The 72,089-nt window shown below is 44.6% G+C and overlaps 3 protein-coding genes and 2 pseudogenes across 4 annotated transcripts; 3 read left to right on the top strand and 2 right to left on the bottom strand.

Annotated features, from left to right (window-relative positions):
• Positions 1-25,448: 25,448 nt before the first annotated feature.
• On the bottom strand, positions 25,449-28,003 carry LOC133907612 (serine carboxypeptidase-like 34). Its single transcript, XM_062349684.1, has 10 exons — positions 27,714-28,003; positions 27,494-27,601; positions 27,310-27,405; positions 27,120-27,212; positions 26,928-27,016; positions 26,501-26,779; positions 26,253-26,389; positions 26,049-26,144; positions 25,756-25,861; positions 25,449-25,609 (listed from the first exon to the last, which is right to left on the bottom strand). The coding sequence occupies exons 1-10, from the start codon at positions 27,988-27,990 to the stop codon at positions 25,460-25,462; spliced, it is 1,431 nt and encodes a 476-aa protein (XP_062205668.1). The 5' UTR covers positions 27,991-28,003; the 3' UTR covers positions 25,449-25,459.
• A 4,619-nt stretch (positions 28,004-32,622) lies between these two features.
• Positions 32,623-37,317, bottom strand: LOC133906998 (ubiquitin domain-containing protein DSK2b-like; annotated as a pseudogene).
• A 2,984-nt stretch (positions 37,318-40,301) lies between these two features.
• On the top strand, positions 40,302-45,823 carry LOC133906999 (pentatricopeptide repeat-containing protein At3g02330, mitochondrial-like; annotated as a pseudogene).
• Positions 45,824-50,027: 4,204 nt separating this feature from the next.
• Positions 50,028-52,063, top strand: LOC133907768 (expansin-like A2). 2 transcript variants are annotated; one of them, XM_062349852.1, is made up of 5 exons: positions 50,028-50,678; positions 50,780-50,889; positions 50,983-51,164; positions 51,351-51,575; positions 51,660-51,839. In XM_062349852.1, the coding sequence occupies exons 1-5, from the start codon at positions 50,516-50,518 to the stop codon at positions 51,685-51,687; spliced, it is 708 nt and encodes a 235-aa protein (XP_062205836.1). In that variant the 5' UTR covers positions 50,028-50,515; the 3' UTR covers positions 51,688-51,839. The 2 variants fall into 2 exon arrangements, with proteins under 2 accessions (XP_062205836.1, XP_062205835.1); XM_062349851.1 differs by having other exon boundaries at positions 50,034-50,678; positions 51,351-51,483; positions 51,660-52,063.
• Positions 52,064-61,752: 9,689 nt separating this feature from the next.
• LOC133907996 (uncharacterized) lies at positions 61,753-62,688 on the top strand. The gene has a single exon (XM_062350134.1). The coding sequence runs from the start codon at positions 61,753-61,755 to the stop codon at positions 62,686-62,688; it is 936 nt and encodes a 311-aa protein (XP_062206118.1).
• Positions 62,689-72,089: the final 9,401 nt, after the last annotated feature.

Genomic DNA, 72,089 nt, shown 5'->3' with positions numbered 1-72,089 from the left:
AGCGGCGTGTGGGCCGGTGGAGCTGAGCTTGGGCCCATGTGCGGCCGGGAGTCCTGGTGTGCACGTGCTGCTTGCGTAGGAGCTGACTGGGGCATCGACCTAGTTGGGTAGCCGATGGAGGCAAACGTGGGCAAGGTGAATGTAATATCCTAAGTTTTAGCATTTAGATTATAGTAAAATTTACTTATTTTTTTTAATTATTTAAATCAACATAAAATCAAAAAAGTATATGTTTAAATATATATTACTAGATTGGCTAAGTATTGTGACATGCATCAAGATAGTTTATGAAATTAAACACTGCATTAAGATAGAATCATTGCATTCTTGTTTTAATTGTTTTTATGGTTCTTTGCATGAAGATTTGAATTTAAATGTCTCTCAAATTCAAATCTAATCCTTAGATTCAATTTAGTTGAAATCCAAATAAAATCAAATCCTTTGAGTTCAAACCTCTCAAAAAATCAGGGCTACTATGCAGCGCTATTCATTGTCTCCTGTTGTCACACAGTATCAACCAATATAGCCCACAACATAGGAGAGATCAACACAGACTCGTTAATCGACCATATCCATGTGAGCTCGATCACCTAGCCTAGACCATATGTAGCCGAGTCCAACCCTCAGTCTCTCTCGAGCGTAGCCACTATAAGACTCTCATCCCGGGATCCTATATCAATCCTGGATCAAGTAGCTGATAAGCATATTACAATATTTGTAGCATCATAGTCATACATCATATATAATAAAATTAAAGTTATATAAGTACAAAAGATCTTTAAACCATATGGTATATTACAAACATAGCCAACCGGCCAACAAAAGTAGAGCGGAATAATAATCCAAAGCCATAAGCAGCTCAGGTGAGATCATGACCGCTAAATCTACTCCTCATCCGCGCATTCGTATCCCACGAAGTCGGTGTCTATCTCCTCATCTGAATGACAGCAAGAATAAGTACGGAAGATACTCAACAAGTCATATACTACTTCAAGAGGTTGATAGATGCATAAAGGATAACTCAAGGATAAGACTTTACAGTTTAGTTTTAAGCGTAAAGCGGGTTATGTAGATATAAAATTATATTCTCTACTATTAACTTTGAAATAGTTTCAATAAGATAACAAGTTATATTTGGGGTTTTCGGTCCTGGAAGGGGCCACACCTCACTTCACAGTCCCTATCAATATGACTGGTGTACCTTCAATACTACTCAGCCCCTAACAGATTGAGCCAACAACCTCATCATATGGACTTCTAGTCCACACACTCACTCATCAATGATACACATACCCCGAGTCTAACCAAGTGAGGTCATTGCTTTGCATGTCCTTAACAATAGGCACAACTATTCAAATAGATTTATACTATGTAGAAGTCTTACACTGTACCTACGTGATATGCTCAGCCTCCAACCATTGTAAGCAGAGGAGTGAATCATACCGATATTTTGTACCCATCGAGCATGTTGCTACACGATCCATCCACAGGAAAAATAACAGGGGTCTAGAGTATTGGATTAATCACAGCTCCATGGCCATTGCAATGCCACCAACCAGCTCTCGTACTGTGCATAGTAACGAGTCTTTTCTTGAGTTCTCATTGTACCCCTACCTCCACGGTGGGTAATGTGCTCAACTAATAGGGTGTGAGATGAAGTCATGTCCATACAAGATGTATGCTTGCACTAGGGTAGTTTAGCATGACAGCATAATAATTCGATACTTATACGACTGGGCCAGACATCTTCTGTTGGCAATTAATACCATGAAGGTAATTCAAGCCCCCAAGAGCATCCTCTACTAGAGGACTACTCTACTTGCCCTCGCCAAAATAGTTTTCACCTATTCTACACACCACCTGCCATATCCCACACCACATCAAGGATTCCACGATCATCAAAGATTCCATATGAGTTGAATTGATTAAATGGTGAAGCGACCTCTCCGAAGAGACGCATTCCACTTGTGACATCTCCGAAGAGGAGTATTCCATACTAAGTGTGCTAGATATCACGACGTTGTCTGACGTTAATATAGATAACGACAGGTAAATCCTAGGGTGATATGCATTCTTGATAAGGCATTTAAGGCATAGCAATTATTTGATAGGATTTAACTACTGCAAGCAGTTGAAATAGCGCAATACATATCACATGCGACAATAAGTCATGTTTTAAATTGATCAATTAGATTATTGAAAAACATAGTCTCAAAATAATCAAGGAGATATAACTTGTCTTCCCTGAATTATTCTTCTAAACTTTGGTTGAAGTCAAGATCCTTTGGGTTCTCCGCAAAATCCTTCCGTTTTGCAAACGCGATTATGATCAACAATAACCTATACTAGAGAAGAATCAAATAATACCGAATAGAATACCAAACAAGCACTAATGGATATCACACCGTAATAGAAAGATAGATCTTGAATTTAGATAAATTTTGTTAAAAGAATCATCAAAATCGAAGTTAGAATGGAGAAGTTATGACTCTTGGAAGGTTTAATCTAAAATTAAATCAAGAAATTATGAAATAATACTATTCATGGATGGAATCCACTGAACAATACTAGTCACATTGTACAGTGCACAGGTGGGGCCACTGTACAGTACTCGTGTTAGGCTGATCTGGGCTATTTGGGCCTAGGCCAGGCTTCATAGTGCTAGGCTTGGGCTTGCATAGTATCGACCCACCGAGGTTGGGCTGCTGGGCTTCGCAGGCTTTTGATTGCTGGGTTGGCCCACCATAACATATCTTTGGCTGCTGGGCCATGCCTAGGCCAAGCCACAGCCTGCCTTGGTTGGGCCGCACCAGCAAGCAAGAGCAGCCATGCGTGCACGCGTGCATCTCGCCGGTGGAGTTGAATATTAAAGAAGGGGAATGGGGCAACGTCAAGCATTCTCGGTGGCATGACACCAAAAAGCTCACCGGTGGTGGGGTTCTCGTCGGGGCTCACGGCAAGAAATGCACACCGGGCAGCTACGCGCTACGGGGAACCCATTTGGGGGCTTCCTGACGGTAGGCAGCGGTCTGGGCGGCGTCAAACAATGGCAGGAGCTGTTCAAGGCGGCAGAGCAAGGTTGGGCAGCGGCTCTGTGCTACTCACATGCAAGGGGGCACTGTAACATATGGTTATGGTGTTAGACACCATGACATGAAGACCGGCTTAGCAGGGGGCTAGGAAGGCGCCAGCGGCGGGGAAGAATCTCGCGGCCTAACATCGCCGCATGAAGAGAGGGCTCGAGGGCTACAACATGCTGGTTAGGAGGGAGTAGGAGGGGATGAAGAAGCTCACTGTGCTTTGAGACGGCAAAGGACAGGATGATGGCCGGCGATGCGACACTTGGCCTCGGGTGACGGCAGAGCAGTGGCGACAGTGAAAAGAGTGGTGGCGGCGGTGCAGATGTGTAGAAAGGGGAAAATGGGGAAATGGGTTCCGAGCTCCCCTTTTTATAGTGAGAGGGAGCAGTTTGGCTTCCCCGTGACGACGCCTACGAGAAAACATGTGGCGATGGCGACATTGCGTTAGCCATCCACGCGTTTGGTCACCCAAGTTACAGCGATGTCAGGGGTGGCCTCAGGCTACTCATGAGAGAGCAAAGAGAGAGAGTGGGCAGCAAGGAAGTCACTGGCACATTTAATGCACCGGCCATGGTGGCGAGATAGCGAGGCGGGTGCACTGGAGGAGGGAGACAATGCTGGTCAACAGGGCCCGCATGTCAGCGAGGACAGAGCGAGTGAGCGAGTGCTGTCGCGGGCTGGCACATGCGTGTGGGAGCTGGGCTAAGGGACACGTCGTGGAGGCCCACGCGCAGGTGGAGGGGAGAGTGGCGTGCTTGGCCAGTTGGGCTGCGCAAGTGGGCTACACAAAAGATAAGAGAGAGAGAGAGAGAGAGAGAGAGAGAGAGAGAGAGAGAGGCGGTCCGAGAAGAGTAAATTGATTTGGTTTTTTATTAAGGTAAATTCAAATGGAAGCATTTGAATTGGTTTTGAATTTGGATTTGGGTTTGTCATAAATTCAAATAAGAACATTTGAATTATGATTTGGATTTCAGCTCTGACTTTGGGAGAGGATCTGAATTCAATTTAGATTTTAGCTATAAAAGAATATAATTTGAATTTAAGAGACATTCAAATTCAAATATCCACTCAAAGAACCATAAAAACAAATAAACCAAAATACATACGATTCAATTTATTGCAAGGATTAATTTAGAATTTAATTTGGTGCACGTTGGATTACTTAGCCAAAATAATATATTTGAATGTGTACATACGAGTATATATATATCTTTAATTTTATGTTGTTTTAAATACTTAGATTTTTTTAAAAAAATGGAGTGAATTTGCTATAATCTAAATGCTAAAACCCGGGATGTTACAATGATGGTGAGGGAGTTGGAGTTGTGGTCAGGGCCCCATGGGTTTTAGACTCAGGGGGGCGGGGGTAAGGTAAGTGTAGAATCCGCCCCGCAGGGCTATCGGGTTAGGGCCCCGACCCGAGTTAGGTCTGGGTTTGATATCGCACCCGCGGGGCACTGGCGGGCCCCAAAAACTCAAGCCCTCGCTTTAAGTCCACCGTCTCCGACTCTCCATCTCCAATCTGTCAGACCATCACAACTCTGTCACCCTGAGCCGGCTTCCTCCTCGCCACCCCGAGCCACGTTTGGTTACTCCGAGCCGACCCTTCCTCTGCCGGTCTGCCCACATGGCCGCACATCGCCTGATCCACGTCACCCTCGCCACCATCTCCAGATCCGCGCATAGGTGGCGGGCGATGCCGAGGCTAAAGAGGGCAGTGGTGCCGGAGGGCGAGGTCGAGGTAGAGCCGGTGTTGCTGTGAAGAACCTAGGTCGTGAAGGAGTCGAGTCTCGGGTTCACCTGTCGGGTCTCGGGTCCCCGCCGGGAGTGGGGGCAGGGTTGATTTTGCACCCGGTTGTAAGTTTGGGGCTAGGTTGGGTTTGGGGATTCGGGTTTTGGGTCAAGTGTATTTTTTCTCACCCGACATCAACCTAACCCGTCGCCACCCCTAGGTGGACGCAGTGAGGAGATCAACTGGTTTGCCCGGATCGACGGATTCATCGCCTCTCGCCGTGAAGGCGACAAGCGTCAAGCTGGGCCATACGGCATATCGAGATCTTCTGTAACGACAACAGGGAGAGCACAGTGCTAGATGGGATCCCCAATGCCACTGCAGATCGTGCTGGATCGGATCTAGACTCGATGAGGTGGATGCTGTCGGCGGAGGGAGTCGTGATGAAGTCACTTTTGTGGATGTTTCTGTCGGGCGGTGAAGCAGCAGTGCGCGCAGGGGGAAGGATGACAATGACGTGGTGGTCATCGGGACGGTGGGATTCACGAAGGAGTTTGGCGTAGTGCTGGTGACCTACTTCACAATGGAGATCAACGCTGCAGTGGTCGTCACCACTAGTGAGGAGGACATCGAGGTCATGGTCATAGACACTGGGGTCGAAATCTTCACGTACCCAATACCCAATCAGCAACACCCATCCCATATGTTGCGGCTATGGAGAGCTTCGCGAGCTCGACGTCGCAACACCACCGGAACGTGATGAGGGCCTCCACAACACTTCTGCTGCACACCGTAGTCACTCGAATCTCCTCCATGCCGAATAGGCTGAACACTTGCTGAAGCACCTCTGTGGTCACAAGATAGAGTACAAGGCTCACCTTGACATGAAGAATAGCTCTGCTGAAGCTTCGTCTGGAATCTATTGCTATAGTGGTGGGGATGGCTCTGATACCAATTATCACAAACCCAGTTAATCCAATACACAAATCAATACACTCAAGCACACCGATCAAGCCAATTCAATAGCTCACAACAACACACGAGTCAATACGACCTGGGTACATATGTGGAGCAAAGGAACTCAGAGAGAGGTAAGCATGTAGACTGGGAGGAAGGATACTAGGGAGTGGAGTAACAACAAGAGGATTGGGAATTGGGGAGGGAAGAGAGTTGGGGAAGAAGAAGCTTGGGAAGAAGAGAATCTGTTCCTAATAGTGTTCGATGACTTGAGCCACTCACACTTACTACCATTTGTAGCCCCCTCTCTGAGTGCTAGCCCCCACCTGTCATTACCTAGAGGCTAGGTACATGATACACACGCTTGTGGCAACGCTTGGGGAAGTTGGCAGGCTTGGAGATCTCCAGCACATCAGAGTCTATGTCCTCCTCAGCTTCATCATCAGCAAGATCTTCTTGAATAGGAGCATGGTTCTCGAGCACCACTTGCTCTTTCTCGTGTAGTTCCATCAGACTGCATGTTGGAGGTGGCATCAGGGTTTGTATCAAGGGAATAATGCCAATACAATATATATCCAATGAATTTTTGGGCGGCAATATTCTGGATCAGACCCAAAAAGTAACAGCCAAACATGTATACAAACAAAGTTTGACTTGTATGATGAGAAGCACATGCCACTAGAACAGACGGAGTGATGGCACCTCAGGGATAGCAGATGCAAGAGCCGGTGCCAGGAATACTTTTTGGGTAGTGATAGCTGGTGTAAAGGCTCTAGGTGCTTCTCCAACAGTAGGACCAATAGCTACAATCGTTGTAGCAACCACGGGAGCTTCTTATCTGCATCCATATCTTGAGCTAGGCTACCACTATTTAGGCTAGTAGCATGATCAACACCTGCAGAGGAGTAATAGCTATGTTCACCAGCAAATGATCCAACCTCATCATGGAACACATTGCGACCCATCCAACAGGGGTGGGGGTGGGGGTGGGGGTGGGGGTGGGGGTGGAGGAGGTGGATGTGGGTTTGGCCATGGGGTGGTAAAGGATCTCCATCTATAGGAGCAATGACCCCCTCTTCATGTTCAAGTAGCAGGCAACCAACGAACATGTGAGATCATGTGTGCCGAAAAATTGGTATAATTAGCTTTATTATGAAATTGGGAAAAACGTAAAGTGATTTAACATTACATGTGTTGATGTGCATGTGTTGATGGCGTTTAGATGATGTGCATGTGATGATGTTTGTAGCACACTCACGCTCAACACAACTGCCAAAAGCAATAGTAGCGGCACCCAAACCAGAGGGGCTAATTTTGGAGGGTGTTTACCACAAAGCTACGGATAGCATTGGAGACATGCGGGTAATCAACATGATGAACCTCAAGATCCAACAGAGCAATGGCGACATGCTCGTTGAGGCGCTTCATGCTAGAGCCACGGAAGGCGAAAACGCGCTGCGGGTGCTCCTCCTCCTCCGTCTGATTGGCCAACCGGAAACCCCGTGGCACAAGGGACGCAAGATCCATTGGGTAGTTCACCATTGCTCCGAGATCACTGCAGCCGAGGTTGGTGAGATGGGTGGTAAATGAGCCCGAGGGCTTTTCCTTTAACACGATAAACTTATCGAGGTTTGTTTTCTTGCGGTGCACTGGAAGGAAACATGACCATTTCTGTGACAAACCCTGCAACGTATCTGGTTGCAACAGAAACAAGCAATATGCCCCCCATGCAAGGCAATGATAACATTGACGATGGAAATATCCCTGGAAATCAGCCTGATTGTCCTTTACTGCCGATTTAGATGCATTCGAATCCAGATTCAAATCCCCTTGCTGCAAAGAAACGGGATCTGATTCTCGACAGACAGACCCTGAATCCTGTTGAACAGATTGATGCCCATGAACTAAAATTGAAGGAGGCAATTCCAGCCTATCAAAAACAGACTGACGATGAGCAGTGAGGGCTGCTTGATTATTTGAGTCCACATTAAAGACCTGACCTTCATCACCCAAAAAGTTCAGATGATAATCACGGAGGTAAGAAAGCCGATTGAAAACAGATTGCTTGGTACGCTGAACAATGGCAGGTTTCTTTGAAAGAACTTTAGCATAAGAACGTTTCTTATGTGAAACTTGAGTCCATTCTTTTTCTTGCAACTCCACCAAAGAGCATACTGACGAGACGAGTTTGGGCCACCATTGCCCCAAAGATCAACGTGCAAAGAAAAGAGGTTGCACTTGAAACTCCTAAGCCCATAGCTAGATCAGAAAACCATGGACAGAGAAACAAAAGCACCCATCTTTGAGGTGGTGGACACGAAAATCCACAGCCATTCCACCCAATCATGATTGCAAAATGATGCCAACCGAGTCCACATTGATCCAGATGGCAGACCGATCAAAGGAGAGTAGGAGGCCACTAGGAAAAACTCTTGCGACGAAGAGGAGGGGGTGAAGGTGACCGGGGAACCGAACCCGGAGTGTATCCTTTGTTGCAGATCAAGCCCCGGACCAAAGTCCAGGCCCGCGAGGCTGCCCATGGTGAGGATCACCAAAGATCGCCATCACGATCGCCAGAGGAGGGAGCGGTAGTCGAGAGCGCCATCTTGGTTCATTTTTTTTATTTTAATTAATAGGTTATTATGAAAATAAAACATGAACTAACAATGGTCAAGATTAATTTGTAGTCTTACTATGTTCTAAACACTAGCTAAGTACCCGTATATTACAACAAAAACACAAATATTAGATATAGTAACATCAAGCACATATTAAATGTATGTAGATGTGGATATACTATGTAAGTGCCGCCGAACGAATACGTTGAGAGGGATACCGTAGTTTGATTTTAGATGGGATTTGAAAAAGGAGGAGAAGATTACCTATTAATTTTCCTACTAATTATTTATTTATTTTTATTAATAAAATAGGTCTCACATCCATAGCTGGTAACGAAACAGAAAACTGAAAGTCGATGGTGGATGATAAAAGTAGGTAAATTATAGAAATTTTAGGGTTTTTATTAGATCCGAAGAGAATAGAGGGAAGATATGACACGGAAACAAACTCATATTTTATACGGTAAAGATTTTGCTTTGCTTTCAAAATAGGGTAATAATAATTAAGGGAATCCTAAAAAGGTCCGTTTGTTAATGTTAACAATTAATTTTCTTCCAAACTTCTTGTAAGGTTTTGGAGCATCAATTTAATATCTCCTCTTCCGCACCTGATATATGTTACCACGCCGGGAGGCCCGGGCTTTCACTCATCCCCTATACGATCATTATTCTTCAACACACACACAAAAAATCACCCAATGGAGCCTTCCCGTAGGAATCTCTCTGCAGTTGTCGTCCTCCTCCTGCTCGTTATGGCCTCCAGTACGTGCATGCATGAGCTATATAAGGGGTCGCAACGTTCATCGGTGATCTAGCTTGTTTGATGCTTTGGCTAACATTTTTGCGCGTGCGCGTGTTCATGCAGAGATGGCGGCCGTTCAGGCCGGCGAGTTCTTGCATCTGAGCGGCAGGTTTCATTGGCTGTGCTTGAACACGGACCACTGCTCGGACGTGTGTAGATCGGAGGGCAAGGGCTACACCGGCGGCAAGTGTCTCGGCTGGCGCGATCGTTGCTATTGCATCTTGCCGTGCGCGGCAGCGCCGGCTTTCGCGCCGGACGCAGACCAGACAGGTGCTGGTGTGATAGTAGCAGCAGAACGTGAAATGAGTGATGATAGCAACAGTACGTGAAATGTCGGGCAGTGTAAAACGTTCGCCCGACATGTTGTGGTAATAAAGTTGCTGGGCTTCTGATATTGTTTTGGTTGGATGTGATCATCGGCTTCTGCCCGTTTGGGTGTATTACCCGGAGGGGTTCTTATCAAGTCTTCCTAAAGGATGTGTTTGAGATCGACTAAAACTGTATCCATGAAGAATTTGTATAAGGATAAACTAAAACGGACAAAAATAAATCTAAGATCTGCTTACCGAGTTTGAAAGGAATAACAAGGTGGCACACATTAATAACGTGGCTAGTCTCTATGTAATATTTTGTAATAATAATATTTGATTAAAATTTAGTCTCTTTGGGTTTTTTATGTTAGTGGTGAGAAATTTATTTATGCTTTAAATTTGTAACAAATTTTATACATGTATTAGTACGATTCGGATAAGTTTTGATCAACAGCTAAAATCATGTGTCAGGTGTAGACAGTCCAACTAAAATCAGAATAGATTTGCCTTACTAGCGTGTTATGTCTTGCCTAGTGACTGTTTAATGCAACGACCTTGAGCTACACAGTGCTTCTTAATCTATTATTATCTTAGTAAGAATTTTGAAAAAATATTTTTATTTTGAATTTTAGCTATTGATTAATTATATTTTACAAGGACGCTTTATTTAGGCATTTGGTTTTTATAATATTTTATTTTTTATAAGACTATATTTGATATGGATTTTCTTTTTTCTATTCTAACCCCAATTTTTAATTATTATTATTTTTTATTTGGACTTTTTATTTAGATATTTTGCTTCCCAAATCCTAAGAAAACCGAACTGCTAATTTTCTATAATTTTTAATTTCGAATTTAGTAATTTATTAATCATATTTGATATTTAGTTTAATCTAGAGCATTAGATGTTTATAATAATGAGTGGTATAAATCTTTTTCTTTTTTCTGATTTACCTAATAATTTTATGAACTTAAGAGCGAATATGGTGGCTCCTTTTAACACCTAAATAATAATATAACTAGTAAGGTAGCTAATGCTAATAGCGTGGCTAGTCTTACTACAATATTTTGTCACAATAACATTTGATTAATAATTAGTCTCTTTAGTTTTTTTTATGTTGTTAGTGTCATTTAGTTATAAAACTCATAAAATTAGAAGAGGATTTAAAAATTATGTTGGTAGAATAGAAAACTATTTATGCTCCAAACTTATACTCTAATCATATACATGTATTGATTCAATCCGTATAAGTTTTGATCAACAACCAAAATCATGCATCAGGTGTAGGCCAACCAAAATCAAAATAGGTTTGTCTTGTTGCATATTGTTCCTTGCCTGCTGCCTGTTTGATACGACGATCTTGAGGTGCACAATGTTTCTTAGTCTATTATCTTATTAAGAGTTTCAAAAAATTTGAATCATTTTTATTATGAATTTAACTATTGATTAATTGTATTTATATGGACTGCTTATTTAGGTATTTGATTTTTATACTAATTTGATTTTTCCTAAGACTATATTTATATGGATCATTCTTTTTTCCATATTGTTTAATTTTAAATTTAGTTATTTATTAATCATATTTGATATAGACTCTTTGATTTAATTTAGTCCGTTAGATGTTTATAACAATGAGTGGTATATATCTTTTTTTTTACTAACCTGATAATTTCATAATCTTAAGAGCGAATATGATGGCTTATTTTAATGCTTAAATAATAATATAACTAGCAAGATGACTCATGCTAATAGCATGGCTAGTCTCACTGTAATATTTTATCACAATAAGATTTAATTAAAAATTAGTCTCTTTAGCTTTTTTTATGTGGTTAGTGTCATTTAGTTATAAAACTCATAAAATTAGAAGAAAATGCAAAAAATATGTAAGGGGAATAGAAAATTATTTATGCTCCGAATTTATACCTGAATCATATACATGTATTGGTTTGACCCTATATGTTTTGATCAACTACCAAAATCATGCGTGGCACGATTGCAGTAGCAAAGGGGGGATTTAATCGAATTGATTGAACTCATTCTCATCAACGACGTTTGTAACTCCGACGATGCATCTTTTCCCAGCGAAAACCACATGACTTTTCTTCTTTGTTGTGTCGGTCACATAAAAGACTTGGCGAACATCTTTAGCGAGTACGAAGGGTTCAGACTTGTATTCGACATGTTTGAGATCAACGCTAGTGAATCCATACTTATCATTAGTGAGACCCTTTGCCTCATATACCCGATGGCACGAAACAGGGCTACCTTGAATCTCAAGTAGTTCAATTCCCAGATTTCCTCTATTTGACTGTAGTACGTGCCCCTCTATATGTCGTTGTCATAAGCATCTATACAAACACCACTGTTCTGGTATATACTTTTCTCATCTTGGGCAACCGTGTAAAATATGAATATGTTTATATCGTACTCTTGATATGTTATAATTGTGTATGTAGGGTCCGATGCTAGTTTTTTTATTAGAGCACTTGTAGGAGTACTCGATTATCTGATTCGATCTCGGAACTAAGTCGTGAACCTTTGAATATGTTGCCTCACAACCTAAGCTACTGCTCTGGATTCTCTTCAAGTAGCATCTGCTTGTGTTCATCGACATATGGGCACACTTCTCTCATTTGTCGCAACACGAGGAAATGAGCTTGATCGTATGCCTTCTAATCAGGAGTTATTGCCACCTTCCCCAAGACCCTTACACCGGCAAGCCTCCCCTCATGGCGAGACTTATGCACACTAATTGGGTTATTTAGGTCAGTGTAATTAACAGACCACTCTAATGCCTCCTCCGTCGCGTAACCCTGCACGATGCATCCCTCAGGAAAGGCTTGATACCTTACTTACGACTTGAGAATGCCCATATATATCTCATATGTAAACATGTGATGCAGGAGCATGGGACCAAGGTAGTGTATCTCCTTCACAAGGTGAGTAATGAGATGTAACATGATATCAAAAAAAGGATAGCAGAAAATACATCTAAAGAATACATAGAGTCTCAAAGTGTCTTTTTTCTAGCTACTCCAGCGAGCCTGGATCGAGCACCTTTTGTTCAATTGCATTGAAGAAAAAGCACAAGCTCATAATAGCCTCGCGAACCTTAATTGGGAGGATGTTTCTAATAGCTACCGCAAGTAGTGACACCATCATCACATGGCAATCATGGGACTTCATCAAGGCGAAGTTCATTTTTAGCTCTTTCACCAAAACAAGTCTTGCGATGTTGGATGAGTATCCGGAAGGAACTTTTATATTGTGCAAAAAGTCATAGAATTCTTTTTTATCTTAAATGGAGAGTGATATCTCCTGGGGTAGATATTTTCCTTTGTCCGTATCATGTGCATGGAGTTCCAGCCTTAACCCCATTTCTTTAAGGCTAGTTCGTGTGTTCTCATGATCCGTTCCTTTTTCCTTCATTTGGAGCAATGTACCAATTATACTCTCGCAGATATTCTTCTTTACATACATGTTGTCGATAGAGTGACGAACATCTAATTTTTTCCAATACTCTAGTTCGAATAATATTTATTTCTTGTTCCACATTCCTAACTATTTATCATCCTCGGAGGATTGTTTTCCCTTGTGAAGGACAACATCGATATTCTTAACCTAATTGTGGACATTTTCGCCGCTGAAATGCCTCGGAGATGATGTTTTCTTCCTTGTGCCATCGAATGTTTATCCATATTTCAGTACGGGTGCTTCCTGGGAAGTAAACGTCGATGTCACATGTAAACTATTTTCTTTGAGTTGTTCAACCTCAAATTGCATATGTCATCTAAGCAATAAGGGCAAGCTTCACCTTTTATTTTGCTGTAACCTAACAAGTTACGAAGTACTGAAAGATCATTGATGGTGATGAACAACATGGCGTAGAAGGTAAAGTACTCTTATACTGATCCCAAACCTTGACTAAAGGCCTAAGATACACATCGATATCGTTGCCAGGTTGTTTAGTTCCTCATATCAAGATCAATAACATAATGTATTTCCGCTTGTTACAAATCTAGGGTGGAAGGTTGTAGATCGACAATACAACAGGCCAAGTGCTATATGAGATATTCATGTTACCGAATGGATTCATGACATCTGTGCTGATAGCGAACCTAATATTTCTCTATTCTTCAGTGAACCAACCAAATATGGAATCAACAATTCGCCACTGAGTGGAATCCACCGGGTGTCGTATCATTGCGTCGTTCTTACGACCCTCCTTATGCCAGTGCACCAATTGAGCTTCATTTCTGTTGGCAAACAAACGCTTCAGATAGGAAATTACAGAAAAATACAACATCACCTTCCTAGGAGACCCTTTACTTTTCTTGCCTCTATCCCTGTGACCACCATCATTTCTACACTTACATCGATGGGTTCTACAAATGGGGCATTGATCTAGCTCGGCATACTCTCCACAAAACAAGATACAATTCTGCTTACATGCATGTATTTTTCTATTTCCAGTCATAACGGACAAAGTTTCTTCTTCGTGTCGTAGATTCCCTCGGGCAACAAGTTATCCTCCGGTAGCATGTCCCTTAGCAGATTCAGCAATGCTTCGAAACTCTTGTCAGTCTAATCATTGGTTGCCTTCAGCTGTAGAAGCTTTAGGTTCCTAAATATCTGCGTGTACTTCTCTTTACAGTTGGGATAAATGGGCGTCTTGGAATCCCGCACAAATTCCAGGAATTTAGCAAACTCACCATTGTTATACTCGTCGTGCCGCTCGACATCCTACACCATCTGGTCCACATTCTCCACAAAATCATCGAGATCATTATCATTGAAACCTAATATATACTCATCCCTGAGATCGTGATCCATTTCACCGAGTGTAAGTCCTTGATCTACACTGTAAGTATAGAGGGATCGATCCAACTCTCCCTCGTTAAGGCCTTCCTCGCCATGTTTGTTCTAACATGCATAATTCTCTTTAAATCCACACATGATGAAGTGTGCATAGATATTATCTGGTTTTGAGAACTTCTTATCATTCTTGCAGTCGCGACATGGACAATACATTGCTGTTTTACCATGATCTTCAAATCCATTAAGGCAGCACTCATGAAATGCTTCACCCTGCTCAAGTACTTCGGACAAGTCCGGGTCTCAAGGTACATCTAACTTTTATCCGTCATCTACAATTAATATAAAAATATTTATTCTTCATTAACAATTATCTTAATTTCGTGGTTAAGCATACGATTAGAAATTCCATACAAATACACTAGATCTGTGGTATCTCACGGTAGATCAAGCAAACATAATATCAAATCTAACATAAATACAACTCACTTGTCCTAAGATTTCAAATAAAGATGCAAAGTAACCAATTACAACTAAAAGCACAACAAATCTACCAAATAGGGATTAGAGAAGGAAGAAAAGGGGATATGCGAATCTTCAAAGACCTAGCATCAATTCAAACTTCAAATCAATAAGATATTAGAAAAAATTTCGCGGAGCTAGTGAAAATCGCCAACACTGTGCGGGCAGCACTGTTGAGTAAATATTCGTCCATACAGTGGCTAGCGAGCTCTTAAAATAGATCCATATAATAAGTAATAGGTCGTGTTATGACCCGTCACTTATTACTTGTCATAAGTGATAGGTCATATTACGACCTGTCACTTATGACTCTTTCAAGGAGATCCGTTACCTATACCAAGTTATAAGTGACGGGTCATAATACGACCCGTTACTTATAACTAGTGCTGAAAGACCTATCATTTATGATCATATTATAAGTGATGGGTATAGTTATTACAGGTCACTCGTGTCATAGGTGACGAATAATATTATGACCCGTCACCTTTTACCTTATATCTGTGATGGGTCTATACCCTGTCGTGACCTGAGGCGACATAACTGACGGGTCGTATAATGACCTGTCACTAAATTATGTCTCATTTGTTCGTTTTTCACGTAGTGATCACCGAACACAGTCTGTCCCACTTGCAGCAGCGCTATTTTTCCCGGAGTCCGAAAAATAGTACGACGCTACAAGGTATTGGCGGACCCACCTTGGTGCATGGGTATGTAGTTGCATACCTAATTTTTTAAGAAAAAATTAATTATATATAGTATATATTAGACATACGTGTAGTACACAACTAATTAGATTTAAAACTCACAACCTTATACTTTTATTCTTTTATTGGGCATGCGCTTTCAGCCCATACTCACTTCCGCATGTTCTCGTTAGCCTACGATCCACATGCATACGTACCTAGTCAATCATCAATCCAATTACCTTCCCTCCCTCATAATATTACATACCCTCAAAAATCCTGAGTCCGCCATTGCTGAAGGGACACGCTTTCACATGTATGTATGTGTTGAGTTCCTGAATCGGGTTCCTAGCTCCTGACACAGGGTAGACCCGGTACCAGCATCAGTTTCTCATCATGGCATGTAGATCACATCACAGGTCATACGTACGTTGCATCATGACCTGCCGCATTACGGCTCTGCAATTCTTTATGCTACTGGACTTGTCGTTGTGACAGACCTCATACATTCTGCTTTGTAAACGATGCATAAGATTTCAGATGCAAATGTTCAGAGATAGCAACAGAACTTGTGTTCCATGGGCCTAAATTTCCTGCGCTGCTGCATGCGATTGACGACAATGCATGGGCAATAGGACGGGAAATAGACATGGCCGCGGGAGCAAGTGGAGGCCCATATCCCTCTCAAATCTTCAGACTGGACACTGAAATATTCATGTTATATAGTACTCGCATCTTCGTGTGCAAGGGATCTTCATACGTTCTCCTATAAACTGTACAGCTACACTGCTACCGCCCCCATACGGCACGCAAAATTAATGTACATATATTAATTTTGCGATTCGAGCGGTCAGGCGGTGATTCAGCCGGCCCCCTCGCCTCCCATGGCATCCTGGCGTAGAAGGTGGAGGGTGGCTCCGCCCCTGGTGGTTAGGTTAGTATTAGAATAGATAAGTGGTTATTTAGGTTGTAGATTAGTAGTTTTGTGCTTGTAGTTTTTGGCTTGTAGTTTAGTGCAGGGTTTGGTTCCAAGAGGTGCCATCATAGGTGATTCCTAGTCGGGTTTGGGTTTCCTGCTGGCCTTCGGAGTTTGTTGGCCAGTGTGTCAGCTTCGACGATGGCTATGGTAGATGTCTGTCAAGGTTTGGTGTTCTGTGCGTGCGGGAGGGTGTTTTTATCCCCTTAATGCATATTCGTTGTGCATCAATTGGGGTCTGCGTTTAAGGCGATATGCGTCTGATCCCATTCTTTGTGACGAGGGTACGACTGGTGGCCGTCTGCTAAGCATGCAACGGTTCAAGCGCACGTCAACTTTTTTGCCGTGCTACTAATGGTGCATCTAAAACTTCAGTCTACTTCGTCCACGTGGGATTCGACTTCAAGCTTCTATCTCGGTGTTCCTCTTTACCTTTCTCCGGTGAGAGCGTCGGAGATTTCAATCAAAGGCGATGGAGACAATAGGGTGGACCTCAAAAGGACTTGTTTGTAATTTGTACTTCTATCAGGGTCCCCCTGCGAGGTGCATGATGTAATGTTAGTTTCATATGTATAAAAATCCTTCCCGCTTTTCTTAAAAAAATTAATGTACATATACGAGCAATTTGTTTTACTTTCTGGCACACAAAACGTGTGAATTCTTCACGTATCATATCAACGTGTGTAAGCAAACTTTTTGTACAGGGCCATTATATCCAATTTAACGCCGCACTCTCTTGGTAAGAATCTGAATCGACTTATTTCCGTAACTCAAATCAATCCATTTATTACCATGCAGATAGGTAAGTGCATTTTGGAATATATTATCCTCGTTTTAGAGGAAAAATAAAGAGCATTTATGCTATCCCACTTAATGATTTTCATTTTGATTCCATAAATAGTACCCCGAAAAACAGGAGACATGTACTTTTGCACGTCTCATAATGATCAGGCGTCTAAAAAGGCTAAAGATCTTACGCGATCATGTGAACACCGGCGAATTCAGGAGAGGAGGTTAGGGTTCAGGGTTTTAAGGCTCACTAGCGACCCCAGAGGTTAGAGTGAGGCTGGGGTGCCGACCGAACCGGCGGTAGGAAGCACGTGGTGGTGCGACGAGGCGACTACGGCGTCGGCGCCGTGGGCGGTAGGTAGGTATTGAGTAGGGTTGGCGGCAAGGGCAATAAAAATAGAGTGGTTAGCACAACGACAGACGGTGGGAACGCTGCCCGGGACGCATGCGAGCGTGCGGCGCAGGAAGCTGAACGTAGGTTCAAGAAAGAAAGTATACCGTTGGATTCAAATCTGACGGTTCAAGGGTATTGACCGAAGGATGGCTTGTTTTCATGCATCTGACATATAGCAACACCCATACTTTTAGCAACAAAACATTGAACCATCAAAGCACAATATTTATTCGCTGCCTTACCTTAAGAGGGGGTATTCAGAGCACCCTACAATAGGCCTCTGAGAAGATTTGGAGAATCGCCTCGCAGGATTAAGGATTTCCATTTCATTTCTCCTCTCTCTATATATACCGCAATAGGACCCGCTCTAACTCATCTACTCTCCATCCAATTTTTCTTCGACGCGCAAGAAATCCACCAATGGAGCCTTCACGGGAGAAGTTATCTGCAGCCGTCCTCGTCCTCCTGCTCGTTATGGCCGCCGGTACGTACGTGCATGAGATAATAAGAAGTCTCGCAACATATACAATCCGTGGTTGGTCTCGTTTGATGCTTTGGCTAACGCTGCTTGTGCGCGCGTGTACTTGCAGAGATGGGGCTGCAGGTTCAGGCGGGAGAGTGCTTGACGCGGAGCAACACGTTCCGGGGGCCGTGCTTTAACTCGGATCGCTGCGCGGCCACGTGCATGAAGGAGGGCACGGGCTACTCCGGCGGCAAGTGCCGCGGCCTCTACCTTCGCTGCTTCTGCATCACGCCTTGCGCGATGCCGGCGCCGGCGACCGCGCCTGACGGAGACCTGCAGAGTGGTGATGCCGGGTTTCATGAATGAATCATAATTCCCTGCTTGCCGCGTGTAATGCTTGCCCGATAGCTTGTGTTTAAGAAAAGTGGCTCGTGGTAATAAAATTGCTGGACTTCTGTTATCGTATTTGTAGCTACACTACTATAGAACATCACATATGTAGCGTCCTATTAATACCGATTCAAAAGTAATCAGTACTGTTAACGTATCAGTGCCGGTTCTTAAACTCCCACGCGCGAACAATCACTGAAAAGTTAAGAACTGACACTGATAAATACTATCAGTATCGGTTCGATATACCAATCGGCACAGATAGTGCGCTACAGTATAAAGCACACCTTCTCTCACAAGCGTGACCAGAGTCACCGCAAACCCACCAGAACTGCGTCAATCACCATTTTTGCCATCTCTATGATTCAAGGATTCAATATTTAGAGGAGAAGTGCTCTAAGGTTAATAAGATATTAAGATGATCTATATTTCTTTTTTAGATAGATTTACTTGGTAGATTACTCTAGGGTTGATGGTTGGTGCTTGTTCTATGGTTATGGATTTAGAAATGCAATTGAGATCTAATTTAGGAAAAGTTTACAACTTTGTCACTGTTAGATGCATAGAGATGATCTATATTTGATTCTTAGTTGGATTTAGTTGGTATATGGCTCTAGATTTGAATTTAGGCGGTTGTTCCTTAGTGTTGAATTTTGGAATGAACAAGAGCTTCAATATGATATAAATTCAAATCTAGGGTATGACCAAACGTTCCGAAGTTAGTTATGCTTAACACTTCACTTGGTATATGGTAATACGTACCAAGATGTATACGTGTATATATACATGTGCTATTTTATAGCTACGGTTTAAAATAATTATTCTTCTCAACCAATCCAACTCCTCGCCATGTGTCCCCACGCGCTGCTCGCCCCTACGCACGCCTGCCCAGCTGTGCACCCCCGCTCACATGCTTGCCCGCCCAGCGCCCCTCTATAACATCATGAGTTTTAGTATACTAATTAATTACAAATTTCACTTCAAGTTAAAAATTTTTGTGATTAAGTCACACTCTCCATCTCCTCTAAAATCCTAGCACTTAAACTCAAATAGCTAGCTCCCATTCTCCCAACAACCCTACCTCTCTATTTATAGACCTTAGAAACTTCCTTGAATGCCAAGTTTCCTTATTCCCAAAATACCTCTCTCTTGTAGTACACTTCTACCTATTACTGAGGATATTTTGATCCATTTTCTCCTACATCCATTGAATGGACATGGTGCCTTCACGATATAGCTTTGTTTTGACACAAGTTTCACGATGATGTCATGTGCGCTCCATCCTTTCACTGTTTTGATGCCAAATCACGAAATCACCTCGCACGTTTCTCAAGACGTGACCCACTGCCACTTGTTTTTACCTCAAGCAAGCATCCTGATGTCAACACGTGTACTTCATCTTGCGATCTTGACCGCCGGTAAGTCTCTCCCGCTCTCGATCTCTCGAGCCACCTTGTCACTTGCATTGGCATCCTCTATGTTTGAATTTATCAACACGTCATCTTCATCCATTTTCTCATGCTTTGCTTGACCTTTATGTGCACATCTAGGATCATCCTTGTCTCCATCTGTCCCCGTTGATCGTCCAGCACAAGCACCCCGCTTGGCTCCAATCATCCCGTCGTCGATCGCCAAGTCGTATACATCACCTGCACAACATGAGATAAGCAAACACATATCTTCAACTCCATTATAGATTAGCCACAATCAAAATCCTCAGTTGAAAGCACATCTTAGAGAAAATGTGAATGCCGGATGTTCCGGTGTTCACTCCTCTTGAGCACCGGACCATCCAGCGTGTTCAACTCACCAGACCGTCCATTTTGCAACCTCTCTGCAAATATTAGTCCAGCATCCATTTCTCCCCATCATCAGACCATCCGGCGAGTGCAAGTCCACCAGAGCTAATCTACAACCTCTCCGGAACAAATGCTCTGGCATGCATTGCTGCCCAACGCCAGACCATCCGGTGTGTACTTCAACTTTTTCTTCTGAGCTGAAATACTCCGACATGAAAACCTTCTGAACGCCAGACAGTCCAGCTGTCGGAGGATTAACTCCAGTCGTAGGGATCCCGAGAGACCCCTTTTTAGAGATTCGGCCGGGGGGATGATCCTGAATATGTTCGTCGGAGAAATAAATGGGAATGAATGCAACGACCGGTGGTGGTGGTGAGGCCTAGTGCAAAAAGAAGTAAATACACCAGAATTTAGACAGGTTCGGGCCGCACGGGAGCGTAATACCCTACTCCTGTATGGATACTATAACTGTCCTGAGGAAGTCCCTCAAGGATGTTGCTGGTTATAAGAATCTTGATCTATCTAAGAGTCTGGGGCTCCTTGTTCTTGGCTGGGACTGGGCTCAGCCTTCTCTAGTCTTCCCTTCTCTTGTTCTTTCTATCCGTTGCCTCTTCTTTCCTTTCTGTTTCTCTCTCTGGATGCATTCCACCATATCTGCTGTGCCGCCGGCCCCTTCAAATACCTGCCAACGGCGATACGCCCCGCACGGGAGGGCGCAAACTCCAAGGCGCCACAAATGGAATGGGCGTCATCATTTCCTCTGGGCGAAATGACCGGGGGTGGAAAATGCGTCGCACGCCCGGGCACCCGTCACAATAAATGCCAGGGCAACGGGCGTCGTGGAGAGGGCCCACCGGGCAGCCGCAGAGCGGCCCGACGTGCCCGCCCTGTCTTGTTCCCCTGCCACAGCAGCGCGGCAGACGGAACGCCTCAGCCCTTACGACGTTATCCTGAGACAGGCCGGATGGCACGGGACGGGACCCGTGCAATTAATAACCCCACGTCTCTCTGCCAGAACGTGGCAGGAACTGACGCTGAGCGCGGCGGGAGCAGTTGGAGGTGACAGGCCACGCACGCTCTTTAAACGCGGCCTCAAGCCTTTGACTGGCTGGCACCCCATCGGTGGGCCCCTCGGGGGCCTCCACCAGGGGGCTTTCTGGGTCGTCGGGGTACCGAGTGCTCGGGGGTACTGTTCACCTCCCCGAGCACTCTCTCCCGGGCGTATTTGTACGGATCCTTGGGGAACCGAGTGCTCGGGGACTGCTGCACGCTGCCCCGAGCACTCTCTCCCGGAACTTCCTTCGGTGAGTCCTCGGGATACTTGGGTGCCCAGAGGCCACCACCGGCGACCCCGGGCATATTTCTCCCGGTACTCAGCTCTCCTGGTCGTCGGGGGATTAGGGTGCTCGGGGGTCACCGTACACCTTCCCGAGCACTTTCTTCCCGGTACTTAGATTTTGTGGATCATCGGGAAACTGGGGTACTCGGGGGCCACCGACTGCTGCCCCGAGCGCCCTCTCCCGGGACTTGATCTTTTCTCACCTCACGGGAGAGACTCCGCGGGATGGCGCCACGTGGCAGATGGCTGGTCTGGCCTTGGGATTCGGGGACCCCCGGTTCCTGATACACCGACACCAGCGTGTTCAATTTCCCGAGCGCCGGATCATCCAGCGTGTACATTTTTTCTTAACACGGAGACAAAACACTCCAACTCCATTTCTCTCTGCAACAAATCACATATAAATCAAGGCACGTTTCAACTTGGTTTCTCAAATTGGTTATAGGTTGCAAACCTTTTTGAACAGTAGATAAACCTAAAGCACATTTAGATAGAAATTGATATAGGTTTATCTTGTGAAGTTTTTAAAACCAATTAGTTTTAGATGTCCTAATTCACCTCTCTCTTAGGACATCACCGATCCCTACAGGCGTATGGCACTACTACAGAACTAATAAAAAATAACGGCTCATTAATGCCGGTTGAACAGGAACCGAGACTGATAATGTATCAGTGCTGGTTCTTAATCTCCCACGCGTGAACAATGATCGAGCCATTGAGAACTGTAACTGAAACAGACTATCAGTGTCGGTTCATGCCATGAACCGCCACTAATATGGACGGACCCGAAATTTCTCTTTAATGGTGTTATGGCTCTCACAGTTCACATCCGTCCGCGTCCCTCCGCTCCTTATCTCTTTCGGCTCTGACCATTTGTGTTCGTCCGCTCCATATCTATTCGACTCTGCCCTCACTCTCTCTCCCTCTCCATCTTATCTCTTCCTCTCTCTCTCTCTCTCTCTCTCTCTCTCTCTCTCTCCCTCCCTCCCTCCCTCCCTCCCTCTTCGCTGCTCATCGTGCTCGCGAGATCTTCACTCCTTATCTTCGCTGCTCATCGCTTCGTGCTTCCCTCCACGTCAAGCTCATTGTGCTCGCGGGATCCACGGAGAAGGCTGTCGGATTCACGTCGTGCTACTCCTCCAGGACGCGCCATGCTCATCCACCCCGGCGAGCTTGTCCACAACGCGGGCATCCACCACAGCAAGGTCATCCACGATGTGGTTGTTTTCCACGACAAGTCACAACAAGGTCGTCCACCATGGTGAGCTCCACAACGAGGTTGTCCACAGCACTGGTAACATCCAGATCTGGTCGTCCACGGCTACGAAGGTTCGATCCCCTCCCCCTTCCCCTTCACTTCTTGAGATTTGTTTCTAATTTGATCTCTTGTGTTCTGCTGTTGTAGATTGGGATCAACACTTTTGCTACTAACTGTGATCTAATGTTGTAGATTGGGTCGACGTTGTTGTTGCTAATTGCAAACTGTTGTTGTTCTTTCTGCTTTGCTTTGAGTAGCGAGATCTTGTAGTGATTTAGGTGCACACTCTTGCGTTGTTGTATTGAATTTGACTGTGAAATGTGTTGTATGACCGAGATAAGTCGATTTGATTGTGAGATGCGTTCGTATGGATAAGTCGATTTGAGCATGCGGCGGTGGCGGGAGCACTGCGTCGAGTGGCGATAGGAGCGGCAGTCGAGCCAACTCGTTTATTTATTTTTTTTGGCTCCTAGAACCTTTTCACTGCCGGTTAGAGTCACGAAACCGACAGTGAAGAATTTTTAGTGCCGGTTCTAGACACAGCACTAATAGTCAGAAATGGTAAATCCATCACTGATAGCAATTTTGAATCGTCATTGATGGTGTGTTCTGCTATAGTACGGGAGAGCTAGGAGGAGGGGTGGGAGGCTTATATATATAGGAGGCCCGATTGTAGAATAGCACCCCATGTATATACATGTGTGTATATATACACATACCATGCGGTTTGCTGGTGTATAAGTTATCATTTCTGTTGAAGCTGACCATCGAATTGATTTCCCTGCCCTCGGAGATTTGAAGTATCATTCAAGCCTCAGCCTCGGACTGTAGCGCGTCCGACAAGAATTCCAACTTTCCTGCTGAATGATGTTATGTTTGATTAAAAGCTTGAGTGATGAGATAGGTTACCAAGGTTGATTGCTTCGTTAAGAATTGTAAATTTTCTGCAGGACCTACCTACTGCTACACCATTGCGTCGGTAAGTTTCCACTGACAGCCCGTCAAAAGCCTGAACTACATTGCAGAAATCAACGCCGTGAGCGAGCGAGGCCTCGGCGACGCGCCGCGTAGAAAACGGCCTGGCCCGCCTTGTCTTGTCGAATTGTTGTCGAGTTGTTGTACCCAATCATGGTATTTTATTTCATGTGAATCACAGGTCTATATATAACGGCGATGCTAATTCCTTCATATGTTGTAGTTTGGGCAGTTCTATACTTATTTCTCATGTGAGGTTCATCTTTTTTTTTTTTGCTGGCTTCACTGGCACATTGTGGAAGGCCTTAGCGCCTCAAGCCGGCTCGTTTCGTTCGTCAGCTCCATGCAGATGACACATCGGCGCGTTAAGAAATAGGAAATAATTTGAGCCAGCCCTTCACACAGTCGATCTCATTTAACATTTTCTTTTTATTGCCATGAATAGTGACCGGAAGACCCGGTTAATAATTTAGTTTTGGCAATAAAACATCAAACAATCAATGATTTATTACATGCTAATTAACGAGAGAGCACTCTAAAAGAGCCATTCGATTTATGTTCTTCAAGAACTCTCGCCTGTGCTTCCACTCATCTCATCTACCCGTCCAATACTGTTTGACTTGCGCACGCACGAGAAACCAACCCATCAATGGAGAAGCATTCTGCAGCCGTCGTCCTCGTCCTCCTGCTCCTCGTGTACGCCGGTAGGTGCATGCATGAGCCAAGAAGTGTAGCAGCAATGGCATTGACCGATGATCCGATTTGATGTTTCGGCTAACGTTGTCGCGTGCTCGTCGTGCGTGTGCATGCAGAGACGGGGCAGGTTCAGGCGGGCGAGTGCGTGACGCTGAGCTCCCGGCTCCGGGGGCTGTGCCTGGACTCCGGCCACTGCGCGGACGTGTGCAAGAAGCAGGAGGGCTTCGCCGGCGGCGAGTGCCGCGGCCTACTCAAACGCTGCTACTGCAGCAGGCCGTGCCCGACGGCGGCATGACGGAGGCCGGTGTAGTGGGCACGGGGTCCATGATTGAACGATGACACTGATCACTGAAGCGCGATGATTTGAGAAGTCCTGCCTGCTGCCGGCCTTATGTCATGTTTTCCTGTACAGCTTCTGGCAATAAAATATCTTTGCTGATACTTTTGCTATCGTTGATTCGTTTCTGTTGGCTGTGTTCAAACGATCTGAATGAAAAGGTGAAAACTATCGAACTATATACATTATGTGGAAGGTATGGAAAGAAAGAAACAGGAGGTTCTTCCAAAATAAGAGCTCGACCGCACTCAATGTGGCTGGGTGTTGTGATTTTACCTTCAAATTTCTTCCGTCTTAAGTGAATGGCAGAGCTTCTGCCATTTCGTTTTAAAAAAAAAAAAAAAAACTATCGAACTAACAGCCGGTTAAAAGGCTGAATAACAATGGAAAAAGTTAACAAGGTCACACTAGCATAGCACTGTTTCATTCCAAGGATACGAAGACAGTGATGCACAAAAGATTACTCATCATGATACATCGATCACTGATTTTTATTCAGAAACGTGTTCCCTGTGACATTTTCTAGAACGGCTTGGAGGGCAGGTTCTGGTTGGCCAGGAAGTGCTTGAAGAGCTGGAGAGCTTGCTCAGGCTGGGTGGATGGGACCATGTGGCCGGCTCCTCTCACAGTGACAAATGTCAGGCCATCGTATACCACAGTCCAGCCACCAACCTACAACAACACAGAGACAACGACGCATCAGAACAAACAAGTACAAGCATGTAATGTGTGAGATGGTGACATGGAATCAGCTATGTATATGCTTTTTTTTTCTTTTGTTGGTTGTAGGCAGTAGACTTGTTCAGCTCCTGAGTCACCTGCTTGTGATGGTACCACGGCGACCAGTCCTCTTTGATGGGCAGGCCAAGCTTCTTCAGTGTGTACCTTGTTGAGGTGGTAGGGATTCTTGCATCTGTGTCGCCACTGCTCATCGCAAAAGAACAAGTTAAAAGGCTCTCTTTGTGACTAACATCCTCACAAAAGTGTTGGTTTTTCATCTACTTACAAATCTTAACAGGACTACGCGCAGTTCGGTATTGATATGTTTTTCAGTTGTACACCATGTGCCAAACACCATTTTGGATAGGTTTCAGATAGCGAGAGACTTTACCTGAAAATCCATATGCGGAGCCCTGCGTCCACCAGCTTCTTGACCACTGGAACGACAGTCAAGTCAGAATCTGTCCATGCGTTGCTGATAGAATTACTGGGAAAATGTTCATGACAACGATGTTTGATTAGTTGCCAATGCAATAGCTTTGTTTGCATGATAAACATACTTCCGAATGAAGTAAATCTAGGGTAGAGAAAATACCGGCAAAGCGAGTAAGGATGCGGCACGCCTGTGGTATTTGCGTGCAGAGCCTTCTGCACATCTTTGCGGTTGAAATATTCAGTCGCATACGTCTGCGTGCACGGGTCATAGCCCATCGGTATCTTGAGAAAGTCGAGCTGTTAATTTGCGTATAAAAGAAAAACATACATAGATTAATCAGACACATGACAAAAGAGATGAAAAAGACTGAAACTTCTGCTCAAACTGAAGCCAACGAAGATGCTTACACGGCCGCCGGTCCGCCCGATTTGCGCCGAGAACGACGTGTTGAAATCCGGGTACCCGAGCTCGCACCGATCAGTGTACAAGCTGTAGATGTCGATGATTTCATAGAGAGCGGTGAATTGACTGAGGGCCGCGTTGCACTCGGGAGACAGGTCGACCAAGCTGAAGTTGCAGGACTTGTAGAAGGTGCTGTAGAGTTTGTCTGAGATGATGGCGTGATGCCATGCTGAATCGACTATCCCCAACAGATCAGTGTCCCCGTCCATGTAAGCGTTCCCAATCTAGGATGAAAATTCAGGCAGATGAATGTTAGCAGTCAGTCTCTACTTTATTTCTGAAGAAAAGTTCAGTGATTACTACTGGAGAAGACAGTGCAATTGGAACATGGAGATGTGAATGTGAAGGCTTGTAGCTGCTTATAGTGCATACCAGGATGCCTTTGAAGTTTATGTAATTTTCTTTGGAGGCTTTCTTGTTCTCCTCCACGATGACGTTTGCGAGCTGGGGAATGTAATGTCCTAGCAAGTAGAAAGTCAAGTGAAAACACATGTATTATATGAGCTGAATATGCCTCTACAAGCATAGTCCATTTAGTATACAAGGATGAGTTATTTGCTGAACCTGCGTAGCTCTCTCCAGCGATGTAGAACTCCTTGGCTTTGTGTTGGGGGAACCTCTGGAACCACCTGACGAGGAAAGTGTATGAACCGTGCGCTGCAGCGGATGCAAACGACGATTCATTCAATTATTGATCATGTTTCTTACTTTCATGTGCAGATTCAGCTAACAGACATATTTGTCAGACATGTACCTGTGGAATTATCTCCCGGTGGATCTTTTTCGAAAGATGTGTTCGTGTAGGAAAATCCAACACCTGCTGGAGAGTCCAGGAACAGCAAATTGGCAGCTGAAAGACCATCGGACAATCAGTTACATGCTTCCATTTATTATAGTCAAAGACAAGGCTGTGACATGTTTATTTTGTCAGCACCTGCCTTGATTCCAAGCATACGGGTTGAGCTCAAGCTCAGGCAAGTCTTTCTTCACCAAGTATGGACCAAGCTCCTGTGCCTGTCCAAATCCAACAGAAGAACAGCCAGGTCCTGCAGAAAGCAAGAACACATAGTACTAATTATTTACTTGCATATTCAAATTACAAAGTTTTCCCAAGTTTCAGCTGTTAGAAATTCAGTATAGATGCAGTTAGTTAACAACCTCCATTTAGCCACAAGACCAGTGGCTTCTCGTCAGGCTTGTCCGTGGCCTCGAAGAACCAGTAGAACAGTGCCTTTCCAAGGTACTCATCGGTCGTGACATACCCGGAGTACTGCTTGAACGCAGATGAGTAGCTCGGCTGCCCCGGCAGCGACATGACGCGGTCGAGCTCTTGCACGGCTACCGTGGCTGCATCGAGGCCGCCTGCGTCAGGCCGTGCTGCAAGTGCCAGTGCAAGAGTGCAAAGTAGCAAGCAAGATAAGGTCTGAACCTTCATTGTTCAAGGTTTCTTTTACTTGCGGTTGCAAGAACGTAGGCATGGGGGTTAAGTATTTATAGTGCTGAAGCTTTTTCTAGGGACAAGTAGATCATCCTTGGCCGGCTTGAACTTTTCCTTGATGTCTTTCTTCTCATGATTTGCATTGACTAGTAACATGTCTTGTTCTGCAAGTTAAAAGCATGTTTGATTTCTCAGTGTTAATAAGTATGGAAAAGGTAAATATAAAAAAAATTAAAACTGTTTTCTCCAAAAAAAAGGGATTCAAACTTAAATTCTTGATCATATTCCAGCAACAGGCGATTGGACGGAGAAGATATACTGAACAATGTTTTATTTGTAAAGTAAAGGTATGCATATAGCAATTCTAACTATTAAAAATAAAAACAAGGGAATGAAGTACTCATCAAGGTTATGTGAAATTTAATTTTTCAGCGGAGTTTTATATAATTAGATGCTGATACCTGACCGCGTAAAAAACTGAAGATCTGGCAAACGCAACTGGTTTAGCAGGACACCACGCGTTGAGAGTGACAAGAACTTCAATTGTGCATCTTATAGAATGAAGGCAAATAAACAAGTAATCTGAACTAAAAGAAACATTGAAGAAGGCATTATCCTTGATCCCAAGGCATCAGCATCATCATCTGAAAAGGACATTTTATCAACTACAACAACCAAGTCCCGGTATCAGTAACAAAACCAAGACAACACGATATGATACTAGTAAGATGACACAGAAGAAGCATCCAACTCAGCAGATCGAAGTGGTGATCGCAAATGATATGTGCACAATGATGTTGCTAATTTCCTATTCAGCTCCATGTCTGGATCGATTTGTAGATTAACAATGCGAATACCGAGCTTCTGTTGCACTAGAATCATTCAGAAATCTGAGATCGAATTACACTAGAAACACCAATCTCAGTGCTCAAAGCAACACACATGCCCAAAAAGAGCCCTATACTGAACTAGCGTGTTAGGGCCCAATATACCACCAGCCCTAACAAGGAAGCCCAGCAAGACAAAGCGGAATCGTCAAGGCCCAGGAAGACTAAACGGAAGGCTAAGCCCAACCCACGTGTACTGGGTGAAGATTGGGTCAGCAAGTGAGAAGAGGCGAGCCCATTGTGAGTGCCGGCTATATAGCTGGCCTAGAGATGACATATCTTATTAGCGTGGCTAACATTGTTATAATATTTTATTATGATAATATTTAATTAAAAATTAGTCTCTTTAGTTTTTTATGAGGTTAGTGCTATTTAGTTGCAAAATGTATAAAATTAGTATTTCGCGGATTCGAAACAAAGCTGTTTCGTGTATTCGAATCGCTATATATGTAACCGTATATGTATTGCGGACGTGCCAATATACCAGTATATATGAAGAACATGAGACAATTATAATTAAAATGCGTAACTTTATTCATTCGATCTTGAATTCATAAAGCACAGTTTCATATAAAATATAATGTCACACACACGAATACAATGTACACGTTATCTGACTACTTCTGGCGACTGTATCCTCTTGGTTCCCGTGGCCTCATAAGACCACCGGTTAATTACGTCCGACTCTCCCAGATAACCTCCGATTAAGCTACCGTTTGTGAGTGCCGGTTCTGCATGGCTATCGTAATTGAACAACTACGAAAGTGACGTAAGCACGGCTATCGTAATTGAACAACTACGAAGGTGACGTATGTTACTTAGCGTGATTAGCATCGTTGTAATATTTTATTATAATAATATTTAATTAAAAATTAGTCTCTTTAGTTTTTTACGAGGTTAGTATCATTTAGTTGTAAAACGCATAAAATTAGAAGAAGAGATAAAAATTATATTGTTGGAAGAGCAAATTATTTATGTTCTAAATTTGTACCTGGATCATATTCATGTATTGGTTCGATTCGTATGTATTTTGATCAACTATCAAAAGCATGTGTCAGGTGTAGCAATAAAAAAAAACAGAATAGGTTTGCCTTTCCTACATATTGTGTCTTGCCTGCTGTCTACTTGATGCGAAGACCTTGAGCTACACGGTGCTTCTTAATCTATTATCTTATTAAGATTTTTGAATTCGTTTCATTATTTTTCATTATGGATTTTAGTTATTGATCAATTGTATTTTATATGACCTCTTCATTTAGGTATTTGATTTTTATAATAATTTGATTATTTTTTCAAGACTATATTTAATTATTATTTATTTTATTTTATTTGAACTCTTTATTTAGATATGTTTCCCAAACCGTATGGAAATCGAACTGCTAATTTTTCATAATTTTTAATTTTAAATTTAGCTATTTATTAATCGTATTCGATATGGACTCTTTGGTTTAATCCGGACTGTTATATGTTATAACAATGAGTGTTCTAGATCTTTTTTTTCAATTAACGTGGTAATTTCGTGACCTTAAGAGCGAACATGGTGGCTCCTTTTAACATTCAAATAATAATATAATGGATTATTATGGAACTTCATGTACTTCTTTAGAGCAGACTTCATGCAATGTTCCATATGATCATTATGGAACTTCAGCTTTCCTTCTTTTGAGGTTTTCATTTCTTTTGTCTTTGGTTTATTCGATTCATCCTCTTGGTGTTTGATGAATTCATTTCCAAGATCACTCAACCAAATGGTCACCAAATGGACAATCAAATCACATCGAATAGACTCGTGCCATCAGAAGCCTTACAACAAACAACTCGTGCTATCAGATTTTCGAAGTCACGAACCCCTAATCAAGTCTAACCGAATAGAAGATTCATACCCATTAAAGATCCATGACAGAAGCAATCCCTATCTCACTAGATCTTCAACAGTAAGAACCTAGAAATCCGTCTAATACTTAGGATTAGATCCATGTACAACCCCATTTTGTACTTGGTGATTCTAAATATAATCATGGCAAGATAAGATATAGAACTATTATCCAACTCGGAGACACAAACATGTATAAATATGTCTCTTTGCAATATTCTTCAATGACTAGATATGTATCCCTATTTTTCATATTGTATGATAGACAATCATGTATAAATCCTCAACAATTCAACATATGGTCCGAATAGCCGTATATTCTTTTTGAACTGTCTGTGACAGGCCTTGTATAGTAGCGACGGATGCAAATACCCGCCAGCCCAGGAATACAACTACTAATGCTATATTAAAAAAAAAGTTTGATAAAAGTTGTACTTAAATGCTGACATGGACATCAACAACCTTACTCAGCAGTCAACATACATGGTTGTTGTTGTCTACGTCAGCAGTAAGTGTAAATTTTACAAAAATTTCCTGTAGGTGCATGTAGTATTACTCGAAAACACCTCACTATGATGATCGAGGACCTGTTTGTTTCAGACAGTTTCTGGCTTTTAGACTTATGTTAGAAGGGTAGAAGCCAGAAATCCAAATAAATGGATTTGCTGAAAAGTGATTTCTGGAGAAGTCAGAAGTCTGTTTCTGAGAAAATGAACAAAAATTGAGAGTAGCTTTTCTGAGAAGTAGTGTGCTAAAAAGAAAAAAATTATTGTAAAATTCAACAGCTAAAATCTAAAATTAACTTTTCAGAAAAACTAAAAGCACAACTTTTCAGAGAAGTCGGAAGTAAAAACCCAAACAAACATGCTCTGAGTCTAGCCAATGCATAAATAAAATGATGTACTTCGAGTGCGAAATACAAATACGATGTGTAGTTTCTTTGTGGCCTGCGTGCAAGTACGTGACATAGTCTATCCGTAGGTACCATATGTTGACAGTACGGCACGGATTCGGAGTTCTACCCCGACTCACCCTTCCCACAACCCGTACATGTGCGGAAGGGTTTCTATGATATAACTACACGACGTGATGCTAACCAAAAGTACTTGTGATAGATTTTATTAATCTTTATTGTCTATCTGGGTAGATCCAAAGTTACCGTACAAAATTATATCTTGTTTCTTCTTAAAAAATACATTTAATCTTTTATTATTTAATTTTCACTTATATATGGACATTTAATATTTAATTTGTTTCTTCTTCGAAAAATATATTTAATCTCTTATTATTTAATTTTTATACTTAGACGTTTAATATGAAGATTTATCTTCATATGTAGACATTTAATATTTAATTTTTATGTGTGTGAAATATGTATGAGTGAAATATGTATGTTGTTGCTAGTTTAATTGAGAGAGAACATCGGTAGAAAACTATTGGGGTCGGTGGGAGCGAACTCATGAGCTGCGACGACGACGAGTGCTGCAGGCCAGGCATGGTAGAGGTAGCTCTACCATTGTCACTTCACACCACACCTCACACTCCAGGACGCTTGTTCATTCAGCTATGGGACAGTCTGCTGAGAGGATAGTGCCACTCTTCACTAGTAGTCGGGCAGGTACGGTTAAGCCATGAAACCCTTGCACGGATAGGCGATAACCATCCATCAGTCTCCGTGAGGAATGAGGATGAGCACAATGGACCATGGAAATTCAAACAGCAACAGATCATCATGACTGAAACTAAACCCCACAATACAGGTAATGCGAAAACGATAGCACAGCCGTCAGACAAGGCAGCAGCCTCATGTATAGAATATGCCCGCATCAATAGATATTTCAGAGATAATCATCAGATACATGGATCAGATTGACAATTTGAGATATAGATGGATTGATGGGGAATCAACAGTTGAAAAACTGCAGACATATTCTATGAGGTAACACTCAGACCATATGTATGTACATCAATCCATATTGCAAATACAACACTGTAAAAACAAAGACATGACGACCATGTATGAGAGAAAAGTTAATGGCTGATTGACTTCTTGCTTATTTTGTTTTTCAGAATTTTCAGACTATGGACACTGCCTTCGAATTCAGGGCCTAGAGAAACAGTAAGCCAAACACTCGTGGATGTGTGATTGAACTGGCGGCGTCTGGCTTGCTTTAGCTACTGGCCAAGATTCCCAAGAAGGCGTTCCACCGCAGCATGTACATTCCCAGCAGTAGCGACCAGTGCTTGGATGTTCTCCGCCGTGTCAATGAAACCCATTTCTTGGAGCTGAGTAAGCTGTGTTGCATACAGCTCCTCCGGTGACACTGAAGTTTTGACAAGGACGAGGACACCATTAATCATTACAGATCAACAGAAAGAAGTCAATAAGATCATACAAGTTCTTAAATAGTAGTGTATACTAACCATTGGAGGTATTTGGCACACCTAAACCACCTCCCGAACCAAGCCCGCTGAGCATGCTCATCAAGGTGTCAAGGCTAGCGGTTCCTCGCGTACCTGTAAATTTTTCATTGTCACTGCTCAACTAGAGTAATCTCATCAACTTTTCAAGTAAGAACTTAAGATCAGTGCACAGCTGCACATCAAACATTGCTCCAGAATGGGGAACTCATTGAAGTTATCTTCGCTACATTATTTGGGCACGGTACAGCAGCTGTAAACTACCTCAGCATGTTCAACACTTAACAAATTCATTTTTAACAAATTCACTTGAAGGGTTCCAGTGTTTCCAGAGTGGCGGTCTAGCGGTCTAAAGGCCTATGAACTTACATATGTTTCCCGGCTATCAATTCATGTGATTGCAACAGTGTTTAGTCATACACAAACTATTTCCAATTCCATATATTCATGCATTACCTGATAGAGAACTTGACTCACTGACTGTTGGGACAAATGTTCCTGAGAAATTTAATATTCTTATGCTATGCACCTCAGCAGTTTGGAATTAAGAATAAACCGATCAATGCTTATCATTCTCATGCTACAATTTATAGCCTAACTCACGACAGGACTGAAACCTCGAGGAATACACAGTCAATCAAGCACCGTATGTAAAGCAAAGTAATTGTTGCTGCACAAGCGAAACAACACAAAAGGGCAACTCAAAACTATTCGCATCAAAACCTGACATAGAGAGATAATAATCCAGGCGATAAGAAAATATGGTGAGTAAAAGTAACCGAAAATTTACCTGTGGCACTACCTCCTTGGTTGCCATCCCTGAATCAAATCAAACAAATTAAAAGGAGCTCAAAAAACATAACAATGGCAATGCATAATTTCTACAGAAATGAATAATAAGATATATGAAATTCAGGTACTGTTGAACCATAGATACTCACTGGCTAGGTTGATGTTGACCAAGCTGTCCTAATAAAGTCTGTTGAAATGAGAGTAATTGCTGAAAAGGGGGACAAAACATTTAGTGTTAGTAAGAGATGGAAATAGTTAAAGGCTTATATTGTAACGTACCTGCAAAGTTTCTGGAGATGTCAACTGGCGAAGAAATTCTGGATTTTGGAACATTTCCCTCAGCTGAGTATTTGATTCCATCAGATTACGTGCATTTGGGTTGAAGTTAAGCAACTGTGGACAAACAGAAATTACGGAACGATCCTATGTTAGGATTCTAGCATCTCCAAAACCATACAAGAAAAGGTTGGCTCAAGTTGAATCATAATGTACCTGGTTCATGGTCTGTGGATCAGACATAATGCTCTGCATCATCTGCATCATTGCGGGGTTTTGCAACATCTGGCTCAAAAGAGAAGCATCAGGTGAACCACCAAGCATACCACCCAAATCTGGTGAGCCCAACCCTCCTAGACCGCCAGCAGCACCAGCAGTTCTTGCATTACCAGCAAGACCACCAAGCAAACTACTCAAATCTGGGGAACCCAACCCTCCAAGGCCACCAGTGGCACCAGTTCTTGCACTGCCAGCAGGACCAGACCGTGTTGCTCCTTGTGCACTCCCAGCTGGTGATTTAAGTAGGCAAATAAAAATAGAAACGCATACCATCAACAGAAGAAAAAAAAGCGTAAACATTCAAAACTACTTGAGTATTCAAATCCTACCATTGGTGCTCCAGGGATTTGGAAGTGGATTAGCATTTGGAGCAGGGGTTCCTGTTGTCGACTCTGAGCCAGGAGTTGGCGTGTTTGTTGCAGGATGGCTGGGTTGGTTAGACCCCTGATTGCCAAGAAGAGCTGCAAATGGGTTTGAGGCTGTGTTGCCTTCCCCACCCATTGTTGTTGCATTTAGGAAAGGCTCCTGGACAGTTTCATACATGCGTCGGAGCATATTAAACCCTTCAGGAGAAGATTCAATGTTGCTCATAGCTCTGTCTGTGTTCCGCATCATCTCTCTCATAATTTCAGGGTTTCTAGCTGCTTCAAGGGTCTGGCGGAGGACACTTGGGTCATTGAACACATGGGCAAGTTCTGGATTCCGATCCATCATCTCGCGCAATTGTGGGTTGTTCATGATCATATTGCGTATTAAATCAGGGTTATTCATGAGATTTTGCATTGCTGGCATATTCATTATTTCCCTCATTAGGTTGGGATTCTGGCTTAAATGCTGCTCAACTTGCTCTAATTCTGGAAATCCTGCCCCAAATATACCCGATGATCCGCCACTTCTTGGAGCACCAACACCTGGAAACAGGCCTCCAAGACCACCTGCTGGGCCACTGCTAGGAGTAGTTGTAGCATTGGGGCTGGCAGCAGCAGGTGCAGTTGGTGCAGCCAGTGGGGCAGCACCACGCACCAAGTGAATTGTGTGATCTGTCTCAACACCTACAAAATACAAGAAGCACGAGTAACTAAAAATGCTTAATAGTTCCAAGATTTAAATTGTAGGTCAATAGTAAAATAGAAAGAAAGAGAATGCTCCTACATCTGATGTAAATAAATGAAAAAGAAGTCCCAATGACAATACCTGCAGAATTTATATATGTGCGAAAGGCAATGCATCTTTGTGAGTATGCCATAAATCTATAGTAGCACAAAATATGAAGTTGCCAATGCATACACGGCTACTACATTGCGAATGTACAAATCATAATAAATCCACAGCACTAAAAAACACATTTTATTTTCATTGAACAACACGATCTTTTAGTGTATGATTCTCACTAGTTACATGATAAAAAAAAACAAATATGGCATGGACATTCACAGGAGCGAGAACCATGGGTGATACGAGCCCCTCATTTAGTTTTACCAAATAGCCAACAATTACGAATAATAATAACATAACTACTCATGTGCCAATCATAAGATAATTACCGTATTTCACTTGACCTACCAGCCCATCCAAGAGAGCATTTGTGTTCACCTATCAATATACACCTGATATGCACAACCAGCAGTACCTAATATGGCTCCATAATGTTTGCAATCGTATGTGAGTCGCGACAAGAGAAGCTAATCTGCTTCATCTACTAATAGGATGTAATTAATACTACCTCCGTTCTGAAATAGCTGTCGTCCTAGAATGCATGCAGTCAAACTTTAGAAACTTTGACCACTAATATACACAAAACTATTAGGATTTGGCACATGAAAATGATAGTGATGAATTTGTCATGAAAAATACTTTAACATCATCTATTTTTTATCAACTTATAAAAAGAGATAATTGTCAAAAGTAATAACCAAACGTGCTTGTTGGAAACCGTGTCGATGTACTTAACGACAAGTAAAAGAGAACAAAGGTAGTATCATCTAAGTTAACGGTATTTGTTGCAATCAACACACTACACTATCTATTTGCATCACCGAATCACACGTGTATCAGCTAGCGCAATACGAGGTAAATCTACCACCTAGTTACATGCATGGCAAAGGGAAACCAAATGCAGATTCTAGCCACCATCCATGCACAAGCACACAGACACGCATTGCACTGACAACCTGAACCGCGCAGAATTCACAGCCACCCCGCCGAATTCAAGAACCGAACCGGCCAATCCCACCCCACGAGGCCTAATCGCGAGCTATTTTCCTCTACCAGTCAGCGAGGCACGCACCGTAGCTTTCTAGGGTTTGCTCGTCCTTGAGGACGCGGCCCTTGTAGATCAGGCGCTGCTGCGGCGCCGGCACGTCGCAGCTCCCGGCCACGACCTCCTTGAACGCCCCCACCGCGGCGCCCAGGTCGGCCTGCACCGTGAACCTGGAGCCGTTCGCGCACCGGATGTGCAGCGTCGCCCCCGCCGCAACCGACGCAGCCGCAGGCGCGGAGTCGCCGCTCCCGGCGCCCTCGCCGCCGCCTGACATGCCCTCAAAACCTAGCGCCCCGATCCGGTCGCGTCGGCGGCCGCTGGCTCCGATTGGGATTTGGCGTCTGCGCGTGAGCTGCGAGTTTTTTCTTTTTCTTTTTCTTTTTCTTTTTCTTTTTTCCTTCCCCTCCGCCTGCAAGAGAAGAAGAACCGAAAGAAGAACGCGTCGACTGTGACGCGAGGGATTTAACGGCGGAGAGCGCGTCGGGGCAGAGGTGGTGGACAGCCTGGATTCGTCCCATGACGTGGCGGTGTGTCGCTGTACGGTGGGGCCAGCCGAGCCGTGGACCGGCGGGCGATGGCCGGTGCGGGGAAGGTTCTAGGCCTAGGCGCGCGCTCCTTGCCAACAGGGAAGGCTCCTCTTTCCTCTGGTGGAACGGGTCCATAGAGCTTCGGGTGTTCCGGTGTGGATCATGTGAATATGATTCCGTGGAATATACAGGGTGCCTCGCGATCTGTGCTGTCGAAATGAGATTAATGGTGGATGAACCTAACCAATTAGAGGTGGGGGTTAGCAGAAATCAAGCAGAGGCAATTAGAGCTTAAAGGGGAGTCAGTATTACTGCCTATATAGTAAAATTGAGAATATCAACTATGTTTTTAGTGTGTGTTCGGCTGTTCGCACAGTTTTTATAGAGTGCTATAAGAGAAGTTTTTTTTTTAATAGCTTTCTTACCTCGGTAGCTGATTTATAGGCGAGCTGACTTCTGAAATTGTTTAACGTCTCTCAAAATCTAAGGGTTTTTCTTTTTACAGTTATAACTTGGGCTCTATGAAGAACGAGGAACGCAATAGCAAGAAGAAGTTCCCCAAAAGACCTGATATAATTCTAATTCCCGCTCTATCGTTCGTGTAAAAATGGGATATCATCCTATGTGCTGATGATAAATTGAAGGTGGACGCTGCCTCTGCTCACCTCTGGGAATAGCTGCAGGGTTTCACGCCTAATCCTAGTCCCGTCTGTGATATTGATGAGCTGTGTCTATTGTTATCAGTATTTGATGTAATTGGACAGCTACTTATGGCCTCAGTCTAGAAATGTTGGTGTGCTTATACAGATTGCTGGTATCTCCAGCTTTTTTTTTCTTGTTCTGCTGACTGTATTTCATACTCATGTAGATGTGAACTTGCTTATTGACTTTCAATACAAGTAAATGTGATAACAAACGTAATCTAGAAATTTTGAAATATTATAGAAATGTTTATAGTCTATGCATGACACGTTGGATCGCACGATAAGCTTGAAAGGAAAAACGGTAAGACGAAAATGGAACAAAGAAATTGCTGCATAGCAATGTCCCGTAGCTAACACTTAAGTGTCTCTAACAATCCGCGTCATCTAACTATAAGAGAGGTCATATCAGATTTTTCACCTATACGGAAAAGAGAAAAGCTAGTTATCGATTATTAGATAATCTATTTATAAAATACAATAATATTATAGTCTATTACATGTAGGTTTATATTACTTTTGTAGATAATACTATAATTATATTATTAAAAAAATTACTATTATACTATTTATTGATGACATATACAGCCGTTATAGATAATAATTACCTATATTAATGATGATGTTTTTAGCATGTCAACGACTAGAATCAACACGTACAATATCAATCTAGAATAGCATAGGTAAACAAGAAACGAGAAAAGAAGCAGTCACGTTAACCTCCACTTTATCACCAATGTGAGGTGTGTATATGTTAATATGTTGATCATCATTTCCACAGTTTGCCATACTTATGACTAGCTGCTGAGAGTGTTTGTTGTTGGTGCCATTTTTTTGTGTGCTAAACTCTCTCGTTCCAATACCCAGTTGTTCACGAGTTGCTTTGTTAACCATTTTTTCCGCGTTTGTTGTGTCCAAGTTTACGGGTCACCAGCACTGTCATGCGTCATACTTGTCACGTGAAAGTGTAGCTTACGATGGATTTTTATTATTTACTTATTTATTTTTGAGGAAAACGTTGGAAATCATCCAAACGGGCCCGAAAAGCTATCTGTAGACCCAATGGGCCTATAATGACAACTTTAGGTAAGCCTGCAGAAGATATCAATGATTTTTAAAAAATACATATTTATTTTAAAATATTGCACGTATACGCTACCATCGTCCGTTGGAAGGGTGATAGCGCACCTTTTAAAAAAATAAAGATGCCTCTCTTCCAACTGTTGACATCTTAAAAAATCAAAAAAATAATGTGTTCTATTGCTCTCAATATTCAAAACACTATCAAAATAGTCATATTTTTTTAAAAAAACAAAAGTATAGTGTAGAGGATGCTATAATCTATCTCTTAAAAAAAACTCAAACAATTACTTTTACAATTATCAGACTATGTACAATGAAATTTTTTTTTCTCATTGTACAAATCATATTTTTATCTAAATTTTTTAAGGCTACATCATAGTATCCTCTACAAAATATATTTTTTTTTCAAAATTTTTCAAGACTATTTTGATAATTTTTTGAATTTTGAGAGAATAAAACTTAATATTTTTTATTTTTAAAAGATATCGTCCATTGGATAGGTGACAGTTAATATCGCCCTACTAGTAGGCGACAACCGCCTAGATGTACAATATTTAAAATAAGCATGTATTTTTGTAAATATTGCAAAATAAAAATAAAAATAGAAAAATCTCAATTCTTCTAGTCTAATGCTGGTTCTTGAAGGCCCAAACAAGTCTAGAAAAGTATAGAATCTTGTGGCTCCCAAGGTATCAAGCCCTAGCGAGCCCAACAACGAGTCCCATGAGCCTTTGGTGATTTTTAATATTTTTTAAATTAAAAACTATAAATATATATCCACTTTAAAAATTATAATATAAAGTCATGTCGTCTATAGAAACTAGACAAGCTACTTAGAAAAATATCACGTTCAAATGCTCTTAAAATTTGAAACACGATCAAAATAGTTATAAAAATTCTAAAAAATCTTTGGTATAGAAAATATTATCATCTAGCTAAAAAAAAATCGGACTCAAACCATTACTGGTACAATGAGAAAAAAGACAAAATTCTTATTTTTGTGTGAATTTTTTTAAAGAGGTAGATGATAACATCCTCTAAATCATATTTTTTCATAACTATTTTGATAGTATTTTAAATTTTGAGTGCATTTGGAACGCTGTATTTTTATTTTTGTCGGGTCTATATTTTCAAAATTTTAAAAATGGACATATATATATATATATTTGCAAAAAAAATTAAAAAATTAAAAAAGTTCACCGTTTGGCGTTTGCGAGCTATGTCGTGTACCCGCCAATGGCGCGGCGCGGTAGTGGCAGCTTCCACCACTCCACCACCCATCGCACCGCCTCCGGCCGATAGATCATGAGCTCCACCTCCCCCGCCACGCGCCCCCTGAGGCCCTGATCCCCCGATGTCGCGGCCGCCCCCCGCTCCGGCGGGGCCCCTCGCCAACGCCACCTTCTCCCACCTCTTCCAGCTCTGCGCCCACGCTGGGCGCGCGGCCCTCTCCACGGGCCGCGCCGCGCACGCCCGCATGCTCGTGTCCGGTTTTGTCCCCACGGCCTTCGTCTCAAACTACCTCCTCCGGATGTACGCGATCTGCGGGGACGCCGCCCGCGCGCGCAGGGTGTTCGACGCGATTCCCCACCGGGAGTCCGGGACACGATCTCGTGGAACACCATGCTCACGACGTACTCTCGCGCGGGGGACATCGACACAGCGGTATCTCTGTTCGACGCGATGCCGGACCCGGACGTCGTGTCGTGGAACGCGCTCGTCTCGAGCTACTGCCAGCGCGGCATGTTCCGGGAGTCGGCGGGCCTGTTTTTGGAGATGGCTCGCCGCGGTGTTGGCCCGGACCGTACGACCTTTGCTGTCCTGCTGAAGGCGTGCGGTGGTTTGGAGGACTTGGCGCTCGGTGTTCAAATCCATGCATTGGCGGTAAAGACAGGTTTGGAAGTTGATGTTCGGAGTGGGAGTGCTCTCGTGGACATGTATGGCAAGTGCAGGAGCTTGGAAGACGCGCTGCGTTTCTTCTATGGAATGCCTGAGAGGAACTGGGTCTCGTGGGGTGCAGCTATCGCTGGATGTGTTCAAAATGAGTTGCACACGCGAGGGCTTGAGCTGTTCGCAGAGATGCAGAGGCTGGGACTGGGGGTGAGTCAGCCGGCTTATGCCAGTGTCTTTAGATCCTGCGCCGCAATGTCATGTCTGAGCATTGCTAGGCAGTTACATGCGCACGCCATAAAGAACAAGTTTAATTCTGACAGTGTTTTTGGAACAGCCATTGTGGACGTTTATGCTAAGGCTAATAGCTTGGTCGATGCTAGAGGGGCATTCTTTGGTTTGCCAACCATACCGTGGAGACATGCAATGCCATGATGGTTGGGCTTGTACGTGCAGGGCTAGGAGTTGAGGCCAAGGAACTGTTTCAATTCATGACAAGGTTTGGCATTGGTTTCGATGTAATCAGCTTGTCAGGTGTTTTCAGTGCATGTGCTGAGGTTAAGGGGTACTTTCAAGGGTTGCAAGCCCATTGCTTAGCGATTAAATCAGGTTTTGATGTGGACGTTTGTGTTAAAAGTGCAGTTCTGGATCTGTATGGGAAGTGCAAAGCATTGGCAGAAGCATACCTTATCTTCCAGGAGATGGAGCAAAGAGATTCAGTCTCTTGGAGTGCAATTATTGCGTCTCTTGAACAAAATGGGTTTTATGAAGATACAATAACTCATTTTAATGAAATGCTGCGCTCTGGTATGGAACCTGATGATTTCACTTATGGTAGTGTTCTTAAGGCTTGTGCAGGTTTGCAATCTTTGGAGTATGGATTGACGGTTCATGACAAAGTTATTACTCCCTCTGTTTCGTAATGTTTATCCATGGCTTCGAGAGTATCTATCTCAAATTGTTTGTCTATTGCGGTAACAAAGGATGCTTTATGGTCCATTTTTCTGCTATGCCCTTGTGTGCATGTATGCATTTACTTTAACGCTGATGAGTTATTTGCTCTCATCCTTGCTTTGATTAAGGGTAGCATGGTCATCTCAGTGTATTTTTTCACTCGATTTCAGTATTCTTTGGTTTGTACGTAATGGTGGGCGTGGACAAACATTGCGAAACAGAGGAAGTAAGTCGGGGCTTGGTTCAGATGCTTTTGTTGACGTGTACTGCAAGTGCGGCATGATCACAGAGGCTCAGAAGCTTCACGACAGAATTGGGAGGCAGGAACTTGTTTCATGGAATGCCATCATATCAGGATTTTCACTCAACAAACAGAGTGAAGAAGCACAGAAATTCTTCTCAGAGATGCTAGATACGGGACTAAAGCCTGATCATTGTACTTATGCCACTGTTCTTGATACTTGTGCCAATCTGGCTACCATTGAGCTGGGAAAACAGATCCATGGTCAGATTATCAAGCAAGAAAAGCTTGGAGATGAATATATATTTCGCACTCTTGTAGACATGTATGTCAAATGCGGGAACATGCCAGACTCACTGCTAATGTTTGAAAAGGCACAGAAATGGGATTTTGTGTCATGGAATGCTATGATATGTGGCTATGCGCTCCATGGCCAAGGATTAGAAGCACTCGAGATTTTTGGAAGGATGCAAAAAGAGAGTGTTGTGCCAAATCATGCAACTTTCGTTGCAGTTCTGCGGGCATGCAGCCATGCTGGGCTGCTAGGTGATGGATGCCTCTTCTTCCATCTGATGACGACCCACTAAAAATTGGAACCGCAACTGGAACACTTTGCTTGCATGGTGGATATATTAGGACGTTCAAAGGGCCCACAGGAAGCTCTGGAATTTATCAGCAGCATGACTTTTGAAGCAGATGCAGTCATATGGAAGACTCTGCTAAGCATTTGCAAGATCCGTCAAGATGTTGAAGTGGCTGAACTTGCTGCAAGCAATGTTCTACGACTGGATCCAGATGATTCTTCAGTTTACATTCTTCTCTCGAATGTATATGCAGAATCAGGGAAATGGGTTGATGTTTCAAGGACAAGAAGGCTAACGAGGAAGGGGCGGCTGAAGAAGGAACCTGGCTGTAGCTGGATTGAGGTGCGAAGTGAGATGCATGGTTTCCTTGTAGGAGATAAGGTCCATCCGAGATGGAGGGAGGTGCATGAGATGTTGAATGATTTGATTGGTGAGATGAAACTCTCTGGATATGAGCCTGATTCAGCTTTTTTTGCTGGGGTTGATGAAGAGGGGAGTGCATCTGAGCAAGATGACTTACTTGGAATTGTTGGTGATCAATCTTTTTTGTGTTGAAGATGTCAATCTATTACTTTATGAAGCTCTGAGAATGCACATCAAATTGAAAAATTCCTCCAGCAGAAATCGTGGTACTAGAAAGGATGCTGAGGCAGAAACTCTAACTGTTTTCCCTGGTCATCTCGCTGTTACTCTGTAAGCATGCTCTTGTTGACCTTAGGAATGCAAGCAACTGACAGTTGTTGGCATGAAAACAGATAATGACGAGATTCTAAAACAGAATCTGAAGATGCTGTGCTTTTTGTGCAGATGTTTTTTTTGAGAAGCTTTTGAAGTATAAAAGAGAATCCCTGTCAAAAAGATAAAAGAGAATCCAGGTTTAACAGTTTTTCAGAGAAGATGCAAGATTCTGTTGTTGAGATTCAAGCATTGGCCAGCCCTAAATGTAGCCAAGAGGTATAACTTTATACAGGATTCCAGATCATTTATACTTCATTACATCTGAGTGTGTTTGTATTTCCTATAGCTATAATCATTATTGGCTATTTAAGCAACTTGAAACACGATAACACACACACATAGGTTACTGAAAGAATATATTTCTAGATATTGCTTTTCAGAATAGTGAATATTCTGCTGACTTGGCAACCTTCATCAGCTGCGTACCTCAACTTGTGAAACATTACTCTGCAATTATAGTTTGGTAGTACCAGTAGCATATTTATCTTGAATTAAAAACCAATAGTTCCTATGTCATATCTGAAATACCACATTGCCAGTTTATTGATCATAGGTATTTCTGTAGTCGTCTCGACTAGGCACACAACTTTGTAAGAATGCCCTATAACATTACATTCTAATGTACTCTCTGTAGTCTGTAGAATATCTGCATTGGGAAATTGCAGAAGGTATACAACCTAGAACGGAAACATAACTTGATGAATTGCCACTTGCAGTACAGATCTTGAGAGAGCAAATAATAATAATAATAACTAACAGTTGCTTTCATCATTCCCTGCATCTCGATTTTGATTTCAAAGAACTGTGCTGAATACTGTCATGACCATTGCTTCATGTGTGTATTTGTGTATGCAATTAATCACCCTGGCATATATTGCTTTGCCTGCACCCTGCAGGTTTTCTTTTTTGCTGAATCTGCCTCTTTTACTCACATTTTAAGTTTATTCATGGTGGGACTCTTAACATCTGTCCATAGACATACAGAAAAGGTGATGCTCAATTATCAAGACACTGGTCAGCACAACACAGTGGTGATGTTGAGAACCATATAAAGAAATTATCGTGCTGCTCTAGATCAAATATTATGATTGGCACAATTCATCTAGTTCATATCTTGTTTCTAGATATGAGTACTTTGTGTCCTCAAGTTACTTTTCTCTACATCTAAAGTGTTTTATTTCTTATTTTGCTCCAGATCTGATAGCTAATACCTAATATTATTCATGCTTTTAGATTGGGGGCTGAAGTGCCTACTGAGACAAGGACTTCAAGAGTTCCAGTGCCTGAAAAGGGATGCCACAGCGCTACAAAAGGTGGTTTATTCGATAATCATTTATATCGTTAACTATTTCATAACATAGAAACCTATCATTCATAGAAACTTATCATTTGGTGGTATGAAGTACTGCCAGTGTAGAGAAGCAAATGTGTCTTATATACCTAGAAACAACAAGATATTCTGTTTTTCAAAGAAATGTCGAGATTTTCTACAAGTTCCATTAGCGCTGCTATGAGTACCAATTCACCTTGCATTTTAGCTATGGTTATACCTCCTTTGATCGAGTACCCTTTTCAATACAAAGTTTTTAGTCTTTCTTTTTAGTGGATGTTCTGTGACCTATATGATATTAAGCTATAGTAGAAATAGCACTGTATCGTTCTTTGGGAACCTTGGTGTACATAGTTACATACCATCATCACGAAATTATAAATTCCAGGTCACTGACTCAAAAAGAACTGTGACATTTCTCAAAGGTAGGCTCTTGATGAATTTGGACCATCTAATATGTTGTATGTGCTTTGAACAGTACATAATAGATGCCTTGCTTATGGGCACGATGATATTCAGGTCTGAAAGTTAGTCTCTCTAATGAGTTGTCTTGGCTCAGCGTAGTCCAGTAGAATGCATTTGATTGGTCCGGTTTAATTCCGTATTCTTCTTTTGGTTTTGCAAGTGACATGCAGCTAAGATTCTGTCGGTTAAAACAACCTACTCTGATTTTTTACGGCTAGCCTGCTAATATCACTATAAACTCTGATATCAAATTTGCTGTATGTGGTGGTAGCTGCAGACCTTTCTGACCGTGTCAATGTCAATGGCAGAGGATACCTTTCTTCCAGGCGAACGCAAAGCGACCCGGGGAGATGACATGGCAACCGCTGCGATTGTCGACTCGACCCGGGGGCCCGACCTGCAGGCCAGCGCGCACGCCCGTGTTGTCACGCCGCAATGCATGCAGGAAGCCAACAGGAAAGTAACAAATGTGCTGTGGCGCAAAGGGGACTCACTCCACTAAAATTCATTGAAAACAACCATTTGAGCAGGAGCATGTGCACTGGCTGGACCTCTCCTGAGTCCGCCCCTGGCAAGACCTGACCTCCTCTGGCTAGTGCTATCCAATGGGCTATTGGCGAAGACGAAAAAGCTAGGGTTTCCCACGTCCCGCTGCCACCCCTCCTCAGACCTAAATTCCGTCAGCCTCTTTTTTCTCCGGCGTTGGCAACCTTGTTGGAGCTAAGAGGGAGGGGTCCCTCCCCTTTAGCCGTAGATCTACTAATAATATTATGTTAGTCTCTCTAATTTCTGTCATGGTTGTCGTGCATCGTTGCGGTTCAAATTCTCAGCTCCTTGTCGTTGAAATTGCTAGCCCCTTCGGATTCGAAGTCGTTTGCGTTGGCTTCAGTTCGGTTCTTGCTCAAATTGTTTTGATTCCGACTGGAGATGTCGCCGTCAACGTCGTTGCAGAGCTTGGTGCCGCTGCGGGTGTCGCATCCACTGTCGTTAGGTTTGAACATGCTGGTGAGCGCCAAAAAATCCCCCTTTACCCTAATGTCACTCAAACCATCGCCCTCCAAGCTGTTGTCGCCGTCATTCGTGTCGCCAACCTCCACCGCACCATTCACCACGCTTACGTCGCTCGCACTGAAACTGTTCCCCTTTGTTCCGACGATACCCACACCCTCAATCTTTTGCTCTTGGACCCTCTGCTATGGTGGAGGGCATGATGCTCCATGGAGCTCTAACGAGGCCGGCAACACATAGAAACCTTTGACGGCCATGACTCTGATGGCTGGTTGTTCACTCAGCACCACTCCCTGATGGAATTGATGCTGCCAATCTTCTGCACCCCGGCATTCTTCATACCAATCCATCATTGTCGACGGTGTGTATTCACAAAGGCATGTCGCTCATGCAACCTCCGCTTCCTTCGATGAAGCAAAGAGGCCCTTTCGCCCGGGCGTCATCGATAACGTCCAACCTCGACGATGTTCAGCTGAACGGTGAAGCCATCTATGAGTTCTTGATCATTGGCCTGCTCCTTCAACACGTATTATGCATGCCCCTTTACCTTACGACGAGTGCCCTATGTATATGTACATGTGTTGTGTGCATGTGTTCCGCCTGTCAAAGTATTGTACTCCACTCTACACCCTCGTAGATGGTGCTCTTGTATCACTATGCCTGTTTTAATATCTCTACTGCATCTTCATGCTCCATCCCATGTTCCGCTCCCCGGTTCCCATTTCCATAGCCTCGCGCACATTCTCCCACTCCATGCCCTCTCCTCCTCACGAGAGTGTGCACCTGCAGGTGGGCCATGTCACATCACTCGTCTGCCATGCGTGCAGGGCATATTTCACAACATGTAGAAAGAACTTGTTTTTGTCCGATAATCTTAATTCAAGGTATATTTTATCGAGACTTAAAGATCTGTTTTGTCAATCAAAAAATCTGATGATTGGCAAGAGTAATGTGTCAAACCTGAAATTCAGGAATCAAAACCAAGATTTTTCGATGTGGTTGCACAACGTAATATGAGTGTGCATCCGTTGCAACGTGCAGTGCATTCAGCTAGTAATATCTTAAATTCCCTATAAAAAAAAATAACAAACGTGCCGTGCAAACGGACGCCACGCGATGCTTGTGGCGGAGCCAACGGCAAAAGGATCTGGACTGGAGAGGCGTTGCGAAGGAGCCCGCGCGCGCGGGGGGGAACGGCCGCGTCGACGCCGCAGCCGCACCAAGTTTGCCGCCGGAGCTGTGCGAGGAAACAGAAAACAGCCGACGAGCCCCACCGGTGCAAGCATCCGCGTTTCAAGCTCGACCGCCAAGCCGCAGAGGTCACGCCGTACCAAGAGTCAACGATGCAGTGAATGGCGGTGGTGGACTGGTGGCATGGCTTGGGACAGACAGCTGACACTGTGTGCTCGGCGTCAATGTACCCTAGTGTTTAAGGTTTGGCTGGCCGAGTCAGCGGGCATGCATTTCGGGAACCGGGGTCAGCAGAAGTACCAGTACTAGTAATTGGGAGATCGCTACGCGTTAGCAGGCAGCGGTTGACGCGGGGCTTCGCGCGCGTTGGCAAGTACAAGTCAGAATCAGGGAGACAGCCAGGTGGCGACGAGTGGCAACAGTCAACGCCGTATGCAGTTATGCACCCGCTACCATGCGATTTTTGCAACAAAGAAATTGTGTCATCAACGTGTGCAGTCGAATGCCCGTCACGTCGTAAGCGAAGAGGCTTGGATAAAAGGTGATTGTGTCTTATCAATACGAAATTTTGTTATGGTATGAGATGTATTCGTTAACAATAAAATTTATATAGTGATTTTATCAATTTTTAATCTACGTATCTTCCGTCTTCATTAAGCGTTATGTAAACAAGTTTGCTTGCTTGTTGTATTGGATTTCTCAAAAGAAAAAAAAAAGAGGGTTGGTCACAGCAGCATGGCCGCTCGCAACCTTCCGTACACATTATCGTATATTTGTTTCAGATAAAACAGGCCGCCAGAAATGATTAAGCCCTTGACGTCTACGTTTCAAATTCAACTAGCAAGGTGCCATATATTAATCCCGTGGCTAGTTTTATTATAATATTTTTATCACAATAACTTTTAATTAAATATTAGCCATTTTATTTTATTTATTTTATTTTATTTGGACTCTTTATTTAGATATTTTGCTTTCCAATCTATATGTAAATTGAACTGCTAATCTTTCATATCTTTTAATTCTGAAATTACATAATTATTAATTGTATTTGATTTGGACTCTTTGATTAAATCTAAACCGTTAGATGCTCATAACGATGATTGATCTAGATCACTTTCATTTTTTAGATTAACGTGATAATTTTATGGTATTAAGAGCGAACGTGATGATTTTTTTTTTAAAAAAAATATTAAGATAATAAATAGATCTGAGGATATTAGCACAGTTCTGGTTAGGTCACTTTCGGAATAAGATTTGGAAAGGGACCTGGAACTATAATGGGATTAGCACGATTGGGAAGACATTGATCATGCCATCCATAAGCCAGTAGGTACACCAGCCGTAGCCTGCCGCGCGCGGAGCACAATGAGAACACATGGCACCACGGTCTGACCTAACTCGTTCTTCGTTTCATGGACAGAAACTAAAACCGAAACAATGGTCTCCTTCACTGCGATCGCCCAACGCTCTACAACCTTAGTGATCTCGGCACTCAAAAGCCTTGCAAGCACCCAATCACGCGCCAGTCACGTAAGAAATTCCGTTGCCATGATGTTCTAGTTGGCAGTGCACTCTTGCTGCCAAGTTAGTGTTTTTCTTACTCTGAATTTTTTAATAATAAAAGTATAACTTTTAGCCTCTGCATCCATTAGAATACACGTAACCATTTTTTGAAAATATAGACATCAGAAAGCATGTGCGAAGCACAACTCTTCTGAGACTAGAAGAAACGATGAGAAATCTTCTAGACTGGATAGACCCAAGCATCCTAACCGCTCCTGGTTCAGTAAGCACATAATTTTTTTAAGGATATGTCGACCTTACGACGGACAACATGTTTAAAAATAAAAAATATGTTCTATTACTCTTAAAATTATAAATACTATTGAAATAATCATAAAAAAATAGTAGTGTAGAAGATACTATGATCTAGCTCTCAAAAAAATTTAGACAAAAATATAATTTATACAATAAAAAACAAAAAAGACAATTTCATTGTACTAGAGCCTGTGAGAGCTAGATTACAACATCATCCACACATACAATTTTTTAGATTTTTATAATATTTTGAATTTTAAGAGCACTAAAAAATGATGTATTTTTATTTTTTAATATGTCGTTCGTTAGAAGGGCGGTTGATATTTTTATTTTTTTAAACCCAGTAGATGCGCGATTTTTCAAAACAAACATCTGTATTTTATTTTTCGATTTAAGAAATATAAAAATAAAAAAGTTCGGTAATCACATGCCTTTCACAACGTGGCCTACTGCAACTATTGCTCGAATTGATGAACTCTGAAAAGAAGTAGGAGTAGTTTCGATTGAACTCGAACACATCCATGCGCGCACGCAAGATGGTTATCCGAAACGGCCTGGATGGAGGGGACGTACGTCCGACGTGTCGTGATCAGGACCGGTGTGCCTGAAGGAGACCATGACGCGGCGGCACAGGGAACCCAGTGGACGGTGGCGCCGTGGTTCGCGATAAGCCTGAATCGTTCTTGAAATCCTCGGCCACATCACGCAAAGGCAGCGGTTCTTATCCCCTCCAATCAAATCCCACTCAATTCCGGCGGCGCCTTTCCTTCCCATCACTGGAGTACGGCTGTCAAATGTTCAGTTCTTCCCATAAAAGTTACCGTGCGATCGAAATGCAAACCAACGCTGGAGTACGGCTGAATCATGCAAAGGCATGAACGGCTGTCTAATATTCAATTCTTCCCATAAAAATTGCCGTGTGATCGATGGCCGCCCAGCCCTGCCATCCCTGCTTCCACCTCTCTATATCCGTCCCAAGTCCCAACCGCGTCGCGCGTCCAAAACATTCTGCGTCCTGCTGGAGGCAGCACCAAGTATCAGTCCAGCTCGTACCGTAGCCGGTAAACCCGCAGCAACCTGCGTGCCCGCGCGCGGCGCCCGCGTGAGCATAAAGCCGGCCCTTTTCCCTGTTCTCTCTCAAGAAATCCCCTGTTCTCCCAAGTAGACCACTTCAAGCTCAAGCACGTCTCGGCGAGCTCGATCCATGGCCGTCGCCGCCGCTCGCTCCGTGGCGAGCGTCACCGCCTCCTGCTCCCTCCTGCTCTTGCTCGGTGTCTTCGTCGTGCTCTCGTCCCCGGCTTACGGCTGTGACCGGTGCGTGCGCCGGTCCAAGGCCACCTACCACGCATCCTCGCTCGCCATGAACGGTACGCAGGCGTCCACTGCATTCTGAGTTTCAGTTGATTGGTCTGTGTGATGCTTGAGAGGTTGGTTGATCTTTTGGCTGCTGAATTGTGCGCGTGTGCAGCCGGTTCGTGCGGGTATGGCTCCCTGGCCGCGTCCTTCAACGGCGGCTTCCTCGCCGCCGCGAGCCCCGAGCTGTACAGGGGCGGCGTCGGCTGCGGCGCTTGCTTCCAGGTAACAGCGGCAGTCTATTCTCGCTCTCGACAGTACGGTATCTTGCAAAACTTTTCTAGACGATTTGGGATTAAGCGTCGACCGCCATTCCAGGTGCGGTGCACGGACAGCGAGCTGTGCAGCGGGGCCGGCGCCAGGGTCGTGGTGACGGACCAGGCGCGCACAACGAACCGCACGGCCCTGGTGCTGAGCGGCGCGGCGTACGCCGCCATGGCCCGCGCCGGCGCCGGCGCGCGGCTCAGGGAGCAGCGTGTCGTGGACGTCGAGTACAAGAGGTAGCTGCTCCGCTCCCTGCCGCTACGCGCGGCGCCGTGCGAAAGTACGGTGTCAGCTGTATAACCTCGGCTTTGGCACACTTGCTATATTTGAGCACAGCAACTTCGTGTTTAGCTACTGGTACGGATTAGCTTGTCTCGTTACGGTTTCGGCCCGGAATAACAGCTGGATTTTTGTCCGTGCAGAGTGCCGTGCGTGTACACGAACCGCAACCTGTCGATACGCGTCGAGGAGAGGAGCCGGGCTCCGAGCGACCTGTCGATCAGGTTCCTGTACCAGGGCGGCCAGACTGACATCGTCGCCGTCGACGTCGCCACGGTAAATCGATTTCCACGCACTTCACCAAACGCAACCGTCTGTCCATCTCTCTGGGTTTTTTTTCCCTTTCGAAACAAGTTTGAAAAACTGAGGTCGGCAAGCAACGTTCGAGGAGCGCGTCCTTAGTTCGAATTCGAACTTATCGGTGGTTGCCTGACGACGTCTGTGGCGCGCAGGTCGGGTCATCGAACTGGTGGTTCATGACGCGGGACCACGGGCCGTCGTGGAGCACGAGGCAGGCGCCGGCGGGGCCGCTGCAGTTCAGGCTGGTGGTGACCGGCGGCTACGACGGCAAGTGGGTGTGGGCGGAGTCGGAGGTGCTGCCGCGCCGGTGGGAGGCCGGCCGCGTCTACGACACCGGGGTGCAGATCGCCGACGTCGCGCAGGAAGGGTACTGCCCCTGCGACACCCAGGAGTGGCAGTGACAACACACAAAACCAGATCGCAATTGTACATCTTTTTTTTTTGCTTTTGATTCTTCTTTTTTCTGTTTCCTTCTCCGCGTCTTCCGTTTTGGATGGACGAGTGGACGGATGAAATGATGAATGGGATCGGAGAGGTCGAACGTGCCGTTGCAACTTGGTTCGGCGTTGCTGTTTTCTCCACCCGGCGAGCAGCGGAGTTGGAGCGCACGATGCGTAGTGTGGGGCGTGCTGTGTGCACGCACGATGGCTTCTGGTCGTCAACGAGGAGTGCCTCCACTTCGGCTCCGCGTGCGCTCAGGGCAACTGTTTCCGAATGGAACGGGCAGAAGCCGTCGTCGCGACGAGGAGGTTTGATCAGCCGGACGGAGTCAGCCGGAGACGTTCGGCAGATTCAGCGAAACATTTCTACACTGAATAACGGCTCCAAAAGAGTGACATCATCGGTCGTTGAGAGTCTGAACGGCGTTGGAATAGAGTAATCCTCATTTGGCACTTTGCTGTTGCGGCAGAACGTATGGAGTCGATTGGAAAAAGGATCCGTTGAGTTCGGTGGCTGGGAACGATCCAGCCGAGCATTCATAGATCCTATTTGGTAGAATTTTACCTTTCAGTTTCACGTTTCATTTTCAGATTTTAATATAGTATGTTATAATAAAATTACTTAAGTTACTATTTTCTAATTTAAGATAGAAATAAGATGACTCATCCAACTATCATTTGTGTATAAAAATATTCTGCTCTAAATTTTTTCAGAGCTAAAGGAGTACTTAAATAGACCTTTCATCCTGACCTTAACGTTTGAGCCCCCCGATCGAAGCAGCTTGTGCTTCTCCCTCTTCTGCTTGAGCGAATGTTCAGACAGACACGGAGCGTGCATGGCACCAGCATCCCGGTGATACCATTGGCCGTCCTCTTCTGTCCTTTTCCTGAGCGACGAGCTAATGCTCGTGTTGTGATCCAGGAATTTGGTGACCAGCGCTTGTTCCTTCGCGGGCGCTGCGCATCAGCATAGCGCGGGTGGTCTTCGTCAGAAGTGTACGGAATCTGTAGGATAGAGATAGGTGATCAGAGAAGGTGAATAATGATTTTACTAATTTTTTAAAATTGATGATATTTTTTCTATTTCTCGACTCAACGTCTATCAAAATCACATATGGAAGTAAAGGAGACAAATGAAAATTCTAAAAATTTCAAAACCAACGCTTCTCTTAGATAAAGTTGAACTCTAAGTTTCAATTAAGATCATATTAAGAATCATAGTGTAATGAATCAAACAACTAAAAAAACTCAAAACACAAAAAAACTAGCGTCGGAGTAAGAAATTTTTCAAATTGATTGATCTAGAAGGTTGAGATGGTTCAAAGCCAACTCATATGAGATAACTAATTCTATAGCAACAAGAAAAATAAATCTTACATAACCTAAAATGAGCAGTTCTCTAAGAAAAAGAAAATCAACAAGAAATCACTAAGAACTTGCACAAAAATACAAGATGCAAAAGTAGGAGACTAGAAGGAGATGAACTCGAGCATATGCAAAAGCACTATCTTCATTAAGCTCAAAAGAACATCCTCTTTTGACAGATTACAAAGTGTTTTTCTCACAAAATCTCTCACCTAACTATAGGCTAAGCACTCATCTCTCATTCTCCACACAACACAAGTGAAAGGCTCTCAACACTCTCCAAAAACTCTCCAAAGCTCTATATTTTCACCAAGCATACCTCTCTATTTATAGACATAAGTGACTCATCTCTTAAACAATCATGTTTCTAAACTATCGTTCTCTTATAATGTACTCTCAGCTACCATCGGGATAGTTTCGTCTGATTTTTTCTCCATCTATTTGGTGGTTGTGGCGCCTTCTTGACTTAATTTTGTCCCAACGCAAGTTTCGCGATAATACCACACGCACTCCATCATCCCTTGATTTTTTGGCCAAACTAGAAAACCGTGCATTACAGCCACTTGCATACACCTTATGCAAATATCTCGATGACGACACATGTACTTCGTCTTACGATCTTGACCGTCAGCAAGTCTCTTTCGCTCCTGATTTCTCGGACTGCCTTGTCACTTGTATCGGCATCTCTTTCACTTGACTTTATTACACGCCATATTTATACTCCATCTCATGCTTTACTTAAACTCTAAATGTATAGCTAAGATCACCCTTGACTCCGTCTGGCTCCCTTGATCGTCCGACACCAAGCTTCCTGTTTAGCCCTAATCTTCCCGTCGTCAGTCACCAAGTGCATCTACCACCTACACATCATAAGACAAATGTACTTCCAACACCATTTAATTCCATCATAAGTTAGTTAAAATCAAAATCCTTATAGAAATGTCGCATCTCTGAAAAATCGTGAACGCCGGATGATTTGGTGTTCACTCCTCCTGAGCGCCGGACCATTCTGCGTGTTCAACTTAGCAGACCAGGCTGCCTAAAATTCTCTTTGCAAAAAATAGTCCGGCGTATATTCATACCCATCATCGGACCATTGACGTATCAATTCTTATCGGAACCCATTGTACACTATCTATAGAAAAAATTACTCTGACGAAGCATACGGCGTACACATTACCCAGCGCTGAATCATCCGGCATATACAAGTCTGCCAAAGCCAGTTTGCAACCTCTCTATAAGAAAAGCTTCAACGTTCACTGATGTCCAACGCCGAACCATCCACCGTATACTTCAATTTTTGCTTCTTCATTGAAATGCTACGACGTGTACTGCATGTGAACGTCGGATTATCCGACGAGTTCATTTTCTTCAGTGCCAGATCATCAAGCGTGTACAATTTTTTTACTCAGAAACAAACACATCAATTTCATTTTCTCTACATTTTTAACTAGTTATGATTATAATTGCATTATATAACAATGTCTATATAATCTCAAAATCATCAAACCAAATCAACATATCAACATAATTACAATATATAACCATGCTCATACAATCTCAAAATCGTTAAATCAAATCAACATCATTATTAAATACTCAATCATCACCTTGCCCTTTTCATATTCTTCGCACACGATTGTATGTGTCGTCTAGCTCTGACGGGCAAAAACATCACGTGGCCGGAGGCCCAGAGTTGTCTGTCCATCTACAGCGTTTTCGTTGCTTCGTTGTGGACACAGGCCGCCAGGCTTGAACGAATAGCGGCCGGTTCATCTTCTGTCCCTCCGGCCCAAAATTTCTGTCACACAGATGCAAGTTTTGTATTTTTTTATTTAGTTGATCCAAACTCAAACAATAAACTATCCATTAAGTATTCACTTATATCCCTACTCACAGTGGCTCATACAGCCCATCCACACGATCTCCGGTTGCTAGCTCACGCGCGTCTCGAGTTTTTATTTAACTATATTTCTTGTTATTAATTTAACAAAATCAGTTGGCAGTTTCAAAAAATAGCAACTAGCTGCCTGACGTGTGTTCATTGGGCGACATATAAAATCGTCCAATGAAAGGGTGACAAGATGGGGTATATCATTTGCAATGGTTTAGGTGACTTGTCGCTTCGTAAATGGGCAATTTTAAGGTCTGTGATGGGCGATAGGATTATTTCATTGTGCAATACATTTTAAAAAATTATAATTTTTTCATACTCATTGTGCAAGAAGATGAAGGCACATGGCCCGCGGGCTTCAAGGGGACCTCAACTCCCATTCCGATTGCACGATTCCTTTCCTCGCCAGCATCTTTCGGCGTCGGCATGCTCCCCGGCGAGGCCGGCGTTGGTAGAACAGGGAAAAGGGCAACAATGGCAGACCTCGCCTTGCTCGAGCTGGAACCGCGTGTAGTCTTGTGGGGGTTGGTTCGTAGAGCTTAGAGGTTGACTTGGTAGTGATCTGCCACTGTTCTGTCCTCGCATCACATTGAATAGCGCCGACCCGCGTCGTCTCGGCGGTCCATGGCTTTCTCGACCGGCAGAAAGGCAGCAGCTGGTTGTCGTGAAGCAGAGACAAGGACGGTTGACTTGTGGTCGCTAGGTCCATGGATTGGATACGATCGAGTACCGTGCAGAAAGTCAAAGCCCGTGACTTGCTTCTGGAGGCTGTCAAGTCAATACGTGATCATCTGCGACGCCTTTCGAGCGGCGGCTCTTTCAGGGCGCGGGCTCAAGCCCCTTACTGTGACGGCGCATCTATCTGGGAGCCCCCGAGCTCCTCTCCGAAAATTTCGGCGGATCATTGAAGAGCTGATCGGTACAGGCGAGTGGGTGGCGTGGCCGCGTGGGTCGATTAAGGCCTGTTTCCGCTTCGAATTCTGGCTTTCAGCTTTTATAATCCGAAGCTGAAACAAACAGGCAGTTTTTGGTTATAGCTTTTTAAAATCTGCTAGTTGGATTGTGAGAATCTGAGAAGCTGGTTTTCTTCAGCTTTTGATAGATTGTGAAAGTCCATTTTACTAAACTGTCCATTAAATTTTTTTAGAATCTACAGTCTAAAAGCTTTTCATAATCCAGCTTTTCACAATCCAGCTTTTATAAGCTGCTTTTCAGAATCTCTAGCTGAAACAAACAGGCCTTAACGCTCATGATCATTTCCAACCGATTGCTGTCGCGATCTATAATCTTTTCACGTAGTATTTTCGTTTTCTTGCGTTTTTAACGATTTTTTTACGGTTTTTGTCACGAATAGATTTTAAAAGTTATTCTTTTCAGATAAGATTATTTCTTTATTACCTTTATAAATCCCTTTAAAAATAACTTATTAGAAATAGAATAAAATAAAAAGAATAAGAATGGAAAGGAGGATAAAAAGGAAACGAAATAAAAATAATATGGTTAGAAATGGTTTTACATTTTTGTGTTGGATCCGCTACTGCATCTTTCTGTTGCTTTCTGAGCCATCTGAGCCCCCGAGCTCCTCTCTGGAAATTTCGGCGGATTATTGAAGAGCTGATCGGTACAGGCGACTAGCCCTCTGACAATTTTGTGTTGGATCCGCTACTACTGCGTCTTTCTGTTGCTTTCTGATGAGTCACCGGTTGACAACGTACGTGCTGATATGCGTATCAAGGCGGTACCGGAGCACCCTGAAACAATCCACGACATCGGTACATTTACCGACCTCGTGACTGGTGGTTTTTTTTTACTGGCGTGTTGACTGGGCAACGCATGCAAGTGTGCCTATTTTAACTGGCCGATCTGGACTCGTGACTACCTGGGGTTCACGTCCAGGTTCGGTCTCTCCCTGTGTAGCTGTTGCTCTCGTGTCCGAGACATCCTATCAGGACCAACACCGGGGCTCAGATCAGTTACCGAAACTGTTTGCCGTGCCCGTCCTGGACTTCTTGATCACCACATGCATGCATCATGTCCACATCTTGAACTAGATTAGTAGTAACTGACAAACCAAACCGAGCTTCACCGCAAACGAGACGAGACGTAAGCTTCTGCGCCCGATCGAGCTCCCGGCTGAAAAGGCTTACACCTGTCAGTTCCGAACTGTAGACCGCAGCAACATGGCTATGCTAATGTTAGCCGTTACGTACCTGCCGAGGCTGGTGAACCGAACTCAAGCTGCGCAGGTTTTTTTTAAAAGATAAAATTATAACTCGACGTATACATTTATATGTATATATTTATAAAAAGTCTATCAAAAACCGAAGATATAAAACTAAAAAATTATCGAAAGTCATCGTATATGTATCATTGTCGACGGACATATCATATATAAAAAGTAAATTTAACTTAGTTAGATATATAAAAAGTAAATATAAAATTTTCATCTAGCGGTGAAAAAGATTTCATCTTAATAAAACATAAAAAATAAATATAAAATTTAATCCATAATAAATACAAATTACAACTCACTCCGAGGCACATATAAGCCAAGGCTTGTCTACTGATCCAGTTGGCTTTTAGGGGACAGCGACTGATGCTAGCTGCCGTGGCTGAACCGGTCTCACTCTCGGCAGAAGGGAGACCGGTTCTAGCGCACTCGGGCCGCGATCGATCGGCGGGGCCCGGAGTTGAGTGCCGAAGGGTCGCATGGTTCGCATCCATGGATCGGGTCAATCAGTTGCTGGGTCCAGCGCAGCGCATCCGTCGCCGAACCGAACCGGACGCACGAGCCGCGGCCCACCACCTCGAAGGGCGATCGATCCAAGGGGCCGGGGCCGGGGGGGCATGGCGCCGCGCCGCGCCGCGCCATTCAATTCGCGGGTACTCCTACGTCGGGTGGTGGCCTGGTGGGCGCGCGGGGCAAGGGAGCCGGACGCATCTCGGTCGATGGACGCCGGCACGGAGCACGAGCGACGGGGAAACGAGAAACTGGTGCACAGAAGAAAATTGGCTGACACTTAGATGCCAACTTGGCTTATCTATGATCTCTCGGAGCATCTATGGAAAACCTTTACCATCTCTCTTCGAGAACAGTCAGAGCTCCCTGTCGTCAAAATGATTTCATACAAGGAAGGAACATAAGGGATGTGATTAGAGATAATTTCCTGTGTCACTTAATATCAACGAAATTATCAATTTACTATTGAAAAAATCATAGTCTCTTTCGTACCACCACTTAATTTGTTTCTTTCCATATGTCATCATCATCATAATAGAGGTAACGGTGGTGACACAGTAGTAGCATGGAATGGATCATGATGGCACTACTGTCATAACGTCACTTTTGTAATTTTTATCTCCTGTATGTTACTACGGTCACATCTATTATGATGGCAATAACACTTAAGAGATAAAAAAACTAAATTGGTGGTATGAAAGGGATCATGATTTTTTATGGCAAATCAAGAATTTCGTTAACATTCAGTGACACGCTGAGAATCATCTCAATTACATGATATGTCAGTATGAAATTATTCACGACCCTAAAGTAAGGAAAAAAATAGGTGATCTTGAGATTGAATTTTGAAAAAGCTTATAATAAAATTAGTTGGGATTTCCTCTTTCAGTGCTTGGAAAGTAGTGCAAATGGATGGAAGCTGTAGTAACTAAAGGTACTAGAATGTAAAGGTCGACCACAAATTGGGGGCTTACTTTCAGAGTGGGAAACGGGTGAGGCAGGGAAACCTATTATCCCCTTCTTTTTAATCTAATTGCTGATTCCCTAGCGAAGATGATTAATATGGCACAAAATAATCATTTGGTTAAAGGGCTCCAAGATGAGAAAGAAAAAGCTCCGGACACGAAGTTGTTGATGTATCTGCATGAAGCAATGTCAGGACTTAAAATCAATTTTTAGAAAAAGCGAAATCATTATGGTTGAACAAAAAACAAAATTCTACGCTGAAATTTTTAATTCTGCAGTTGGGAGTTGGCCTATTAATAAATACTTGGGTGTTCCAGTATCTGGGGCAAGGCTTCATGTAATAGACCGGTTACGCTTGGATGAAAAATTGCTAAAAAGGCTGGGTGGTTGGCAAGGTATTTCCTTAACCATTGGTGGTAGAACTATTCTGGTAAAAATCCAGTTTAAGCAGTGTGCCTATATACCATATGTCAGTCTATTTTCTTCCTAAAACGATTCATGATCAGATGGATAAGACCAGGAAGCGTTTCTTTAAGCAAGGTGGGGGTCTAAAGAAAAAGTATCATTTAGTCAAGTGGGAAACAATTTGTAAACCCAAGGAAAAATGGGGCTTGGAGAATCAAGATTTAAGGAAAATAAATGTTAGCTTGTTATGCAAGTGGTGGTGCAGATTAGAGCATTCAAATGGAAAGTGGCAGGAAATTGTGAAAGGAAAATATGTGAAGAATAAATGCATCACACAGCTGAAATATAGGCAATGTAATTCTCCTGTGTGGAATGGTTTGCTTGAATTATGCTAATTGGAAGACTGATTTTCGGAATGATCCATGGTGTGGCCAAGTTGCACAAAAAGATAAATTTCCAGAGTTATACTCAATCTGTAATGAACAAGAAATTTCGGTGGCCGCTATAGCAGATAAGCACTGCTAGCTATTGAGCAATTACAGAGCCAGCTTAGAATAATAAAAGACATGTTAGTGATGACTGCTTTAACTAATAAGCCTGACTCCCCAAAATGGATTTGAGATAAATCAGGCAAATTTACTGTGAGATCTTTATACTCTCATTTGTGTAGACATGAATATGGCTTACCTTATAATGTGATCTGGAAAGCCAAAATCCCTTTGAAAATCAAAATTTTCATGTGGCTGGTGTATCAAGGTGCAATTCCTACTAAGGACAATTTAACTAAAAGGAAGTGGCAAGTAGGCACCAAATGTGCTTTCTGCAATGATGAGGAAACCATTCACCATCTCTTTTCTGGATGCACATTGGCTAAATATGTGTGGATTCTGATTGGCTCAGTAATTGGGGCAAATTGTAGGCCGGAATCCTCTGACCAATACTTTACCTGGATAAAATTCTATCTACCTGATGGGAAAACCTTTTATATGGTTGGTTTGGCAACAATTTGTTGCGCACTTTGGAAATTGAGTAACAGAGTTTGTTTTTAGAAGAAGTTTGTGCAATCTCCTACTGAGATCATTTGTTATGCTTGTTCGTTTTTGAAATATTGGGCAGGGCTACAAAAAGCTAAAGATCAGCAGATACTTGAAGATGGAGCGGACAAGCTTCAGGCAAAGGCACTGAGTTATCACATAGAGGCAGCCTCAATGCAAGCTACAGATGGACAAGCTCTAGAGATGCAAGTGGATCAGCAGCAGTTGGTATCTAGGAGAAGGACGGACTGAAGAGCTAGCAAGTTATGCCAAAAGAAGATCCTAAGCAGAAGAAGCATACCATGCTTGTTCTGTGATGTTTTGGTTGGTGTTAAGTAACTGACTGGGTCTTGTTTTCTCTAGTTGGATAGAAACTCCCTCTTATGGCTGTTCAATAGGTCTATGTCTAAGTCGAAGTGTATCTGTTCTAGTGTTCGTTTATGCTGCTGTGTTCGACAGTGGTGGAATTATAACTTTGTGATCTGGTTGCTTCGGTAATGAAATTCGGATGCCCCGTTCTGGAGAAAAAAAAGTCGAGTCCGTTGGATCATCATCCCATGCTTCAGATCATCAGAACCTCGAATATAAACCAACCCCCACCATCTCCTTCGATTGCATCGCATGCCTGCACTGGCACCGCACTACTAGGGATGCAAAATTTATATTTTCTAGGCCATTAGATAGGTCCAAAATAAAAAAATGAACTAAAAATTTACCCCATCTAATTAAGTTAAGAAAAAAATAAATTAGATGCTAATCTATAAATACTCGTTGTGTAACTACTTGTATCCATATACACGAATGCCTCTAACCGTGATCCATCCACTGCCATCATACCATCGTCACCGTGACACTATGCTTCCATCCATCTGCATTCCTCTATACCAGTTCCGATGAACGGACCCTTTAACCCAAACCTAAACCCTAATATTGTCTCGAAGAAACTATCGTTGTTGGAAGAATCCACCGCAATGGGAGACAAAAATACGACTTGTATTGAAATTTGTCCTTTTGTCTTCTCACTATACAAATAATTGTTTGAGTTGATAATTTTTATTTTTTTCTTCAAAACAGACGTATATATTTATAATTTTTTTTATTAAAAATGTAAAATAAAAAATTCCTTTCCTCGGCCTCAAGCCAACTTAACTCCAACCGCAGCAAGCAACCGAGTCCCCAGTCAAACTTGTTCCACTGACTCGCACAACAACCACCCGTGCGGGCTCCTCCGCTCTCTCCTAGCAGTCTACCGCGCCCGCGCGCCATCCATGTCACATCACAACACGATGCGCAGATGCCCCTTACAAAACACCGCCCCGCCCCGCTCACCACCGCATCCAAGCGGCAGAGGAAAGAAACCTCTCTTCTTCTCAAGCGAAGCAGAAGCAGAGCACAGAAGCGATGGCAGTGGGGTTCCGTCGGACGCTCTGCACGCTGGCGTCGCCCAAGTTGGTGGCGCCGTCGTTCCTGCTGGACTGCGCGCGGCCCAAGAAGCTGTCGTACGCGTGCGTCAGGTCGACCAGCCTGCCCGTGCGGCTCCACCCGCTCGCCGCCGCGCTGCACGACTCGGCGCGCGCGCTGCTGGCGTGGGCCGAGGCGCCCGCGCAGACGGGGCCCGCGTGGGTGGCCGACGGCGCCGAGCGCGCCGGGTGCGTGCTGGCGGGGCTCGCGGACCTGCTCCACCACCCGCAGGCGCGGGACGCGCTCCGGCGGCATCCCTGGACGGAGCAGCTCCTCGACGACCTCCTCCTCCTCGCCGACCTCCACGGGTGCTTCCGGGAGTCGCTCGTGGCCCTCAAACAGCTCCTTGCCGAGACGCACGCCGCGCTGCGCCGACGCGACGGGTGCCGCCTCGCGGCCGCGCTCCGGGCGCAGCGGCGGTCGGCGCGGGAGGTCTCCCGCCTCGCCTCCTCCGCGCGGGATCTCTCCCACCGCGCGGCGCCCGAAGAAGAGTCCGACGAAGCCACGCTCGCTGACGCCTTCGCGGCCGCCACCGCCGCCGTGGCCTCCGCCTCCGCCGCGGTCTTCTCCGGCGTGTCGTCCGCCTCCGCCGAGTCGGCCGCAAGCGCCGCGCCGTCCCCGAGGACCCCGACGTCGTACTCCCCCGCCCGCGCCCCGGCCAGCCCCATTTGGGTGGTGACCGACCTCCTCCGCCGGCGGAGGACCGTGTCCTTCGAGGACTACTGCAACGAGGAGGAGGAGCGGAAGGCGACCATGGGCAGGGTGCGCGGGCTCGAGGAGTGCGTCGACGCCGCCGAGACCGGCTGCGAGGAGGTGTATCGCGCGCTTGTGAACGCCAGAGTCTCCCTGCTCAACCTGCTCACGCCCACATTTTGACGCCATCTAGCTTCTTCATTGTGAAATTCTCGAGAGATCAAGCGTTTTGCTGCGAGATTAGTGCGCAAGATTCCATTTTGATTCGTTTGCTGTGTGTAAATGATGTAAATACTTTGGGTTGTAAAGGGAACTAATTCTTCCGATTAGCTGAAAACGCTGTGGGATTTTGCGCTTGCCATGTCCCCTGTTCACTGCCCTCTGCTCTGCTTCTGCAAGAGTGTCCAAGTAGACTTGAATTTTTTTCAGTTCTTTTAGCAGGTGAGCAATACATTGTTTCAATTCCACATTGCATTTCATGATTGCGAGGAGAAGAATGTTGTTTCACCGACCGAGAAATGTGAGGCCACTTGTACAAGCGACCGTTCATCCCATCTTGCGTACCTATACCTGTGCTCTCTCTCTCTCTTCTGCATGGATGGAATAGAAGTTTGTCAGGTATGGACATGTCCACGCCTTCGTTGGGACGAAATCTTCGACTTCTCGCCGGGTCATTTCGGCGTCACATGGACTTGTATCTGCGGAGCTAATGTGCCACGCTGGCTTGAGAGATGAGTGACCAAACCCTTTTCCAGTGATGCATTCGCCAACCTCTCCCTGTATTAGCGAGGTTGACATATTCGGCCGCCGGCCGGCCCCCCATCTAAGTGTTTCTGCCATGCAAACTCTTTGCAAATGCCAGCGTGTTCCAGAGATTAACCAAAAGGTGCACCCAAATGAATCCTAACTGGATGGAAAGAGAGAAGTAAGAGAGTCCCGTCTCCATACACGACACAATCGGAGGCACAACCAACATCATTAGTGGCAGTCCCACCCTGTGCAGCGCTATATAGACAGGGGGAGTCTGTTGCCTACGGTATGGATTAGCGCTACGGTTTTTGCCTCCCCACACACCCATCGATCATCAAGAGCGCTAACAGCGGGATGAAGATTGTCGCCGCCGCCGCTGCATCACGCTGGGCATCCACTACATTGTCTACACGCAGCCACGTCTACAAACTACGACCACATCTGCATAGGGACATCTTCACCAACGTATTCACGGTTGATCTGCCTCGAACCATCATCAAGCACCCAATGACATCTTCATGCTCAGGTCAGTTAGGTTTCCACACTACTAAAGGTTGTTCAATGTTTGAGGTTCAGATTAATGAAATTTAGATTAAGTTAAGGTTTAACAATATCACATCTGCTAATCATCTGCCTGAAACTTTCACTTATGTAGGAACAGAGCATCAGACGTTCACAGCTTCTCTTGTCTTCCATGCAGGGATGTCTAGCAGTTTTCTGAATACGGACAACGACCAAACAGTCAGGCATTCGGACTTGTACTGTACGAACTTTCGGACTTTCAGTCCGATCAAACTATCAGTTGGCCATGCACAAAGATCACCGTACCTGCAAAGTCGAAAGCAATCCATTACCGCCTGGCTCGTTTGAACACTGGCTTAACAAGAAAAGTGGCACTTCACTTTTCGAGTAGGGTCTCCCCAGTCTAATCTGAACTAACAAATTATCTAGCAAGTACAGTCCGGCAGAACATGCAATGCTATGCGAGGTCGATCACATGAACCGGTATCAATGTAGCCTGAAAAATAATTGAGTTCCTTTGGATCCAAATAATTGGGACTCGAGAGGCTGATATGATGTGGCTGGATAGAATGCTGCAGTCCGATTGATTAGGTCAGCTTTGGACGCATCCGTCGCCGAACCTCCCATGTTCTGCCGGACCTCCCATGTTCTGCCGGACGTACTCACGTACTCCTGGGAATCTGAATCCAAGACGAGCGCGTCTGAAACTGAATCAAGCTGCGATCGTTTGGTGGCTGGGCTGGACGAATGGACGGTGGAGTGGTAGACCATTGCTGCATGATTCCGCCAGGATTTTTTGCCGTTCGGCCGGCTTCCTCGGCCATGTGGATGCGACCCAAAGCCGCGTGCGTGCCTGCGTCCAAACTTACCAGGCGAACAGGCGATGTTGACGACGACGAGGAGGAGGACGGCGGTGTGTGTTAGGGTAGTATCACATGAGCCGATTCGCGTGCGCTCGTGCGGATTTAGTATTGCAGTCTCGCGGAGAAGTGGAGCATCGGTTCAGGACGCGCCTGGAGAACGCATGATGGGGTTGGCACTTGCCAGGTACGCAAAAGTTGGTGGAATCTTGTTCGCTTGTTTGTACATTGCCGGCGATTTCTTGGAAGGGATCTGTTGAAGCCGATAGCATTTGGCACGGGAAGCACGATGGTTTGGATGTTGGATCCGAGCAATCCTGCAGTAAGGGATGCAAAAGGAGAATTATACATGTCAAATATTATAAGATTATATGGCTGTTTGAAAAATAATAAGGTCTACGCTACTATCGCTCGTTCAACGGGTGAGAATAAAGTCTCCCTCATTGAAGGAGCGAGATTTTGTGTGCCCCGGTTGCCAGCGAATTTAATAATAGGAGAGATGATCGGGTGAGAACTTGATCTTGCCCGTACAACGGGCGACATATTTGTATTGCACACCTCCCAGACGATATATTCAATTTAATTCAATTTAAAAAATATATGTATAATTAGTTTTTTAATATAGATTTTGTATTCGGTAAATTAAAAAATATTACATATTCATTTAGCGAAAAAGGTCACAGTGTATACAGTTGTCCAAACGATTCATTCTACCCTTAATTTTAGTTGGATATCATTTTGTCGATATTTCTTTATTTAATTGGTGTAAAAGTGTGTGGAATTTTTTTTATGGAGTGACTTTGTCAGAATACAGAATCTAATTTATTGAAAAATAATAGTTATGAAGCACAAATATTATATAACTTGATACAAAGTTTACATATGCTAATAAACATTACATATGACATTAGGTTTTTCGTCGCTGTACGAATAGACCCTAACCATAAAGAGATGACAACAAATGTTAGCATGTACAGTACGCCTAAAAACTAACCTAATAGCGTGCCGCTGCTAAACCTAACTTGTCTTAGAAAATAAAAATAGATCTGGGTACAATAGATACTCTCCACTGAGTGTATCTAAGACATTTGTCCTTTCTCAAGGCATTGTGGCCCTCCGTCTTAGCGCAATGGACCCTCTCCTGCTTTCTTTCCCTCTCTATTTCGCGTGTTTCAGCCGCGGCGTGCTCCTCCGCTAACTTCCTCATGCGCTCCCCTTCCTAACGCTTTAATCGTAGTTCATCCTGCTGTTGCTCGTACTCCCAGTGTTCATAAGCTTTCCTCCTCTATTTTAAAACTCTGTATCAACCAGATATACAAGTGTCTGACACTTTTATGCATTGTTCTAGATATACTATTGTCCATTGATTTAAATACGGAAAGTACTATATCTTCTGGACCATATAAGATATCATTGTCCCCGTAAAAAATCCTAAACCGCCACATATCCAACATATCTGACAACCATTGACAAAAACTATGATATTATTGTGATATAACAGAAAGAATCATATTAAACTACATCTACAATGCAAAATTAATTACAAGCGTAGCCCAATATGTGATATATATTACAACAATATATTCCCGATTCGCTACATCAAATACATCTAAATCCTACATCTATCATATCAATTATTACTACACTATATCTAAATCTTAAATCTAATACCTAACATATGTCTAAATACTACATCTAATTACTAAAATATATGTATAAACATGATCTAATTGCTGAACTATATCTAACGCTAATTCTAAAACTAGATCTACATTTTAACCTACGTCTAGTGGTTATCTTACTAAGTTTGTAAAATAAACCATAAATCTAACATCTAACCTATGTTAAAACCTAGCATTAGTTGCTATCCTAGATGACGCGTGACGATCATATGCTCGATGTGCATCTTTGCTGTAGCCGCCGACATGCCCCAACCGATGACCAGTGAGGGTTAGAAATGGAGGACCGCCGCACGCCATGGTACACCCACATCACTATCCGATGTGCCGTACGTCCAACGATAGTGGAGAGGAACAATATGGACGTACAGTTAGAGCCAACGAGGTGGTGCAACAGGATAAGGATGCCGAGGGAATGCCACGCAACGAGCGTTAGGTTATCGGGACCTCATGCCATATGCGAGATCTGGCCGGTGGGGGATCCTCCATCGGCAGATCTAGCGAGGTGAAGGCCGAACCTAATGGGATGCTTGCCATCAGCGTCGTCCAAACCTTAGCCTAGCCGACGAGGGTGAGTAGTTGTGGACCGCCGCCGCGATGGAGGTAGGGATCAAGGCTACATCTCCAGCGTGTGCGTGAGAGAGAGAGAGGGGAGACAAATGAGAATAGATATACCAAAAGAGAGATGTAAATGACGGGATACATGTGAGCAGACGAACCTCAGAATAGATTTCGGTGTGTTCTCATGCGCAACCGAACAAGAGCACCCCGTGGGCCAGCATTAACATCCTAGGGGCTGGAGAGAGAAAAGAAATTCTAGTTTTTTTCCGCACAAAGTTCATATCAATAAATGCACCGACGAAGCTGATAGGCCCATGTAGTCAGCTGCCTTGTGAAACGATTTATCGAGCAAGCAAGCAGCTATGAAGAGCGGCCGTACGTAGTCCTACTGCTTGTACTCGTTCCGGGACGTTCTCGTCACTCCACTGTGCAGTGGACACACTGTATTTCTCACGAAAGACCGTGCGTTCTGAATGTGTTCAGCGACTTGCGCCACCTACCCAGAGTATCAGCAGGCGTCGTGCTGCTCCGCTTGCTCGACCGTCTTCGGCGAGCGGAGCGATGCCGATACAAACAGTACGCTACTGGTACTGGAAGAGCTGAGCCAGCCTAACATTTCGCCGGCCGGATGGCGCAGTGGGGCGCGAGTGAGCATGGGTCACCCCCCACGGCGAGCTCGATCGATCAGCCACTATCTACCGCTCCCGTTTCCTCACTTCGTCGACGTTTGGTGCAAGTGTGCTGGGATCCAAAGGCTCGACAAAAAATTGCTGTTCTCTGTTGGGACAGTACGTTCCCTATTTCCTACTAGTCCTACTACTACCAGGACATGTGATCAGATCGATCAGCACGGCCCGGGGAATGCCGGTCAAGTCAAGTCAAGTCGTCGCTTCAGAAGGCACGGCAAGTCAACCTGGCTTCGTTGGTTGGCAGTTGGTACAGGGTCATATTGATGATTGATCGTCCCTCGTTCAAGAGACCATAGAGTCCGGGACAAACTGCTCCAATCCCTCCATGATCACTCTGCCTCTGCAAGTTTAGAGTACTCTGTTCTATCAGTCTTTGGCTCCATGAGGTTATGAGACTCAAGCCAACGGGTCCAGGGGTTTCGGAAATCGGAACCAGGACCTCCGAAGTTTAATGTCCCAGTTTAGAAACCCGGAAATCTGTTTGTTTTTCTACGGGAATTTAACCGGTTTCAGGGCAATCGGTATGATCCAAAAGCCCATAACTTTGGTTGTTCCGAGGGGAAACATTTCTGTGGGCACCCTCACGCGATCTTGAATTAAATCACAATATGAAGCATCTGCTGATTTTTTTTTTTTTTTTTTTTGTCAATGTCCTCGTCTTCATTTCCATTCCCTTCTGTTTGGCGAGGGATCCGGCTTTCAGATGATCATGGCGGTCGCTGTACCTCTCTGTCGCGATAATAGTTTGGCTTCATCCATTCAGTGAATACCCTGAACCTGAATTCGCAAGTTACAGCCTTGTCTTTTGATGTAGTGACGGGACAAGTGCTGTGCTAAATGGGGAGGAAGCCCAACTCCAGCCTTGAACAACAATTGCCTCATTGGTCTTTGTCCGTATCAACCCGTGGCTGCTCACTCACATTTCAAATGTATGTTTTTTTAAAGAAAACTAGAAAGATGATTCATATTAATAGTGTGGTTAGTCTTGCTGTAATATTTTATTACAATAACTTTTAATTAAAAATTATTCTATTTAGTTTTTTTAATGAGATTAGTGTCATTTAGTTACAAAATGCATAAAATTAAAACAAAAGATAAAAAAATATGTTAGTGGAAGAGAAAAGTATTTATACTCTAAACTTGTACATTAATCATATACATATATTAGTTCGATTCGTATACGTTTTAATTAACTGCTAAAATTATGCGTTACGTGTAGATAGCCTAACCAAAATCATAAAATATTTACCGAGCAGGTGAAGAAGCAAGCTGAAGTCTCGGCGCCCGGCGTCGTCCCGACCAGCACGGCTGAGGGACTGAGTTTTGAAAAGCGGCTGTAGATCCTGAAGGACGAGCTCGAGACCGTTAACGCCGAGCGGACCAATGTGAAGCTAATGATGGGAGACATCCTTCGGCAGGCACGGAGGTCCGTGAGGGTGGCCGGGCTCGGGCGAGTCTACGTGGGCGAGAAGGGGATGGAGCAAGCGACCATCGGCCACATCGCCCTCGACTTCGAGGAGATCAGCCAGCGACTCAAGGCGCTTCCCCAGGCCGTGCAGGAGTTGGCCGCCCGGGAAGGGCGTGGTCTGGCCCAAGCGGTGGCCAAGCACGTCCTGACCTGTTACTGGAGCTGGGACCCGAACTTCTCGCTGGAGCCAGCTCGGGAAGGGGTGGTCGAGGCCGAGGAGGAGGCAGCCTGGGAAGCTGTCCGGGGCGTCGCCGCCGAGGTGGCGGCTTGTTTCATGCCGGAGCCGCCGCCGCCGCTGGACGCTGGCAGCAGCGGCGAGGAGTCCGCGCCACCTTCTGAGCCCGCCGACTTAGACTTAGATTAGGCTTTTGTAGTTTTCTTTTTCTTTGACTTGATGTAAATATGGGAGTGATCCCTCAGAATAGCTGTCCCTCTTTTTGAATATAATCAAAGCCTTTCTTTAGGTCGCAACTCCAGTGTTCTCTCATATGTTTGATGAAGTTTCTGTTCTTTTCACTTGATGTGCCGAGGAGTACTCAGTCGGACCGAACCCGACCTTTCCCTACCCGAGAACGAAGTCGCCCCGACCACTCATCGCCCGAGTAGTGAGGCTTCTTCGCGCGTTCAGCCCCCGAGCCCTCACGAGTCCGCATCGGCTAAGTCAAGAGACAAAAGGCACGAACTTCCTTGCTCGAGAGATAGATCGATCCAGCACGGAACACGCCACGACCAGTGAACGCTTTCCCATTTTGCGACCACTCAAACAAGTAGACCGGAGACGCGTGCGGGCGGAAATGCGACCAAGAGTCCCCACGGTTTGGTGGTGCCCGGGCTAGGACGGACCGGACCGAGCACCGACAGTCCGCCCCCAGGGCCTAGGCTCCCGACCGCTCTTTGCTCGAGCGGTAGGATTACCCGAGAACCCTAGAGCCTCGGTAGTGCCTGGGGCCTTTTAAGCGGACCGAACACTACGACCACCATGAAGGACTTCGGTCAGACATCGCCGTTCGTACGATACACCTTTCTACTGTCTGTTCTGTCGTTCCAGGAAAAGCGGACACGTGGGCAGGGTTTTGTGCACGAGGAGACCATCTCGCGAACAGATTAGAATACGAGAGCCCCGAGGATAACTCGGGAATAGTAGATTACTAAATGTAAATTCGTATGACTTTAACCACTCACCGGACAGCTGTCAGCTTTTCGGCCGACCGATCCAGGAGAGGCATATGCTCCGAGCTCGGGGTGCCCGGGAACTTGGTTCCTTCGGTTGGAGCGCCCGAGCACTGGGGAGCGTGATGGGGAGCCCGGGGCCAGGCGGTCCCGACCACCCATGCCCGAGCGGTAGGACCACCCGAGGACCTCTAGGCCCGAGCAGCGACCTGGGCGCTGAGGTCCTCGCGGTTGAGCTGCTTTTGCTCTTGATTGTTGATTTGTGATTTGAGAAAATAGAAAGATTCTTTATTTGGTGCGCTCTGTTAGTGCGGTACTCATTATAGACTGCTCTCATTTTCGACCCGAGACCTCTCGAATACCCGGACCGGCGGACTATACAGGCAGAGGCATAACCCAGAGGTCCTATGGTTCGGTGGCGCCCGGGAATGACAGACCAGACCGAGCACCGACAGCCCGCCCCTGCGGCCTAGGCTCCGGACTACTCTTTGCTCGAGCAATAGGATTACCCGAGAACCTCAAGGACTCGGTGATGCCCGGGGTACTGCCACGACACCGAACATCACAACCTACCACGACAGACATAGGTCAACGGCGACTGCCCGCGCGCATACCGATCGGGATTCTTTTATCAACAGGGAAAATGAGAGAGCAAGTTTTTCTCGCACAATCGAGCATCTCACCAGACAGGTTAAACATATGGATTCCAGACAAAATAAAATTTGAAGTAAGAACTGGACATTGATAACATATATATATTGACAATTTTTTACAAGACTGTGTGACTTACCCGGTTAGTGGTAGCCCCCGGCCAACTTGGGCGAGGGGGGGGGGGGGGGAGCCCCCGGCCTGGTTGGCCCGAGCACATACATGCCATCTACGGGAAGAACTTGCGCAGATGCTCGATGTTCCACGCATTGGGGAGCGGCTGCCCGTCCTCTGCAGCCAGCCGAAACGAGCCTTCTCGCGGGACACCGATCACAGTAAAGGGGCATTCCCACATAGGGGACAGTTTATTCCTTCCTTTGCGCGATTGGACGCGTCAGATAACTAGATCCCCCACCTCGAGATCGGGCCCGGATGTGACGTTGATGATAGTGCCGCATGCTTTGCTGGTAGTGGGCTGCTCAGACGGCGGCACGCCGCCGACGCCCTTCCAAGTAGTCGACGTCGTCGCGCCTTCGCTGTTCCTGTTCGCCTTCAGAGTAGGCATGCACCCGAGGGGAGCCAAGAGTGAGCTCGGAGGGGAGGACCGCCTCGGCACCGTACACAAGGAAGAAAGGAGTCTCCCCGGTAGCGTGACTTGGCGTGGTGCGATTGGCCATAGCACAGCAGGCAGCTCGTCTATCCACCATTTCCCGTGTTTTGCGAGCATGTTGTAGGTCCGGGTTTTGAGCCCCTTCAGTATCTCCGCATTGGCGCGCTCGACCTGCCCATTGCTCTGAGGATGAGCGACAGAGGCGAAGCAGAGCTTGATGCCGAGGTCCTCGCAGTAGTCCCCGAACAGTGCACTTGTAAATTGAGTGCCGTTGTCGGTGATAATCTGGTTCGGGACGCCGAAGCGACTGGTAATACCGCGGATGAACTGGAGAGACGTGTTCTTGGTCACCTTGACGACTGGAACCGCCTCCGGCCACTTGGTAAACTTGTCGATGGCGACATAGAGGTACTCATAGCCCCGATTGCTCGGGGGAATGGACCCAGAATGTCCAGCCCCCAGACCGCGAAGAGCCATGACAGGGGGATGGTTTGAAGAGCCTGAGCTGGCTGGTGAATTTGCTTTGCGTGGAACTGGCATGCCCTGCAGCGCCGAACCAACTCGGAAGCATCCTGGAGAGCTGTAGGCCAGTAGAAACCTTGCCGAAAGGCCTTCCCGACCAACGTG

The sequence above is a fragment of the Phragmites australis genome, chromosome 24 (genome assembly GCF_958298935.1).
Source record: "Phragmites australis chromosome 24, lpPhrAust1.1, whole genome shotgun sequence".
Taxonomy (NCBI): Eukaryota; Viridiplantae; Streptophyta; class Magnoliopsida; order Poales; family Poaceae; genus Phragmites; species Phragmites australis.
This window is presented reverse-complemented; position numbering and strand designations above follow the sequence as displayed.

Bases quoted from the DNA above. Each gene is read 5' to 3' on its own strand.
- LOC133907612 (XM_062349684.1), bottom strand. From the start codon at position 27,990: ATGAAGGTTCAGACCTTATCTTGCTTGCTACTTTGCACTCTTGCACTG. The intron at 27,406-27,493 runs GCAGGTGCTGAC...ATGGTCTTTCAG, and splicing joins CCCGTATGCTTGGAATCAAG to CTGCCAATTTGCTGTTCCTG. The intron at 26,145-26,252 runs GTATTTTCTCTA...ACATTTTCCCAG, and splicing joins CATCCTTACTCGCTTTGCCG to TAATTCTATCAGCAACGCAT.
- LOC133907768 (XM_062349851.1), top strand. From the start codon at position 50,516: ATGGCCGTCGCCGCCGCTCGCTCCGTGGCGAGCGTCACCGCCTCCTGC. The intron at 50,679-50,779 runs GTACGCAGGCGT...GCGCGTGTGCAG, and splicing joins ATCCTCGCTCGCCATGAACG to CCGGTTCGTGCGGGTATGGC. The intron at 51,484-51,659 runs GTAAATCGATTT...TGTGGCGCGCAG, and splicing joins TCGCCGTCGACGTCGCCACG to GTCGGGTCATCGAACTGGTG.
- LOC133907996 (XM_062350134.1), top strand. From the start codon at position 61,753: ATGGCAGTGGGGTTCCGTCGGACGCTCTGCACGCTGGCGTCGCCCAAG.